This window comes from Hylobates moloch, unplaced genomic scaffold (assembly GCF_009828535.3).
Source record: "Hylobates moloch isolate HMO894 unplaced genomic scaffold, HMol_V3 SCAFFOLD_21, whole genome shotgun sequence".
NCBI lineage: Eukaryota > Metazoa > Chordata > Mammalia > Primates > Hylobatidae > Hylobates > Hylobates moloch.
The window spans coordinates 34,197,370-34,269,458 of record NW_026652296.1 but is presented as its reverse complement, the minus strand read 5'-3'; the positions used below and the strand labels follow the sequence as shown (position 1 = coordinate 34,269,458).

General features: G+C 43.9%; 2 protein-coding genes and 1 pseudogene across 3 annotated transcripts in view; 1 reads left to right on the top strand and 2 right to left on the bottom strand.

Annotated features, from left to right (window-relative positions):
• The first annotated feature begins 23,439 nt into the window (after positions 1-23,439).
• On the top strand, positions 23,440-24,484 carry LOC116460980 (isopentenyl-diphosphate Delta-isomerase 1-like; annotated as a pseudogene).
• Positions 24,485-32,399: 7,915 nt separating this feature from the next.
• On the bottom strand, positions 32,400-38,079 carry PRND (prion like protein doppel). The gene is made up of 2 exons (XM_032143111.2): positions 38,012-38,079; positions 32,400-35,508 (listed from the first exon to the last, which is right to left on the bottom strand). The coding sequence occupies exon 2, from the start codon at positions 35,495-35,497 to the stop codon at positions 34,967-34,969; it is 531 nt and encodes a 176-aa protein (XP_031999002.1). The 5' UTR covers positions 35,498-35,508; positions 38,012-38,079; the 3' UTR covers positions 32,400-34,966.
• A 20,240-nt stretch (positions 38,080-58,319) lies between these two features.
• The window catches only part of PRNP (prion protein), a 15,138-nt gene continuing 1,368 nt past the window's right edge, over positions 58,320-72,089 (bottom strand). For both annotated transcript variants that reach the window (XM_032143109.2, XM_032143110.2), the window contains exon 2: positions 58,320-60,683. In XM_032143109.2, coding sequence (XP_031999000.1) covers positions 59,912-60,673 — 762 coding nt within the window. In that variant the 5' untranslated portion in view covers positions 60,674-60,683 and the 3' untranslated portion in view covers positions 58,320-59,911. The remainder of the gene's footprint in view (positions 60,684-72,089) is intronic.

Sequence of the window (72,089 nt, the reverse complement as noted above, 5' to 3'; positions counted from 1 at the left end):
ATACTATGCAGCCATAAAATATGATGAGTTCGTGTCCTTTGTAGGGACATGGATGAAACTGGAAAACATCATTCTCAGTAAACTATCGCAAGGACAAAAAACCAAACACCGCATGTTCTCACTCATAGGTGAGAATTGAACAATGAGAACTCATGGACACAGGAAGGGGAACATCACACTCCGGGGACTGTTGTGGGGTGGGGGGAGGGGCGAGGGACAGCATTAAGAGATACACTTAATGCTAAATGACGAGTTAATGGGTGCAGGAAATCAACATGGCACATGGATACATATGTAACAAACCTGCACATTGTGCACATGTACCCTAAAACCCTAAAGTATAACAATAATAAAAAAAAAAGAAAACAGACTAGGGCTGTTGGTGGGGGCACGGTGGGAGTGAGACAGGCCCTTTAGTTTGCGTGGGAGCTGGGCGAGGCCTGTGACTGCTGGCTTTCCCCCACTTCCCTGACAACCTACAGGATTCAGCAGAGGCAGCCATAATTCTCCTAGGTACACAACTCCAGTGACCTGGAAATCTCACCTCCATCCCCTACAGCAGCCACAGCAAGACCCGCCATAGGAGAGTCTGAGCTTAGACACGCCTAACCCCACCCCCACCAGATGGTCCTTCCCTATCTACCCTGGGTGGAAGACAAAGGGCATATAATCTTGGGAGTTCTAGGGACTCACCCAACACTGGTACCTCTCCACGCTACTACAGCTGATGCTTTCTGGAAAGCGCCACCTCCTGGCAGGAGGCCAACCAGCACAAACATAGAGCATTAAGCCACCAAAGCTAAGGACCCTCACGGAGTCCAGTACACCCTCTGCCACCTCCACGGGAACAGGTGCTGGTATCCACGGCTGAGAGACCCATAGACAGTTCACATCACAGGACTCTGTGCAGACAAGCCCCAGTACCAGCCCAGAGCTGGGTAGACTCGCTGGGTGGCTAGACCCAGAAAACAGAAAACAATCACTGCAGTTCGGCTCACAGGAAGCCACATCCGTAGGAAAAGGGATAGAGAACTACATTAAGGAAACACCCCGTGGGATGAAAGAAGGAACAACAGCCTTCAGCCCTGGACCTTCCCTATGACAGAGCCTACCCAAATGAGACGGAACCAGAAAACCAACTCTGGTAATATGACAAAACAAGTCTCTTCAACACCTCCTGAAAATCACACTAGTTCACCAGCAATAGATCCAAACCAAGAAGAAACCCCTGATTTACCTGAAAAAGAATTCAGGAGTTTAGTTATCGCTAACTGGGGAGGGACCAGAGAAAGGCAAGACCCAATGCAAGGAAATCCAAAAAATGATACAAGAAGTGAAGGGAGAAATATTCATGGAAATAGATAGCTAAAAGAAAAAAACTAAAAATTTAGCAAACTTTGGACACACTTTTAGAAATGTGAAATGCTCTGTAAAGTCTCAGCAATAGAATTGAACAAATAGAAGAAGAAATTCAGAGCTCAAGGACAAGGTCTTTGAATTAATCCAATCTAACAAAGACAAAGAAAAAAGAACAAGAAAACATGAACAAAGCCTCCAAGAAGTCTGGGATTATGTCAAACAATCCAACCTAAGAATAATCGGTGTACCTGAGGAAGAAGAGAATTCTAAAAGCCTGGAAAACATATTTGGGGGAATAATCGAGGAAAAATTCCCCAGCCTTGTGAGGGACCTAGATATCCCAATACAAGAAGCGTAAAGAACACCTGGGAAATTCATCGCAAAAAGATCTTTGCCTAGGCACATTGTCATCAGGTTATCCAAAGTCAAGAGGAAGGAAAGAATGTTAAGAGCTGTGAGACAGAAGCACCAGGTAACTTATAAAGGAAAACCTATCAGATTAACAGCAGATTTCTCAGCAGAAACCCTACAAGCTAGAAGGGATTGGGGCCCTATCTTCAGCCTCTTCAAACAAAACAATTATCGGCCAAGAATTTTGTATCCAGCAAAACTAAGCATCATATATGAAGGAAAGATACAGTTGTTTTCAGACAAACAAATGCTGAGAGAATTCGCCATTACCAAACCACCACTACAAGAACTGCTAAAAGGAGCTCTAAATCTTGAAAAAAAAAATCCTGGAAACACATCAAAACAGAACCTGTTTAAAGCATAAATCACATAGGACCTATAAAACAAAAATACAAGTTAAAAAGCAAAAACAAAAACCAAAAACCAAAGTACACAGGCAACAAAGAGCACGATGAAAGCAATGGTCCCTTACATTTCAATGCTAACATTTAATGTAAACGGCCTAAATGCTCCACTTAAAAGATACAGAACCGCAGAATGGATAAGAACTCACCAACTGGCTGGGCACGGTGGCCCACGCCTGTAATCCCAGCACTTGGGAGGCTGAGGAGGGTGGATCACCTAAGGTTAGGAGTTCAAGACCAGTCTGACCAATATGATGTAACCCTATTTCTACTAAAAATACAAAAAAAAAAAAAAAAAATTAGGCCAGGCGCGATGGCTCACACTTGTAATCCCAGCACTTCGGGAGGCCGAGGCGGGCGGATCACGAGGTCAGGAGATTGAGACCACGGTGAAACCCTGTCTCTACCAAAAATACAAAAAATTAGCTGGGTGTGGTGGTGGGCGCCTGTAGTCCCAGCTACTCGGAGAGGCTGAGGCAGGAGAATGGCATGAACCCGGGAGGCAGAGCTTGCAGTGAGCCGAGATAGCGCCACTGCACTCCAGCCTGGGTGACAGAGCGAGACTCCGTCTCAAAAAAAAGAAAAAAAAAAAATTAGCCGGGCATGGTGGTATGAACCTGTAGTCCCAGCTACTTGGGAGGCTGAGACACAAGAATTGCTTGAACCCAAGAGGTGGAGGTTGCAGCGAGCCGAGATTGCACCACTGCACTCCAGCCTGGGCAACAGAGTGTGACTCTGTCTCAAAAAAAAAAAAAAAGAACTCACCCACCATCTGCTGCTTTCAGGAGACTTACCTAACACATAAGGACTCCCGTAAACTTAAAGGGGTGGAAAAAGACATTTCCTGCAAATGGACACCAAAAGCAAGCAGGGCTAGCTATTCTTATGTCAGACAAAACAAACTTTAAAGCAACAGTGATTAAAAGAGACAAAGAGGAACAGCATATAATGGTAAAAGGCCTTGTTCAACAGGAAAATATCACAGTCCTAAACATATATGCACCTAACACTGGAGGTCCCAAATTTATAAAACAATTACTAATAGACCCAAGAAATGAGATAGACAGCAACATAATAGCAGTGGGGGACTTCGATACTCCACTGACAGCACTAGACAGGTCATCAAGACAGAAAGTCAACAAATAAACAATGGATATAAACTATACCTTGGAACAAATGGACTTAACAGATATATACAGAACATTTCATCCAACAACTGCAGAATACACATTCTATTCAACAGTGCATGGAACTTTCTCCAAGATAGACCAAATGATAGGCCATAAAATGAGCCTCAATACATTTAAGATAATTGAAATTATATCAAGCACTCTGTCAGACCACAGTGGAATAAAACTGGAAATCAACTCCAAAAGGAACCTTAAAAACCATGCAAATACATGGAAATTAAATAACCTGCTCCTGAATGCGCATTGGATCAAAAGCAAAATCAAGATGGAAATTTAAAAATTCATCAAACTGAATGACTAACAACACAACCTATCAAAACCTCTGGGATACAGCAAAGGTGGTGCTAAGACGAAAATTCATAGTCCTAAAGGCCTGCATCAAAAAGTCTGAAAGAGCACAAACAGATAATCTAAGGTCACACCTCAAGGAACTAGAGAAACAAGAACAAACCAAACCCAAACCCAGCAGAAGAAAGAAAATAACCAAGATCAGAGCAGAACTAAATGAAATTGAAACAAACAAACAAAGAAAAAGTACAAAAGAGAAATGAAACAAAAAGCTGGTTCTTTGAAAAGATAAATAAAACTGATAGACCATTAACAAGATTAACCAAGAAAAGAAGAGAGAAAATCCAAATAAGCTCACTAAGAAACAAAACAGATGTTACAACTGACGCCACTGAAATACAAAAGATCATTCAAGGCTACTATGAACACCTTTATGCACATAAACTAGAAAACCTAGAAAGATGGATAAATTCCTGGAAGAATACAACCCTCCTAGCTTAAGTCAGGAAGAGGTAGATACCCTGAATAGACCAATAACACGCAGTGAGATTGAAATGGTAATTTAAAAATTACTGACAACAAAAAAGTCCAGGACCAGAAGCATTTATGGCAGAATTTTACCAGACATTCAAAGGATTCCACAAGATAGAGAAAGAAGGAACCCTCCCTAATTCATTCTATGAGGCCAGCATCACCCAATACCAAAACTAGGACAGGACATAACCAAAAAAGAAAACTACAGACCGATATCCTTGATGAACATAGATGCTAAAATCCTTAGCAAAGTACTGGCTAGTCGAATCCAGCAACATATCAAAAAGATAATCCACCCTAATCAAGTGGGTTTCATACCAGGGATGCAGAAGTTGTTTAACATATGCAAGTCAATACATGTGATAACCACATAAACAGAATTAAAAACAAAAATCACATGATCATCTTGATAGATGCAGGCAAAGCATTCTACAAAATCCAGCATCCCTTTATGATTAAAATTCTCAGGAAAATTGGCATACAAGGGACATACCTTAATGTAATAAAGCCATCTCTGACAAACCCACAACCAACATAATACTGAATGGGGAAAAGCTGAAAGCATTCCATTTGAGAACTGGAACAAGACAAGGATGCCCACTCTCACCACTCCTCTTCAAGAGTACTGGAAATCCTAGCCAGAGCAATCAGACAAGAGAAAGGAATAAAGGGCATCCAGGCCGGGTGTGGTGTCTCACGCCTGTAATCCCAGCACTTTGGGAGGCCGAGGTGGGCAATTCACCTGAGGTCGGGAGTTTGAGACAAGCCTGGCCAACACAGTGAAACCCCATCTCTACTAAAAATACAAAAATTAGCTGGGCGTGGTGGCAGGCCCCTGTAGTAGCAGCTAAACTTGGGAGGCTGAGGCAGGAAAATCACTTGAACTAGGAGGTGGAGTTTGCAGTGAGCCGAGATTGTGCCACTGCACTCCAGCCTGGGCAACAACAGTGAAAACTCTGTCTCAGAGAAAAAAAAAAAAGAAAGAAGGAAAGAAAGAAAGCAAAGAAAAGAAAGAAAGAAAGGAAAAGAAAGAAAGGAAGAAAGAAAGAAAGGAAGAAAGAAAGAAAATAAAGGGCATCCAAACTGGTAAAGAGGAAGTCGAACTGTCACTATTTGCTGATGATATGATTGTTTATCTTGAAAACCCTAAGGACTCCTCTAGAAAGCTCTTAGAACTGACAAAATAATTCAGCAACGTTTCCAGATACAAGATTAATGTATACAAATCAGTAGCCCTTCTATACATCAACAGGGACCAAGCAGATAATCAAATCAAGAGCTGGACCCTTTTTACCATAGCTGCAAAAAAAATAAAATACTTAGGAATATACCTAACAAAGGACTTGAAAGACCTCTACAAGGAAAACTACAGAACACTGCTGAGAGAAATCACAGGTGACACAAACAAATGGAAACACATTCCATGCTCATAGATGGGTAGAATCAATATTATGAAAATGACCATACTATCAGAAGTAATCTACAAATTCAACTCAATCCCCATCAAATACCACCATCATTCTTCACAGAATTAGAAAAAAACAATTCTAAAATTCATATGGAACCAAAAAAGAGCACGCATAGCCAAAGTAGACTAAGTAAAAAGAACAAATCTGGAGGCATCACACTACCTGATTTCAAACTATACTCTGAGGCCATAGTCACCAAAACAGCGTGGTACTGGTATAAAAATAGGCACATAGACCAATAGAATAGAATAAAGAACCCAGAAATAAACCCAAATACTTACACCAACAGATCGTTGACAAAGCAAACAAAAACATGCAGTGGGGAAAGGACACCCTTTTCACAAATGGTGCTGGGATAATTGGCAAGCCACTTGTAGGAGAATGAAACTGGATCCTCGTCTCTCACTTTATACAAAAATCAACCCAAGATGGATTAAAGACTTAAACCTAAGACCTGAAACTATAAAAATTCTAGAAGATAACATTGGAAAACCCCTTCTAGACACTGGCTTAGGCAAGTATTTCATGACCAAGAACCCAAAAGCAAATGCAATAAAATCAAAGATAAATAACTGGGACCTAACTAAACTAAAGAGCTTTTGCACAGCAAAAGGAACAGTCAGCAGAGTAAACAGACAACCCACAGAGTGGGAAAAAACAATCTATACATCTGACAAAGGACTAATATCCAGAATCTACAATGAACTCAAACAAATCAGTAATAAAATAAAACAAACAAACAATCCCACCAAAAAGTGGGCCAAGGACATGAACAGACAATTCTCAAAAGAAGATACACAAATGGCCAACAAACATATGAAAAAATGCTCAACATCACTAATGATCAGGGAAATGCAAATCAAAACCACAATTCTATACCACGTTACTCCTGCAAGAATGGCCATAATAACAAAATCAAAAAACAGTAGATGTTGGTGTGAATGCAGTGATCAGGAAACACTTCTACACTGCTGGTGGGAATGTAAACTAGTACAGCCACTATGGAAAAGAGTGTGGAGATTCCTTAAAGAGCTAAAAGTAGAACTACCATTTGATCAAGCAATCCCACTACTGGGTATCTACCCAGAGGAAAAAAAGTCATTATTCGAAAAAGATACTTGTACATGTATTTTTAAAGCAGCACAATTCACAATTGCAAAATCATGGAACCAACCCAAATGCCTATTAATCAATGAGTGGATAAAGAAACCGTGGTACATATATATGATGGGATACTACACAGCCATAAGAAGGAATGAATTAACAGCATTTGCAGTGACCTGGATGAGATTGGAGACTATTATTATAAGTGATGTAACTCAGGAATGGAAAATCAAACATCATATGTTCTCACTGATATGTGGGAGCTAAGCTGTGAGGACGAAAAGGCAAAAGAATAATGTAATGGACTTTGAGGACTTGGGTGGAAGAGTGGGAGGTGGGCGAGGGATAAAAGACTACAAATGTGGTGCAGTGTATACTGCTCAGGTGATGGGTGCACCAAAATCTCACAAATCACCACTAAAAAACTTACTCATGTAATGGCCGGGCGTGGTGGCTCACACCTGTAATCCCAGCACTTTGGGAGGCCGAGGAGGGTGGATCACGAGGTCAGGGTTTGAGACCAGCCTGACCAACATGGTGAAACCCCGTCTCTACTAAAGATACAAAAATTAGCTGGGCGTGGTGGTGGGTGCCTGTAGTCCCAGCTACTCAGGAGGCTGAGGCAGGAGAATGGTGTGAACCCAGGAGGTGGAGGTTGCAGTGAGCCGAGATCACACCACTGCAGTCCAGCCTGGGCGACAGAGTGAGACTCCGTCTCAAAAAAAACTTCCTCATGTAATCAAACACCACCTGTACCCCAATATCCCAATAACTTATGGAAAAATAAAAATTAAAAAATGCATATATTTTTATTTTTATTTTGAGAGACAGGGTCTCTGTGTCACTCAGGATGGAGTGCAGTGGAGTGATCATAGTTTACTGGAGCCTTGAACTCCTGGGCTCAGGTGATCCTCCTGCCTCAGTGTCCCAAAGTGCTGGGATTGCAGGTGTGAGCCATTGCCCCTGATCTAAATGCATCTAAAATAATTTAGAGAAGTGCCTTGGTGGGGACCATGCAAGTGGCAGAAATGATTATTTTTTTCAGTTTTACTTAGACTAAAACTGTCACAAAAATCCTAAGAGGCTTAAGCATGACTGCAAAAAAAAAAAAAAAATAGATGAAGATAATCCTGTAACACAAGTGCAAGAGGGTGAGAAGATGAACCATTAAAATGAATGATATTTAAAAGTACATGTATGTAATGTTATAAATAAGCATCAGCACATATTGAGAATGCTCACTGAGTGGGTGTCCAATCTGAAAAGTTTGGAGAACACTGCTTCTGAACCTGGATGAGGACCAGCGAGCCTCAGCACAGGTGTGGGCTTCCTTTGGCTCATCTCCTTTGATTTACTCTACTGCCCTTTGGGTTGGTAAGGACCTCAGAGGTCAACAGCCTTGTCCAAAGTTACACGGGTGCTCATTGGCCAAGCCAGGACTCTTCACTCCAAAGGCAGCTCCCAGCTGCTTTCCTGTCTGCCCCATCCTTCTTGGAGGCATAAAGAGGGACCCCAACAACCTTTGCACCTTGCCCACTGGTTACCTTCTGCAGCCCCCACCCCCTCAAAGAATAAGCAGGTTTTGGACAAAGGGAATTTGGAGCTGGGTCCTGCTCTGAATTTCATCAGTTCTGTTGTGTCCATACTAGAGAATGGCTCGCATGGTCCTTATCCTGGTCAGGGCCATGTTCGTGGGCTTTTTCTTCCGCTCTGGATCAGGAGGTGGCTGTTGTAGTCCTTAGGACCATGTCCAAACAATTGCTAACAAGTAGGTATGAAGTTGCCTGTTGATTGATAAAATACTCTATCGTTAAGCAAAAGTTTGTCTATATCTGAGTCCATATTCAACAAAAGCCATATCTGAGTCCAGGTGCAGTGGTTCATGCCTGTAATCCCAGTACTTTGGGAGGCTGAAGTGAGCGGATTACCTAAGTTCAGAAATTTGAGACCAGCCTGGCCAACATGGTGAAACCCCATCTCTACTAAAAATACAAAAATAAGCTGTGTGTGGTGGTGCATGCCTGTAATCCCAGCTACTTGGGAGGCTGAGGCAGGAGAATCACTTGAGCTTGGGATGCAGAGGTTGCAGTGAGCCGAGATCACACCACTGCACTCCAGCTTGGGCAACAGAGCTAAAATAATAATAATAATAAAAAAATTAAAAAGCCATATCTGAAAAGCCAATTTCTGTCATGATGGTTTTATAGGACAATTGTCATCTGGAGGTAACACATGGGCTTCCAGTCTAGGAGTTCATTCAATGTATAATAAAGGGCCCCAACCAGGTTGGCTCATGCCTGTAATGCCAGCAGTTTGAGAGGTGGAGGAAGGAAGATTGTTTGAGCCTAGGAGTTCAAGGTTGCAGTAAGCCGTGTTTGCAGCATGGCACTCCAGCCTGAGTAAAAGAGCGAGACCCTGTCTCAAAATAGAAAAACAAAACGAAAGTATAATAAGGGACTTGCTGAGCATCTGTCACATGTCAGATACTGTTCTAGGTGCTATAGATACCAGGGTCCTGCTTGCTCACCCGGAGAGTGGAGAAACAAAAATATTCATCATGAGTCACAAATCATGGCAGTTGAATGACTGCCCACATTTTTTATCCATCCTCCCTGTGGACACAGGCCTGCCTGGCCTCACTATGGATGGAGGGCATTTCCCCACTCTTTGAGTTTGGGCTTGATCACAAGGATGTGCTTTGGCCCATAAAATGTGGTAGAAAGGATGTTGTGTCTGTTTTGAGCCTAGGCCTTGAGAGAGGCTAGGCCTTGAGAGAGTTCACATCTTTCTGCTTGCTCTATTGCTCCTCTGCTATTACCATGAGAAAAACATGCCCATTCTCATCCCAGCAGGAGGATGAAAGACATGTGGAACAGAACTGCCCCCCCGACCCACAGCCCTTCCATGAGGAGCACAAGTGCCCAGCTGAACCCCAGCCAACCTGCAGTTGTGAGTGATAATAAATGCCTGTTGTTTTTAACCATGGAGTTTTGAGGTGGCTTGTTACACAGCAATAGCTGACTGATACAAGAAGAGAATGGCAAAGTGGAAACAGATAATGATGCAGCAGCAGAAGGAACCTACTTTAGAGAGGATGGCCTGGAGAAGCCAGGAGCTGAGATTTAGGCTGAGATCTGAAGTTTGAGAAGGAGCTTGTCACATAATGAAGAGAAGGGAATGGAAACAGACAAAGGCTAGAAGGAACTTGTTGTGTTTCAGGAACTAATAGAGAAACCGCATGGCTGAAACAGAGTTTGTCAGGGAAATAGGGGTCTAGTGACCTTGTAGAAAGGCACAGGGCTTTTGAAGCCAGTGCAAGAGTTTGGATTCCATTTAGGTACAATGGAAAGTTTTTTAAAAGTTTTAAGGAGAGAAGGTGAGTCGGATTTTAGATTTTTAATAGATTATTTCTGTTCCTGTGAATGGAAGCAGGAACATCAGTTTCATCGCAGACGTTGAGATGAAAGATGATGGTAGTGAGTGGAGGTTGCTGAGAACTGGATTAATAATGCATTTTTGAGTGGGTATCATAAGATCTCAAGATTTCTGTTTTGGAGCGTGATGGAAAACTACCATCAGTTACCAATTCCTTTCCCCCAAAAAGCCATTCCTGGAAATCTAGTGGAGAGAAAGGAAGGTAGATGGTGGGTGGGCATGTGGCATTTGACTGTGAGCACACATACTGCATCAGTGCAGTAACTCATATTGTGGAGCACTTACTATGTTCTAAGCACTGCACTAAGCACTTGGCATTCTTACAACAACTCCATGAAGCAGGTCAAGATCTCTACCTTATAGATCAGGAAACAGAGAGACCATGAGGAAAAGTGACTTTCTCAAAGTCACATGCAGCTGGTGAGAGAAGCAAAGTGTTCTGGGGCCTGGCACAGTCTCTGTCATAGCCATGCCCCAGAGGAGTGCCTCAGGTATCTGAATGGTGTTGCAGTTTGCTGTTGAATGGCTTTCAGTTCTGAGCAATGGCCCCCAATACTGTGGCACCAGAGCTGGATACCTGGATGCTCAAGGCCCCTGAGTCCCTCTCATGTGTAGGCTCATGGCATAAACCTTTCAGAGTCCTTGTCTACGTATTCCTGGCCCCAACTTGCAAGCTTAGCTTTGCTCCCAGCTCTGGATGGTGGCTGATGCACTTAAGAAACCTCTTTCTTGGTTAACACATGATTCCCCAGACTTAACATCTACTTTTCATCAAGAGTTTTAAAGCAAATGGAAAAAAAAAATCTTGTCTTTTGGACCCAGTTTTAAGTCCCCTTTGAGATCTGGGAAGTCAAATTCTCGGGCTAGTGCCTGGTTTGATGGTGATGGGTATGGGAGTCTCTTGCATTTTTTAGGCATATTTTTGGGAATGGCTTTCTTCCCCCACTCCAACACAATGAGCTCTGAGGCCAGCTGTAACATCTCTCCAGGGGTCCTCTGATTTTCCTCCTTCTCTTTGTTCAGTCAGTTTCCTTTCCTGCCAGCTCCCATTCTTCCCACCAGCAGGAAGAGAGGACAAAACCCGGAGCCAAACTTCCTTCAGCTGGCCCGCACCATGCCCTGGACAGCTCTGAGCCATGCAGAGAACAATGGAGCCCTGGAGAGCCTGGGGCCAGCTTCCTCTGGACAATCTTCATCCTCACCTGATGTTTCTGCTGAAGTCGCTTTGCTCTCATGGAAAGGTTTTGGCAGTTGTGCCTTGGGGGGTGAGGTTTCCCTGTGTCCATATGGAGAGGGACGCTATGTGCTAAGAAAGGGGAGGAAAGTCCATGAACTTGAATTTCTCAGTGTACTGCATCCCTGGTTCTTCAATCCCCCAAACAAGAGGGCAGAGCTCAAGGCCAGCCAGGTCTTGCCTTTCCCTGGCCTATACCTAGAGACGAATGTCCCGGCCCATATGGCCTCAGCCCAGGCTGGAGGCCACTGCAGAGGCTGCTGCCTCTCTCTGCCTGAGTTGTTTCTCTGGTGTGCTTGGAGCCACCTTTACCCTGTGAGGCAGGGCTGTTGGTGAATAAAGCCTCCAGCTCCCTTGCTCCTTGGTGGGCAGATTCTGAGGTGCGTCCTTTGGTGTCTCAGTGGTGCCACCCAGGGTGGGTGGCACAGTGTGCCTCCCCACACTTCCCATCTCCCTTCTCCATGTGCTCCCATGCAAAGCACTTGCATTCAAATCCTTGTCTCAGGCTGTGCTTCTGGGGAAAACCCAATCTTGGAAAAGTGCTGCTAGAGATCTTGTTTCTACTGATAGTTATAGAGGGCAGGGGATGGTCATTTTGAGTGACAAGAACAAGTTGAGCATCATAGAGATTTCCTTCAAGAATGAACAAAGAGTGGCTGGGGGCAGTGGCTCACGCCTATAATCCCAGCACTGGCTGGGAGGCTGAGGCGGGCGAGTCTCTTGAACCCAGGAGTTTGAGACCACCCTGGGCAACATAGTGAGACCACATTTCTACAAAAGACAAGGAAAGAAAGAAAAAAGAGCAAAGTAGTTTGTAGCTCCAACAGAACAGCCTGCTTTTTGCTTTTTAAATTTTTATTGAAGTATCACTTCCATGCAAGGAAGTACACACATTTTAACTGTGTAATTCAGTGAAATTTTCCATGTGTCTATGACTAGGTAGCTACCACCTGGAACAGGATGCATTTTGAACAGCCTTGAGGGCTTCCTTTTTTCTCTTCCCAGATGAGGACCATCCTCTACCAGTATCTGAGCTTCCATCTCTACGGATTAGCTCTGCCTTCTCTTGAATTTCATTCAATGAAATTTTGGTTTTCTGGGGCCGCTGTAACACATGACCACAAAGCATGTGGCTTAAAACAACAGAAACTGGTGCTCTCAGAATTCTGGAGTCTGGAAGTCTGAAATCAAGGGGTCGCAGGGCTGTGCTCCCTCTGAAGCGTCTAGGGGAGGATCCTTTCCTGCCTCTTCCTAGCTCCTGGTGACTCCTGGCAGTCCTGGGTGTACCTTGACTTGTAGTGAAATCATTCTCCAATGTCTGTCTCCATTATCACATGGCCTCATTCTCTGTGTCCTCTCCTCTTGTTATAAGAACCCCAGTCATTAGATTCAGGACACATCCTAATCCAGGGTGACCTCATCTTAATTTAATTACATCTGCAAAGACCCCACTTCCAAGTAGAGTCCCATTCTGAGATTCTAGGTGGATGTGAGTTTTGGAGAGTTGCTATTCAACCCCCTATGGAAATCATACAGCGCATGCCCTTGTGTCTGGCTTCTTTGGTATCGTGTGTGGGCTCATCCATGCTATTGCACAGGGCAGCCATTCACTCCTTTTTCTTCCTGTGTTCTGTTGAGTGTCTATGCCACAAATTATGCATTTAGTCTGCTGTTGATGGACTTCACCTTGTTTCCAATACATGGCTATGATGACAGAACTGCTGTGGACATTGTTGTCTGTCTTTGGGTTGACCAAACACCCTTTCCCATAGGTCTCTATCTAGGACTGGAGCTGACAGCCTGTCTCTGAAGGTTGGTAATTAAACTCTGCAGGATTTTCAGGCTCCATTAGCCATTTCTGTCAGTGGGTGGAGGGAGAATCCATGTTGGGCGCATATCTGAATGAGCTGTTCCTCCCAGACTCCTGACTGGTGAAGGTCAGGGGAGGGGACTCCCGGCAGCTCCAGATCCCAATTGATGGTTCAGCGTCTGAGGAAGACGCCCAGAGAAGGAGCCTCCCCCAGAGCTGCAGTGAACCCTTTTCAGCAGGGGCAGCTGGGTCCTCTCCTTAGCCAGGAGTAGCTGAGGTCTCATGGGAAGCTGCAGTGCCTCATTGAGAGGAGAAGGTGCCCTAGATGTTCTCTTCCTAAAAGGATGTGGTAAATAGAACAACTTGGGGACTGAGCAGGCAGCGGGACTGGCGTCTTGACCAATAAGTAGAAAACGTGATTGCAGACTCCAGTCTGGGTGAAAGAGTGGGGCCCAGTCTCAAAAAAAATAAAATAAAATAAAATAAAATAAAATAAAATAAAATAAAATAAAATAAAATGCACATGCTATAAAATTCACCCTTTTAAAGTGTGCAATTCAGTGGTTTTTGGTATATTCACAGAGTTGTACAATCATCACTCTCTGATTCCAGACCATTTTCATCGCCCTGGAAATAAATCCCATATCTCTTAACAGTCCCTCTCCAATTCCTCTCTTCTCCCTGGGAAGTAGATTGGAAACCACTAAGCTACTTTCTGTCTCTATGGATTTGCTTATTCTGGACATTTTATATAAATGGAATCATCCAGTATGTGGTTCTTTGTGTCTGTTTTTTTCACTTATCTTAATTCTTTCAAGATTTACCCATTTTTCATTTCTCTTTATGCCTGAATAACATTCCATTGTATAGATAGACCATATTTTGTTTATCATCCTCCTGTTTTAATGTTCCCCTTTGAAATCTGATTACCACACGTGCAGCAGGTACAATCAATGACTCTCACAGTAATTATTCCATCTTCAAAGACTCACCTATTTCCTCTTTTTAACTTATGTGTTAACTGATATAGAGCAGATATAAATTGCACACATCTCAAGTGAGAAGGTTGCTAAGTTTTGACACACGTCTATATCTGAATGGCCACCAGCCAGATGCAGACATAGAATATTTCATCCTCCCACTGGGCTCTCAAGCCTCCTCCCAGGCCATATCACATGCCTGTATCTCCTTCCCAAGGAAACCACTGTTCTAGTTTCTATCGCCTTAGATTAGCTCTGCCTTCCCTTAAACCTCATAGACATGGAGCTATACAATATATCATTTTTTGCATGACATTTTTGCTTAGCAATCAACCCACGAGATTCACTCATGCTGTGTGTGGTAATAGTCTTTCTTTTTGGTTGCTGTGTAGTATTCCATTGTGTGGCTATGCCACAATTTAGCTACTCTTCTATCCATGGACATTTGAGTTACTTGTAGCTATTGTGAATAAGGTGGATATGAACATTTTTGCATGTATCATTTGGGAGCCATAAGCTCTCACTTCTGTTGAGTATTTACTGAGAAGTAGAATTGGTGGGCCATAAAATGAGCACGTTTAGTTTGAATAGATACTGCCCAGTTGTTTTCCAAAGTGAGCTGTGACAATCCCACCAATAGTGCATGGGAGCTCTAGTTGTGCTACATCCTCATCAATGTTGGTGTCAGTCATCCTGGTACATAGTAGCATCTGGGTATAGTTTTAATTTGCATTTAACTGATGATGAGTGAGATTAGGCACTTTCTTATGTGCTTTATTCGCATTTAGATAGCCACTCGTTCCTTTTGAGTCAGTTTCCTTTACAATGGGGCAAAGGGATCATGCCTTTCTTTTTCTCTTAGTTTCCTTAAAAATTCACCCTTGTCAATTTATACTTACTTACACAAGTATTGTATGGATACATTTTCATTGTTTCCTCACACCCTTGCTAACACTGGATATCATGAGACCTTTAAAGGGAGAAGAGAAGTCAGTCTTACTGGTATTTTAATGGAATGTGCATTTCTCTAATTATTAGTGAGATTAAGCATTTTTTCTTATGTTTTTTGGACACTAGTATTTCTTCCATGTATTGCCTTTTCACATCCTTTGCCAATTTTTAAAATCAGGGTATTTCTCTTCCTCATTGATTCTGGAAGTTTTTTATACAGTCTGTATAGGAATCTGTTATATATTGCAAATACTTTCTTTTCTTCTGTTGATTGCATTTTTATGTATTTATTTATTTTTTTCAGATAGGGTCTCACTTTTTGGCCCAGGCTGGAGTGCAGTGCATTAAACAATAACCTCTAATTCCTCCCCCTCCCAGCCCCTTGTAACTTCTGTTCTATTTACTGTCTTTAAGAATTTGCCTGTTCCAGCTACCTCATGTAAATGGAATTATACAATATTTGTCCTTTTGTGGATATTAATCTTTTCATTTATTTATATATTCTTTGTTTTTGTTTTTGAGATAGGGTCTTGCTCTGTTACCCAGGCTGGAGTGAAGTGGTACGATCATGGCTCACTGCAGCCTTGGCCTCCTGGACCCCAGCAATCCTCCCACCTCAGCCTCCTGAGTAGTTGGAACCACAGATGTGCACCACAATACCTGGTTAATTTTTAAAATTTTTGTAGAGACAGGGTCTCCCCACATTGCCCAGCCTGGCCTCAAACTCCTTTGGCTCAAGGGGTCCTCCCACAGTGTTGGGATTACAGGCCTGAGTCACTGCACCCGGCCTTGATTGTATTTTTAAAAGACTTTTTTTGTTTAGAACTGTTTCAAACTTACAGAAAAATTGAGAAGATAGTACAGAGTGTTCCCATATACCCATGGCCAATGTTCCCTTTGTTAACATCTTGCATGAGTAGGGCACGTTTGTTAGAAGGAATGAACCAGCACTGATACATGATCGAGTCATCGTGTCTCCTTGGGCTCCTCTAGCTGTGACAGTTTCTTAGACTTTCCTTGTTTTTGGTGACCTTGATAGTTTTGAGAAGTACTGCTCAGATATTTCCCCAAATGCCTATTTATTAGATTTGTCTGATGTTTTTCTCTTGACTTGACTGGGGTTATGAGTTTTTGAGAGGAAGACCACAGAAGTAAAGTGCTGCTTTCCTCACATCACATCAGAAGTACATACGATCAACATGATTGATCACCACTGATGTTGACCTTCATCACCTGGCTGAGGTCGTATGTGTCAGGGTCCTCCACCCTAAGGTCACTCTTCTCCCCCATTCCGTACTGTCCTCTTAGGAAGGAAGTCACTATGCTTACTCCACATTTAATGAATCAGGAGTTATGCTTCACCCCCTTGAGGCAGAGTATCCGCATAAATTATTTGAAATTTATCTGTCCAAGGGACTTGTCCCTCCTCCCCCATTTATTAATTTATTCAATCATTTATTTGCAATAGTGAGGACTCAGGGGTATTTCTTTTATACTTTGAATGATAATCCAGCACTGCTTTATTTTGTTGCTCAAATTTTTCTAGCTTTGGCCGTTGGGAGCACTCTCAGTTGGCTCCTGTGTTTCTTTGATGTAGCTCCATTAATATGCATTTGTTTTTTGAGTGTTTTTGAGTGCCTCCTTATTTTCTGGCACTACAAAATACTCCAGGCTCCTCTTGCATATTTCTGTCAGAGGCATAGAATTGGCCATCTCTCCAAGGAGCCCTGGTGCCTTTCATTGGAGAGTGTTGTTAGAAACCAAGGTCTGGGTGCTGGGTATGCTTTTTGCTACTGGGGTGCTGTTTCTTTTAGTCCCTCTCAGATGACAGAGCAAGGAAATATTCATATGTATACTAACCTGTGAATATCACATATGTATACATGTTTCTATATGGAATCTTCTGCCCCTGTATTAAGCTAGACATGAGTTCATACTGATGCCTCCAACTCTGCTCCATTAGCAAGTGGATCATTCTAGCCTCCTCCCCTGGCTTATCTGTAAATTTGCATTCCAACAGTGAGCAACCTGGCTCCTACCATCCACCATTTGTTTAATTAATTTTCAATTTCAGTATGCACTTATCAGAATTGTTAATGCATATCCCCATGAGAAGCAACTTTATTAAATAGAGTAAGGTACAAAACTCGTATGAGAGAAGAGGCCTTGGTGACTGACCACAGATGGGGTTATCTTAGCCTGCTTGTGTTGTTATAAAAGAATACTTGAGGCTTGGTAATGTATAAAGAAAATAGGTTTACTTGGTTCATGGTTCTGCAGACTGTACAAAAAGCATAGCACCAATACCTGCTTCTGATGAGGGCCTCCGGCTGCTTCTACTCATGGCGGAAGGGAAAGGTGAGCCACTGTGTGCAGATCACATGGGGAGACAGGAGGCAAGAGGAGGGAGGAGGAGGTTCTACACTCTTCAACAACTAGCTCTTGAGGGAACTAAGAGTAAGAACTCACTCCCGTGAGGATGGCAGCAAGCCATTCACAAGAGATCTGCTCCCATGACCCAAACCTCCCACCGGGCCCCACCTCTGACACTGGGGATGAAATTTTAACATGATATTGTTTTTGGAGGGGAGGCCAAATATCCAACCCATAGCAATGAATCTTATTTGCAGCTGGCCTGTGTTGGTTCAGTGCTTAACTCCAGTGGTATTTGGGAGTCTGGTAAAGACCCTCAGCCAAAATATGAATTGATTGTTCTTGCTGGTGATTTATAAGATGCTGTTTAAAGCCCAGAACTCCCTGGGAGGCATGCTGCAGCAGTATGTCTATATTATTTCTTAAACATACGTAGATTGATGATTTGCATTTGGTTTACATGTTTACCCAGCCTGATTTAAGCTACGTAATTAGTGGGGTATACAAAACCCCTTTGTAAGCTGTGCCTTAGCTTCCCAAGACCAAGGGATTACACACATATCAAGAAGAAAGTGCTCTTTCTCATGACATAGAAATATTTCTTCATGGTACTGATAATGCAATAAAGTGTATATGCTTCTGAGTGATTTGCTAACGTGTATGTCAGCAACACATTCAGTATCCAGAATGGTTTGAAGTTATGCCTTCAGGGCCAAAATAACATGATGTTAAATTCTGTGGATTCAATAACAGAATTCATTAAGAAATCTGCACTGTGAGGTAAATGATTAAACACTGACTCTTTCTCAACATTAGATAATTCTTTTTATTCATCAGAGAAATGTGATTTATGACACATTTAAAAGCATGTTTAAGGCCGGGCATGGTGGTGTATACCTGTAGTCTCAATTACGTGGGAGGCTGGGGCGGGAGGATTGCTTGAGCCTAGTAGTTCTAGGCTGCAGTGTGCCATGATCACACCTGTGAATAGCCAGTGCACTCCAGCCTGGGCAACATAGCGAGATCCCATCTCTAAAAAGAAATTTTGTTTTAAAGCATGTTTAAAACATACATACACTAGCCTGGCCAACAAGTGAAACCCTGCCTCTACCAAAAATACAAAAATTAGCTGGGCGTGGTGGCACGTGCCTGTAATCTCAGCTACTCGGGAGGTTGAGGCAGGAGAATTCCTTGAACCCGGGAGACAGAGGTTGCAGTGAGCTGAAATTGTGCCACTGCGCTCCAGCCTGAGCAACAGAGGGAGACTCTGTCTCAAAAAACAAACAAACCATATATAGAAATGTTCCAGTAAAATACAAAGAACCACTTTCTAGAACTGAATGCACCAGAGAGGAGTAGAAACCCACTTATTCTCTCCCAATTTCAAGTATTTAACGTTCCTACTTTTGCATGTGGCAGGCTTGCTGACTCAGATCTGAGGGCATTGAAAGACAGATTCATAATTTCTGGTCCACATTTGATGCAAATGTTTAGAACTATCTAGCAGAGCTTGCTGCCTTTCCAACAATCCAGTCAGTGAATTGAGAATGTTCTCATTTAATAGATGTGAAGGGTAAAAGAAAGATTCACCTGGCCACGGGACTGGAGGAATGGCGCAAGCCATGCTTCATAGAGGCACAGATAGACACCCTCAGGGAAGCCGACCCTTTGAGAAAAGGGCCTAGTGTGTGTATTTCCACACTGCCCCCTGCTGGCTAACACTGGAACACTGATTCTTCCTGTGGCTCTAGGACGACTTAACAGGATGAGGCCAGTGGCCCCCCCGCAAGGAAACTTGAGCTAGAGGCAGTTGGATTTGGCTGAGACACTCTCCTCAGGGAAGGCCAGGTCTGGGAGTGGGTAGGAACAGCAGTGGAGAAATAACTTCCACAGGGCATGCCAGAGTAAGTTCTGGTGTTTCCAAGAGAATGGGACAGGATCTTAGTGGAATTTAGAAGCCAGGCAGGACCCCATCCCAAGGACTCGAGTCCCTAGAGACAACCTGGAAAGAGCTGCGGAGAGGAGAGCAAGGCGACCAAACACAGGGTAAGGTCTGGAGGTGCTCATAGTTCAGTACGGGACATGTACATGAAAGTGAATAATTATGTCACAAGGTGCCAAGGGGGCTACTTACCTCACATAGGATCTTAGAAAAGGTCTCCTGGAGACCATGTCTGTGCTGGTCCTGAGGTGGGAGTAGGGATTCTCCACAGGGCGGGGAAGGGCTTGAAAGAGTCTGGCAATATGGGGCACATCAGGATGATGGAAGGTGAGCTTGGAGGACAAGGCAGAGTCTAGCCTGTGAAAGGCCTCTTGCAATTTGTTGAGGAGCCATGACCTTCTCCCATGCATGGCGAAATGCCCTTAAAGGATTTTGAATAGATTTAAAAGACACTCAGAAACAAAAGAACGGTAGATTCAAAATAGACGGTAGGGATCACTTTCTTCCATTTTCTTTGAAGAATCAGAAGTGTTTACCATCACCTGGATTGTTTTTGGGCTTTCAGGTGAGTGGGAAAACAAAGAAATTCATGCCTGATCACACTGAGCCACTTATATAATGTTGCTTTGACACTAACGGAGATGTAACTTCTTTTAAAACATAATAGAATCTCCTAAGTGGGTGTGGGAGTCGTAAGAAGGAGGAATCTGGGCTTCTACAAGCAAGATAGCATGTATTCATTTATTCAGTCAGTCAGTCGCTGGATCGATACGCTTAGCTTTGTGCTCTGTGCTGCGTGCTGTGTGGGATATAAAAGAAGTTGAGGCTGGGTGCGGTGGCTCACACCTGTAATCCCAGCACTTTGGGAGGCCAAAGCAGGTAAATCATGAGGTCAGGAGATCGAGACCATCCTGGCCAACATGGTGAAACCCCGTCTCTACTAAAAATACAAAAATTGGCTGGGCGTGGTGGCGTGTGCCTGTAATCCCAGCTACTTGGGATGCTGAGGCAGGAGAATAGCTTGAACCAGGGAGTCGGAGCTTGCAGTGAGCCAAGATCGTGTCACTGCACTCCAGCCTGGAGACACAGTGAGATTCTGTCTCAAAAAAAAAAAAAAAAAAGAAAAAAAGAAGCTGAAATTCCAGCTCTTATCCCCCAAGGACTCTGTACTCTGCTTGGGAATTCATAGAAGAAGGAAAGAATGTCAGCAAAGTAAGATCATGCTGCATGACCTCAAGATAGACATTAAGGACATTTTGATGGGATAAAGGGAATCTTTGTTGGTTCAGAGATGAGCTTTACTGGCTTTGAGCTAGGTGATAGATATAAGAGGGTGGAGTGCAACTGGTGAGAATTTCAGGCCTGGGTAAGGGCCAAGTGTGAATGGATGGTCTCATGTAGGAAGCCATCAGGATGGGCATAGCAAATCCAGGAGTCCTCTAACCATGGACAGAAGACCTTTGCTTATGTAGGAATTTGGATTGCAGGTCAGTACTCCTCAGTGAGCTTGGAGACTGTGTTGCTTCCTATTTCCTACCTCAAGGCACTCAATCTTACGACTTTGGGCTACATCTCTGAGACACTAGACTCTGGAGATAATAGCCATATCTTCATCTTTAACATTCACTCAAGATGAGCTGATAAAGCACCTCTTTCATGAAATATCTTTATAATTTCTATAATTAGAAGTTGAAACTACTCTCATCACATCTTTTGATGTTTATATGAACACTCTTCTGTTAAAAAAAAAGATTGCCCTAGTTTTTAGGGCTAATATTAGATGTTTCTGGCATATTCTTTACAAAGCCTTCAAACTAAGTTATGGTATAATATTTGCAATTAGAAAAACAAATACCCAAAGCATGTTTAGAGGTATTTATATGTTTTCTGGTGTCAGTTGGAGGTGGAGAGGCCACCAGTGCTCTGAATGCACAGGCTAAGATGAGCTACTTGTTAGGCTTGGCTGTTTGGAATTGTCTGTTCTTTGCAAAAGCAGATGAAATGAAGATATGGTAGTTAGTGGGATGAGTGGGCCGCCCAGAAAAGTCAAAGTTCAGGTTGGACTCATTTTCTCATGTATTTAAGTGTCTTTGCCATTTGTTTACCTTCTCCTGTGCCTCCACCTCTCATCATTAGGAGACAGGACCAGCATGTTTGGAAGCCCACTCAGCCTATGCACCCAGCAGGTTGGAACTATTAGGGAAGTACAGCCTTTGGGAGCTGTCTTTAACCAATGACGGACAGAACTTGGTGTATAAATTCCCCAGCTCCCTCGCCCTGCAGGCAGCATAACGCTGAGGAATATGTTCTACTCTGGCATCCAGGGGCCCCCCAAGCAGAGTGAAGCTCCAGTTGCCCATGCAATAAACATGCTAACACAGCCTTGTTGGGCTACCTTCCCTTCCCTTTTTCCATTCCCCACTTGCAGCATTTCCAGGGATCACCTCCCGAATAAACCACTTGTACATGAATCCTTGACTTGGCATCTACTTCTCAGGGAACCCAGCCTCAGGCAATGAGTAACTCACATAGAGATGGCCTGCTATCTAAGGATAAGCAAAGATGAAGGAAGACTCTGTTTTCTTTGGACCTGATCAAGTTTATTTACAATCTTGATTTTATTTTTATTTTGTATTATTTATTTATTTAATCGAGACTGAGTCTTGCTCTGTTGCCCAGGCTGGAGTGCAGTGGTGTGATCTCCGCTCACTGCAACCTCCACCTCCCAGATTCAAGCGATTCCCCTGCCTCAGCCTCCAGAGTAGCTGAAATTACAGGTGTGTGCCACTACACCCGGCTAATTTTTTGTATTTTTGTGTTTTTATGGGGTTTCACCATGTTGGACAGGCTTGTCTTGAACTCCTGCCCTCAAGTGATCCACCTGCCTTGGCCTCCCAAAGTGCTGGGATTACAGGTGTGAGCCACCATGCCCGGCCCACAATCTCGATTTCAGACTTCACTTATTTTCTTCTGCTCTGTAACCCAGTGTGGACTGCAGTGGTGCAATCATAGCTCACTGCAGCCTCAAATTCCTGGGCTCAAGCAATCCTCCTGCCTCAGCCTTCTGATTAGCTGGGACTACAGGCATATGCCTCCACACCCAGCTAATGTGTTTTTATTTTTTGTAGAGATGAGGTCTCACTATGTTGCCCAAATATCCAGCCCTAAAAGATAAAATCCTGGTTTCTGCCAAAAACCTTGATGATGTTCTGTTTTCTTTCACCGAATTCAACATGTTTTCACGTAGAACAGTTTCAAACACACGTTTCATAGAAGCTCAGAAAAGACATTTTTGGGCCCAGTGGGCACTCACAGAAAGATACAAATATCCAGCCCTAAAAGCTAAAAGTAAGGTTTGTGCCAAAAAACTTGATGATGTACTGTTTTCTTTCGCTGAATTCAACATGTTTTCACGCAGAATAGTTTTCAAACAAATGTTTTGTAAATGCTTAACAAAGACATTTTTGAGCCTAATAGACTCATAAAATGATACAAATATCAAGCCCTAAAAGCTAATAGAAAGCCTTGGGCTTACAGAGCTAGAAAGAGATAACAAGTTCTGCCCATGCCACACAGCCCAGTACAGGTTTATCAGGGCACCTTTTTCTGCTCCATTCTCTTTTTCCTGGACTCTGCCCAAGTTTCATTTCTAATGTCCTAGGACCAGCTATGTGTCTGCCTTTGAGCTCCCATAGCAAATCCCCAAGTTCCCTTTGAGCCTCTGATGTTTCTCTGTCACAGTAGACTGTGGACTTTCCAGAGCAGGACATCCTAGGATTTTTGCCAATCTCATTGTACATGATTCCCCTCTAAAATTCAGTAAAGCTTGCTTAGAAAACACAAATGACCACTCTTTAGGTCTTGACCATATACTCCAGGGACAGCCATTTATAAAGCTCCCAAGGCACACCTGAGCCCAGCACTGATGCCATCCTTGTGCCAGGCCTGTCTTTTAGGGCAGATCAGACATACTGTGACCATGCCTCAGACAGGCATTGGACATCTCCAAGAGCAACAAGTTCAACTCCTCATAGACAAGTGTATTCTTTTTAAAAATTCATTATTCATTTATTTTTTAGAGTCAGGGTCTTGCCCTGTGACCCAGGCTAGAGTGCAGTGGTGTGACCATGGTTCACTGCAGCCTTGACTTCCTGGGCTCAAGTGATCCTTCTGCCCCAGCTTCCTGATTAGCTGAGATTACAGGCATGCACCACCACACTCAGTGAATTTTTAAAATTTTTGCAGAGACAGGATCTGGCTATGTTGCCCAGGCTGATCAGGAACTCCTGGCCTCAAACGATCCTCCCACTTTGGCCTCTCAAAATGTTGGGGTGACAGGTGTGAACAATTGTGCACCACAGAGAAGTGTATTCTTATTGATGAAAATGACAGTAATATTGGAACTGAGACCAAGAAGAATTGTCATGTGAATGAAAACATTGGGAATGGATTATTGCATCAAGCTCTTAGTGTCTTCTTACTCAACACCAAAATGAGCTACTGTGACAGCAGAGATCAGATGCTAAAAGTACCTTTCAAGCCAGTTTCACCAATACTTGTTTGTAGTCATCCATTAAGTAATCCAGACAAGGTTGAGAGAAATGATGTCATTGGCATAAGCTGAGTAGCAAAGAGGCATCTAAAAGCTGAATTAGGAATTCCTATGGAAGAGGCTCCTCCAGAAGAAACCTATTATCTAGTATCAACTTGCAACGAAGTCCAGTCTGATGGCATCTGGGGAGCGCATAAAACTGATTATATTTTGTTTGTAAGGAAGAACATAACTTTGAATTCAGATCCCAGTGAGATAAAAAGCTATTTTCAGTGTGTCAAAGGAAGAGCTAGAACTTCTGAAAAAAGTAGTCATTGGTGAAATTAAAATGACTCCATGGTTTCAAGTTATTATAGAGACTTTTCTCTTTAAATGGTGGGATAACTTAAATCATTTGAATCAGTTTATTGACCATGAAAAAATATATAGGATGTGGATGTGGAGATAAATGATTACTCAAGTACTGAAAAATTTCTCTACTTAAACTTAGAATAGGTTGGGCAAGGTGGCTCACGCCTTGTAATCCCAGTAATTTGGAAGGCTGAGGCAGGCGGATCGCTTGAGCTCCAGGTTGGAGTTCAAGACCAACCTGGGCAACATGGTGAAACCCTGTCTTTACTAAAAATACAAAAAATTAGCCGAGCATGGAGGTGCATGTCTGTGGTCCCACTTACTTGGGAGGCTGAGGCAAGAGGATTGCTTGATCCTGGGAGGTCGAGGCTACAGTGAACCATGATCATGCCACTGCACTCCAGCCTGGATGATAGAATGAGATCCTGTCTCAAAAAAAAAAAAAAAAAAAAAGGCTGGGCTTGGCGGCTCATGACTGTAATCCCAGCACTTTGGGAGGCCAAGGTGGGTGGATCACCTGAGGTCAGGAGTTCAAGACCAGCCTGGCCAACATGGTGAAACCCTGTCTCTCTAAAAATACAAAAATTAGCCAGGCGTGGTGGCGGGTGCCTGTAATCCCAGCTACTTGGGAGGCTGAGGCAGGAGAATTGCTTGAACCCGAGAGGCGGAGGTTGCAGTGAGCCAAGGTCATGCCACTGCAACTCCATCCTTGGTGACAGAGTGAGACTCCATCTCAAAAAACAAAACAAATAAAACGAAACAAAAAAACCCCCCAAAACTTAGAATAATTTGAAAAAAAAATTGGCTCCCAGTTAGAACACTCATATGTCACCTCGATACTTTATTTGTGTGAAAAACACGTTTGCTTTCTTTTGTATCACACGTACTATATATATGCACTGATCTTTGTAAAAGACATGTATGAGAGATCATTGTAAAAAAGAGAGAACAAATAAAAATTAATTTAACTGTCCAAACACATGTTCATGACAAGTTTGGACAAGCTAGTGAAGCTCTTCACTTTTCACATGTTGCAACAAACATTTTGCGAACATTTGTAGAGTGCTTTTCTATTTTCCAGGTGCTTTATACATAATTTAATTTTTATCATAGTTCAGAAAAGTGTTCAAAGGAAACTATGTGCTTAGCTAACTCAGAACCGTTCTAATTAACTTTCCATATTAATAGATTAGAGTGGTAAAGCAGATTCAAGAACAATTAAATGGCATATAAATAATATGTCCCAATTTCTATCTTTCTAAGCTGACTTTGTGGTTTAATCATTCTGGAAGTATCACTTGATACCTAAAGTCAACTATTGCTTTTGGTAATGGCATTGGTTAGGTTAAATATTCTTTTAAGTAGCATATGCAACTTAGGCAAGTCTGTGTTTTCAGAATTACATTGAACAGAGAGGCTATTCATAAAATGGGAATTGAGTTGCACTTTGCAACAGGGTTTCTTAACCTTGGCATGGTTGACATTTGGGCTGGATATTTCTTTGTTATGGGGTTCCATCCTGTGCATTATAGGATGTTTAGCAGCATCCTTGGGTTCTACTCCCTGAATGTGCCATTAGCTCCCCACCGATGACAACAAAAATTACATCAGATATTGCCAAATGTTCCCAGGGAGGCAAAGTCAACACCAATTGAGAACCACTGTTCTGCAAAGTGAAGCCACCTTGTAGGGAAAAAAAAAATAACAGAGAAAAAGGCTAGTGTTCATGTTAAACAGATTCAGATTATGAAATATGTGTATATCAATATTTAAAATTTAGCCTTGATTAATGCACTTTTAAAAACTTGGTATAGACAGATTTCTCACATTTTAAATCTTAACACAGCTTTATTATCCTTAAAGGTTATATAATAATGTATAATGAGAAAAAAAATCTGTTTCTTATAAAGCTGAATGTTTTATAGATTCAATAGAATAATTCCTGCCTTGTTAACCCTGAACAGTTAATTTATAATTTCAGGAGAAACTATGTAGCGAGTATTTATTTTATTGAAAAGGAAAAACAATAAAAATTACTACATTAAAAAAATAAAGCTACTGAAATGTATCTGCCCTTAAAATAAATGACTTCACTCTGAAACAGGACTGAGTGACATTAAGCATGACTTTGCCTGATTCTGTAAAGCCAAGTCATGCTGCACAAGCTGGCACACAGAAGCCTGAGAAGATGTCCTGGAGTAGGAGGAATCCTGGGGGCTCCACATCCACCTTGGGAGCAGAAACAGTGAGAGAGGTGGTGAGGACAAGAAGCCTGACAAAAAGCAGGATCCAAATGGGACCCCTCAAGCTCATCAACATGCCAGATTTATTTAACTCATTCTTTTTTTTTGAGACAGGGTCTTGCTCTGTTGCCCAGGCTGGAGTGCAACAGCAGGATCATGGCTCACTGCAGCCTTGACCTCCTGGGCTCAAGCAGTCCTCCCATTTCAGCTTCCCAAATAGCTGGGACTACAGGTGCATATCACCATGCCTGGCTGAGTTTTTATTTCTTGTAGAGACGGGGTCTTGCCATGTTGCCCAGGCTGGTCTCGAACTCCTGGGTCAAGTGGTCCTTCCGTCTTAGCCTCCCAAAGATAAGAGGCATGAGCCACCGCACCTAACCTAGACTTAACTCTTAACCTTCTTTTTCTCCTCCATTGCACCTGCAGCTGTGGCTGCCTGCAGCCCATCCTGCCCCCAGCACCTAGAGTCATCTTTAGAAATGCAAGCCTTATCGTGGAATCCACCTTCCTAACACCCTTCAGTGCTCTCCTCTTCCTTACACCCTTGCTATACAAAGGATAGTCCATGGACCAGCAGCATCAACATAACCAGGGAACTTGTTAGAAATATAGAATCTGGTCCACCCCAAACCTGCTGAAGCAGAAGCTGCATTTTGCCAAGATCCATGGGAATTTGTGTGCCCGTTATGGTTTGAGAAGTGCTTCCCAGGAGGACATACGGCAAGCCAGAGGGATCTTTGCAGATCTTGCTCCTTTCATTCTCCAGCCTCATCTTGTCACTCTCCTCCATCCGTGCCCACATCCGCACTGTACTGGACCACTTGCAGCTGCTTGAATGCACCATAGTCTTGTTTTCTTTTTTCAGTGATTCTACATTTTTCCCATCATCTTCTCCACTTGGATGCCTCCATCCATCCTTTCAGACTTGCCTTCTCTAGCAAACCTTTCTTGCTAATTCCCATGTCTAACACAATACTTCTCCACACTGCATGGCCATTATCCTTTCTGCATCAGACTGTGAGCACCTTGAAGGCAGTGGCAGTGACTCACTCATTGTGGCATCCGCAGATTCCAGTGGATTGCCAGGCATGCAATAGAAAATCAAAAATGATTTACTGCTAAATAATCCTCAACTCCAGTGGCAGCTCCATGTGCCATTTCTCTTCTGCTCTGGCCTTGGCTCTTCCTGTGCCTACCTGGGGCTGGGCCTTCACCTAGGTGTCTGCATGGAAGGGAGAGGGACATGGAGGACCATCGCCAATCCATCGATAGCCTCCCAGTTGAGATGACTTCAGCTCCGATTTGGGAGAGCTATGATATTGTTTATAGAAGTGAATTAATATGTGTAAAGGTTACAAAGTAAACAGTTAAATTTAATTAATTGTGCTGGAGCAGGTCATACAGTCTCCTGAGAGATGAACATACACATCTCTATTAACTCTGCATTCAGTGACATCATGTGGGTAACTTGAAATTGGCTGGGTCACCATTTACCTCATAGAAATTGGCAAATAGTACAAATTAGGGCTCCCTCACCCCTATTCAGGCATAGAGCTGGTACACTAGCACACCTCTGGTTATAAATGCATGCGTGTGCCACCAGAACAAAACACCTAACAGCAGGCACATTGCCTCTGTTGCCCACCATTATAGCTCCCGCATGGAGCAGACAGACTCATGGCCGGAAGGGAATGCATGTTTGTCGAGTGGAAGCATGAACAAATCCACAAAATGCCCAAGATGAGGCAAAGAAGGACATTAGCTCAAATGTTAAACATAAGTTAGGAGTTGAGATAATGCCCAGAGGAAAAATGTTCTGTAATTCTAAGTAAAACCCATCTCTAGGGCAGGATTCTCCCTATGAAGCCTCCACAGACAGAGGAAGGATGCGTGGGTCCCGCCCTTGGAAAGAGTCTGACAGCTCGACTTCTGGAAACAGCCATCTGCATGGGTCAGCATCTTCCTAGCTGACAGGGAGCTTCCACCATTTGGCTATCCCAAGTGGGCCCAAAGCTGAGGACAACCCACCAGCCCTTTGCTTCCTGCTTCCTCTATTTGTTTGCCCCAGGAAATCAGAGGTGGTGACATGATTTGGCTTGGGCGCCGACAGGAATAAACGATATTTAAGAGATGTCATAAGTGCCTCCATTTTGTTCTTGATTGCTAAGTAGCCCCGGACCAAAACAGCCAATTAAAAAAATTAGAATCTTAATTACAGATTTGGAAATTCCAGCACACCACAACCGACATGGCTTGCACCTAGCCAGGACCCTGCCTGCACCTTACCGTCTGCTTTGTTCCTGAAAATCCCTCTCCTTGGTGCTGAATGTTATTTTTTTGAGCATGGAGTCCCTGGTTGCAAAACACCTTTCCCTGCTGGATACTGGTGTCACCTCCGATAAGCGTGTGCATGTAATTCTCCCTTGGACACGGGGTGCATGGCTGATCTCCTCCTCGCAACCAGTACCTCCCCTCTCCCTCCCCACCACCCACCTCCCACCATCCAGGGAGGCCAGCTGTATGAGTTCCTCTGGCCTTGACCTGCCTGTTTCCAGCTTCCTCTAGTTCCTCTCTGGCCTTCTGCCAATTTCCTTCCACAGATTATGGCCAAACCTGTTGGAGTCAAAACAATTTGCATTGTTTAAGAAAGCAATGCTTTCTCACAAAAGCGTTTGCTTTAAAATAAGATCTGGGAATCCCCAGGACGGATGGGACGGTGGGAGGGGCGGATGGAGGGATGAAGTTCAGTTTAGGGTACAGGGCATCTTGGAGGAGGCAGTGACACTTGTTAGAAATGTAGAATCTGGGACTCAGAGCAGTGGCTCGTGCCTGTAATCCCAGCACTTTGGGAGACCGAGGCAGGCGGGTCACCTGATGTCCAGAGTTCAAGACCAGCCTGACAAACATGGAGAAACCCTGTCTCTACTAAAAATACAAAATTAGCCGGGCGTGGTGGCGCATGCCTATAATCCCAGCTACTTGGGAAGCTGGGGCAGTAGAATCACTTGAACCTGGGAGGCAGAGGTTGCGGTGAGCCAAGATCACGCCATTGCACTCCAGCCTGGGCAACAAGAGTGAAACTACGTCTCAAAAAAAAAAAAAAAAAAAAAAAGAAAGAAAAGAAAAGAAAAGCAATGTGTAGAATCTGGTCCACTCCAAACCTGCTGAAGCAGAAGGTGCATTTCACCAAGATTCCAGGGAATCTGTGTGCCCATTACAGTTCAGTCCAGGGTACAGGGATGACACTTGAGTATTGGAGGATGAGCTCTTTTTGGGGGTCAGCTTTGTGCTGACCAGGAAGGTCCCTTTAGAAGGGGCATGGTCAGTGCATGGGGCTCATTTCAGTCTGAGGCCTCTCATCCAATGCCAGAGGAGCAGATTCTCCCACCCCCTTTTTGGGGTCTGGGGCTCACTGTGGGAGGGAGGCCTCGGGGTTTCAGTACTCTGGGGGTGGAATCTTGGTCGCTTCCCCGTGCATACTCCTGCTCCAAAGTGAGGCTCCCTAAAGCCACGGGCCCGGGGAAGGCTCCCATTTGCCAAAGCTGAGTGTGTTTTTCTGGGGCAGTCTTTGGATGATCTGGAATGTGCTTTGAGATTTCTCAAAGGCATAGTATTTTAGTCTCATTTTGCAGGGAATATCTGAGTTATTCTCATTTTGTGGGGATGCATTCCCAGAGGCATGAGGGTTGTGCTCCTTTTTCTTCCGCTGGGGAAGCTGGGTGCCCACTGAAATGGGGTCTTCTGCCAGCACTGAGGATAAGGGAAGAGGAGGCCCTCTCTTATCTCTGACTCGTGGCCTCTGGGGAGACAGCAAACTCTTAGCCTCTGGCCTGAGCCAGGCTCACCAAGAGGTCTGTTCCTCAACAGAGTGGTATCTGAGCCAGAAAAACTGAAACAGGTCATGATGCCATGTCTGTGTAAGTCCTGATCACTTGCCTGGCAGGTGTGGTCTGTTACAGTGCTGGTTACATGAAGGCACGTGGGCCCTGCTGTCACATTTCAGTAGAGACTCTGGTAGACTCAGGATGTGCCGTGCAGCAACACAGAGACAGCTTAGAGTGCACGTGTGCATCCATCTACAGCAATGACGAAAAAGTCTTGGGTGCAGGAACAAGATGTGACCACACCATAGGTAAGATGTAGGGCCTGGGGTCCTTGACCCAATCAGCCACCACCCCAATCCAGTCACTTGTTCTCATAAAGCTTGAGGTAGAGAGTGTGGGCAGCTCAAGACAAACTTAAGGCCACTGCCTGGGACACCCTTTTAGGACCAGAGGGTGAAGTTTCTAGAGGTTGTCAGGCATATCCTAAGCAAGGTGGGGTGTGAGGGGCTCCAGGGAAATGCTGATTGTCTGCCAGAGCCTGGAGGGAGGAACAGCATGGGCTACTTTAATAGTGTTCTCAATTCTCTGCTCCTTTTGAGCTTTTGGATCTAGAGGGTGTTCTGGCTGGAATGCAAATACTTGCATGTGTAATTTTAGTAAAAGTCAGTAAAAAGGCCAGGACATAACCTCACCTCAAGCCTTCCCAGTTGCTGGGGTGTGTGGAGCTGTGCAGACACACCACCCTCTGAGTTGGAAGCCTGCACACTCACTGCCTGTTTTCCAGGCTTCTCATGCAGATGTTTTGGGCCAAGGACCAGGTTTAAAATGAGAATTGCTAACAGTTTTAGGAGGATTTTCAAATGGTCCTCATGGCCGAAAGTTTTAGAGAGCTTTAGGTGTGCCATTTGCAAAAGAGAGAAGATGCTCAGGCAACATTTGTAGAAAAGGTGGCTTCTTATAGTTAAATGACAGAAACTCTTCCAAATTAATGCCATAAACAGCTGGTGGGAATAGGATTTGCTCCAGCTATGTGCGAGCATAACCCGGTCATGGCTGGTAAAATTTAAATTACACGCAGGCTTTGTTCCAGAAATTTTGCACGTGTGAGTCTATTCCACAGAAACAAAAGTACCAGACTACAATGTAGTATGTACAAGGATGTTTATTGTTTGCAGTGGCAAAAAACTGGAAATAATCTGAAGGCCCATCAACAATCATGATACATCTGTATTAAGTGAGATTATGTAGCAATCCAAAAGAATGAGTCAGCTATCTAGATAGCTGTTGTTCCAAAGAGTTTCATGATGCAATGTTAAGTCAGGGAAGCCAAATTGCAGATGAATAAATATTTTACATACATAGTATTTTTAAAAGGCATAATCAAGTTAAAAAGCCCTCACTTATGTATCTGAGCACAGTTAAGATGGAGCCTACATCTCAGGCTAGAAGGAGGGGGCAGGACTGGGGAAAATGGGTGGGGAGGAAAGAAAACAAAGAGTAGGCAGGGCGTGGTGGCTCATGCCTGTAATCCCAGCACTTTGGGAGGCCGAGGCAGGTGGATCACCTGATGTCAGGAGTTCGAGACCAGCCTGGCCAACATGGCAAAACACTGTCTCTACTAAAAATACAAAAAAATTTGCAGGGCTTGGTGGTGGGCACCTGTAATCCCAGCTACTTGGGAGGATGAGGCATGAGAATCGCTTAAGCCTGGGAGGCGGAGGTTGCAGTGAGCCAAGATCATGCCACTGCACTCCAGCCTGGGTAACAGAATGAGACTCTGCCTCAAAAAAAAAAAAAAAAAGTATAGAAAAATGAGTAAAAAGCATTGAATTAAGTAAAAATTTAGAATATAAAAGCTCACTTTTTCATTGCAAATATGAACATTTATATATGCGAATGCTTAAGAACTAGGAAAGTACAGGGGAAACAACAAACACTGACTCAATCAGATGCTGGAATTGTATTATTTTGGTCTGGAATATCTGTTGTAATTTTCATGTCACTTTTACAATAAACTTATATTTTAAAAAGTCAACACTGAGCAGGGGCTACGAAAGCAATGGTTGGTAAAATTATGCACACTGCAAAATGATGATATCCAGAATAATTCAGAAGCCCCTCCCAATGTCTCTCACATAGTAGGCACTCCGTGCCCCTTTGCTAAAGTGAAAAACCAGACTCACAAAGCCTTTATTCCACCCCATGATTCATCAACTTGAGCAAGAATGTTCAGGCACACACGCTTTCGATTAAAAGCCCCATAAACAAATTTTGCATTTGAATCACCATGTACACATTCACGTCATGCCCCACTGAAATCTGGTTGCCAGCACTATTAACAGAATGAGAAAAGGCAGCAATTACAGAAAATGAACGACACCATGGCCTAAGCGTTTTCACATCGGAAATGAAGTCATTTGGCTGACGTGGCTGCACGTGCTGCTGTAATTAAACTTAGGAGAGCGAGGAAGTGAAATGTCAGTGTCAGCCTCTGAGTACTTTCTCTTTCTTTCTCTCTTGCCATGGTTATTATTTTTTAAATTAGAAAGCAGGAAATAACAGTAGAGGATATGTTCTGTACTTTTTTCTTGCTCTCTGATCTAGAATTAATAGGACTGTGGAAGCAGAAGGCGAGTGTAGCGCTGGCAGCAACGTGAACCCCAGTCCTGGCTGCAGGGTGGACGTCTCCTCCATGTGCCCAGTGTAAGGCTATTTCTTTGTGCTGCTCTGCCCCCAAGTCCTCCACTCACTTTCAGTGTTAAAACCTTCCAAATGTGTCCTTGAGAAGAACACTGATAGCTGAGGGGACTCAGCACAAGAGGTGCCCTCATCAGCACTCATGTTCTGAAATGCTTTGGATAAATTGTCTGATAAAATGCATGTTCCCCCCTTACAAACTCTCTTTAAAGGTGAAATGATAATATTCAGCGGCTGTTTTCTCCAAATATAGTTCAACAACTCCTGGGAGTCTCAGAGTGGCCTGGAGCACCTGTAGGAGCCTCTTAGAGCATTCAATTCATTGTTTTACATTTAAAACAGATTTTAAACATTATTCACATTGTGTTATATATAGTTTTAGCTAATAAGGTGGTGTATCAACTCCTGCTTATGGCATGGATTGAATTCTTTATTGGGTCTCCCTAAAGACACAGTTTTATTTTTTAAAGCTTTTTGGTGAGTAATTGTATTTTTGTAGTGATAAGTGGTTTACAGAGATGATGGCCTTCACTAGGCTGTCTTGAAAGAACTGAGAGACTTTGCATAGAACACAGATATAAAAGGACTATATTTAAAGATACTCATATGGGTGCACATAAAATATGCATGTAGGGTTAGGGGAACATTAGAAGCAAATATGCCATTAACATTTTTTTTTCTTAAATACATGCAATGTTTCAGGGATGGGAACAGCAAGCACTTAACCTTCTTTTGAAAAAAAAAAAAAAATCTAATCCCAGCTCTATGGGAGGCCCAGGTGGGTGGATCACCTGAGGTCAGGAGTTCGGGACCAGCCTGGCCAACATGGTGAAACCCCGTCTCTACTAAAAATACAAAATTAGCCGGGCATGGTGGCACACACCTGTAATCCCAGCTACTTGGGAGGCTGAGACAGGAAAAGTGCTTGAGCCTGGGAGGCAGAGGTTGCAGCCAAAATCACGCCGTTGCACTCCAGCCTGGGCAACAAGAGTAAAACTTCACCTAAAAAAAAAAAAAAAAAAAAAAAAAGAAAAGAAAAAAGAGAAAGAAAAGCAAAAAGAGAAAGAAAATCTTCATGCCACAGGCACATCCTGCCGTGTATGTGGTCTGCTCTGGGAATCAGCTTCCAATATTTCCTTACAATGTGATTTCTGCTTCTATTTTAGTTTAATTCCTTTATTCTATTTTAGTTTAGTTAGAAGGATTAAAAGAGCCTCCACGTACCAGTCAAAGTACACAGCCACCAGCTCAGGTGTTTTCATTTACTTCTAAACATGGAGCTTCCACAATTTCATTAGAGATACATGTTTGGATGTGGGTCCCCGTGAGCTGTAAAGTGATCAACTGACAGCTCTGGAATTGGACAGAGCAGAAAACCTGGGGTTAGACAAGCCAGGGTTGAATCCTGGCTCTGCCACTTTCTAGCTGGTGATGCTGGGTGCACTACTTCAGCTCTCTGAGCCTCAGTTTCCTTATCTGTAAAAGGGAATACACCTACCTCTAAGGGTTTTTGGGGAGTACTGTGAAGCAGGTGGCACAGTGCCTGATGTGTTCTTCTCATCAAGCATTTATACTAATCTAGTGTGCCAGATGCTCTGCTAGGGGCTGAGAATGGAGTGATGGAGAAGCCACAGTCCTCCATCTACCAGAACACAGGCGCATACCAGGGCACATATGTGGGAGCGGCATTTGCAATGCGAGTGCATCGCGGCTCCTGGGCACCTTCAGAACACGCGTGGGTTTCGGGGAGAAGAGCTGGGTCACTTGCCAGGATTGCTCGCTGCTGCGCTCTGTACTGCCAGCCTCCTGGCAAGCTTATTTCACCATGAGCCAGATGAAAGCCAGCAGGCAGAGGAGCACTGGCTGGTGCATGGTGACCCGAAGTCCTGCGCCCCTCTCCAACCAAAACTCGCAGCGTTTGAGGGAGCAGAGCTCCCGGACCAGCCGCCAGAGCACCCGCTGGTGGAGCTTGTTGTCCGGCTTCTGGAACTCCCCCTGGTTCGCCGCCTGGGTGGCGTTGATGCAGCCGGTGACAAATACTTCTTTGGTCACATTAGCCTCAGAGCAGCCGTCGTAGTGGATACCATCGGGGAACTGCCAGTAGTTGGCCTCGTAGTACCTGTTGCCCTCGGCTCCGAAGTCGATGTCGAGCTTGCGGCCTTGCTTGATGAAGCCTCCTGGGCGGTTCTCAGCCACCTGGGCCTCAGTGATCTGGGCAGTGCTGGGCAGGGCCTTCCGGTTCCACTTGATTCTGTGCTTGATGCCCCTCGCCTGGACCGCAGAGAGGTGGCTGAAGAGCAGCATGCAGACAGTGGCCAGCCACCACCAGCTCAGATGCTTCCTCATCGCGTCAGAACCTGCCAGAGAAACGGCGGTGGTCAGCTCCCCACTGGGCCCGCCTGGGCTCCCCTGCCCCCTCCCAAGTGCAGGAGATTTTAAGGAAGGAATCGCATCCTTGTGCTATTGATGTGGTCTCAAAAGCATAATTGTTTCCCCATGTTTGGGTTGTGCAGGGTTAACTCAAACACCGAGCTCCTTTGCTATAGCTAGGATTACATTCACTCGGGGCTCTGGTCCCGGTTTCCTAGACAGGTAACAATGGCAAAGGGCAATTATAGTGGATTTGAATATGCATGGGAAAATAACGGAGTGGTGACTCAATACATGTAGGTTTTCTTTGATACTCCTAAGTCTTTCAAATCAAGAAATCCCTGGGAGGAAAATACAATAGAAGAGTTGGAATCAAATGCTGGTGGGCATGGACTATATGTGTGTGTGTGTGTGTGTATACACGTATATATATACACACACATATATACATATATATACACACATATATACGTATATGTACACACACATATACACACATACACACACACACACACATATTTTAGAGACAGGATCTCACTCTGTTGCTCAGGCTGGAGTGCAGTGGCATGATCATAGCTCATTGCAGCCCTGAACTCCTGGGCTCAAGCAATCCTCTTGCCTCAGCCTCCAGAGTAGCTGGGACTACAGGCACACACTACCACACCCAGCTAATTTTTAAATATATTTTGTAGAAACGGGGTCTCACTGTGTTGCCCAGGCTCAAGCGATCCTCCCACCTCAGCCTCCCAAAGTGCTGAGATTTCAGGCACGAGCCACTGTGCCTGACTTTAGATTGTACTTTTAATCTCCCCTCTTTGTTCTTTATTGCTCTGAGCTGGCACTGTTTTGGGTGCATTCTGCCATCCATTCTGAGGAATTCACTGGCTGCTGATCCTAGAGGGCTTTGCAGTAATGAGAGAGAGAGGAGGAGGAAGGTGGGGGAGAGGGAAAGATGGAAACCTAGCGAAGGGTCCCCTGCCTCCCCCATGTCCAGGGGTCAAGTATGCTCCAGGCATCCTTTCCAATCTCACCCCTGGGGGACAGTGTGACCATCTGCTTATCCTACTGGCTTTTTATTGCATACTTTCTTCATGCCTGCCACTGTGTTAAGCTCTTCTCTGACATTGCCTAACTTAATTCTCACATAGGGTAGGTACATTATTATCCCCATGTTATAAATGTTGTCCTGGGATTCAGAGCAGTTAAGTAATTTGCCCAAGGCTGCACAGCGGGGAGGTGGCAGACCTGCACTGGGCTCTGTCTAATGCTGCACTGCATGTGTCCATTAGCCATGACCCACTGCCCATCTGGGCTTCGGGAGAAGACAGTGCTCACACACGGTGCTTTTCACTCACTGGGTATGATGCCCCCTGAGCTGGGCAAAGGGTAAAGGGCAGGGCCCTTGAGGAATTTAGAAGAAAACAAGATGAAAGGGAAGACAGGAGGGCCTGGGGGAACACCAGGAGGGTCCCGGGTCAAGGTGGTCCTGGGACATCCGAAGGGCTGCCACTGATGTCATGGAAAAGCCCCTCACCCCACCCCTTAAGGTTGCCTGTCACATTCGGCTCCTGAAACTACAATAGCCATTGGGGAAATCCACTTCCCAAGGCCACTGTCAGGGCATTCTAGCACCTGGGTCTTTGTCTGTGTGGATCAGGGAAATGGAAAGTGTTCCCATAGCGGAGCTTGCCTACACTGTCTCCTAGGCAAAGATTCACTGTGAGGCCGTGGGGCCCCAGAGCTGGAGGAGGCTGACAGGGAGCTTGTTTCGCCCCTCACACACCCTCCACTACCCTGCTGCAGCATCCCTAAGGTGGCTAATATTCCTCTGTTAAAATGTTCAACTCTGATGCCACATTACTCCTTATATTAAAAAAAAAAAGGCAAAACACAGCTGCAGTGATCTCTAGAAGCATATCCAGTCATCTCTAGAAGCCTGAAGAGGCCTCCCTGACCTTTCCTTGCTCGTAGACATCACCTCATCTCTGTCCCAGGGTGGCTATGAGCATCTGGACCCCCTCACCCCACTCTCTCTGCCCCCTGAGCACGGTGAACTCAGACTGGCTTTCTCCAAAGAGATCCAAGCATGAAGCAAACATTCATTAGTCTCCTAAACAGCGGGCCATACTCCACGTCATTCCTTTTTTAAGGAGAAATCTTAAATAAGAATAATGGCATAATAGATCATTTCAGGTGAGTCAAATAAAAAAATAAAAGCACAGCATTCTTGAGAAAGAGATTAGTTTTCATAGGCAGAGGCTTAAAGGCAAAACAAAATCCCAACCCACAAACCCTAAAGTAGCATTTTATTATAGCACCAACTTACAGAAAGGCAAGCCCAGTGATCACTGAGCATCCTCGCAAGTCTCCCCTGAAATGGGGACCCACCCCCGGATGTGGGAGTAAAGAAATCGTTGCATGATTTTCAGTCTGGGGTAGAGCCTTGATAAGAAACCAGCAGTCCTGACCACAGAAGTGGCCCCCACGTACCTTGGCTCTCTCTGGAGTGTGCCTCTGGAGCCTCGAGCTGCGCAGTCCCCCAGCACACCTTCTTGGCAGCCAGGTCCGCCCAGCTATATAGGAGCTGCCGGGGGAGGTGGCATTCCTGCAGGTCTCCAAATAAGGCAGCCCCTCCCTCCCCGGCAGGACCAATTAAGGCTTCCTGGACCACTCCTTCATCCTGAGAAGGATGGACTTTCTCATCACATTTCACTAAGGAAACCATGTGAAAATCTTGATAAAGTTCAGCAAGACTTGAGAGGTGCCTTTTAGAACTGGAATTAGATGTGTTAGAAGGAAAATGCTTTTCCCATCAATATCTATGACAGATGTGGCTTCAACAAGCCTCGCTGGACAAGCATAGTGTCCTGCACCTAAAGGCCAGCCTCGGACAGCAAAGGAGTCTTTGCTGACAGCCTCTGTGGGTAGGTTCAGCTCAAAAAGAGGGCAAGCGTTCACCTCGACCACCATGCCCTGAGGGTGGGACCAACAGGGTGTATGTGTGTGGGGGGCGGGCAGGGGGGCGGTTACACTTTCATCAGTAGTGGGAAAACAGGACTGGTAGGTATGGGGTGGAAGACACGTGAGAAGACTTCCTGGCATGTTGGGCGGGGAACGCTTGAAGGACCGAATTAACCCAAAGGCCAATAAGTTAAAGATCTGTGGGAAGCCCGGGAGCAGAGACACATTGACACGCAGCCAGTCCCCTGGACAGGTGGTGCGGGCTGAGGGCGGGTTCTGCAGAGTGCCTTCTCCTCTACATGGTGTCCGAGCGCTGCGCAGAAGGGGCTGGAGGTGCATTCCTGGGCTTTCCAGAGCAAGAGACTCATCGGTATTGGGTGACCATTTTGGGTCTTATGCAGAAGGGACTTGCTCAGGTGTCCCTGTTACAATTAGTACTGCAAGGCAAAGTCAAAAGTGAATATGGGGGCAAGTATGGGGCAAGATTTTCCTGTAAACAGAATGCGATTTTTATGCTGAATGTAACCCCGTCAGTGTTCACGGTGGATTTGCGTCAGAACACTTTTGCAAACCAAATTAAACGGTTGTTACCGAGAAGGACAGCAGATGGCGCCAGAGAGCTGACAAAGACTGCAGCCAGTCGGTGGGAAATCCGGGCTTCTGGGCTCTGGGTGGATTTGGGGCCTCTAGTTGGGCCTTTCTCCTCTGACTTTAACATTTGTTTCACTTCCCCACTTTTTTTTTAAAGAACTTTTCTATTTCCTTTCTAGAACCACAGACTTTTTGTGCTTCTGAATACACACAGAACAGAAACACAGTAGTGAAATCTTAGTACAGACTGTTTGCAAAATGGAGATGAAAAAATAAAAATCTCCTAATATTTCAGTATCCAGAGACAAATGTCAGGACAATGTTGTTTAACATATAGATGCTTAGGGCCAGAGTGTTTAGAGCTGGAAAGGACTCAGAATTCTCTGGTCCAGCTCCTTTGCATGGTGAGGTCACAGGCCCAGATAGGCTCAAGGTCACACAGCCAGGCCGGCAGTGCAGCCTCGGCAGGCTCGTTGTCCCATTCTGAACTCTGTGTACTGTCCCCCTGCCTGTGCCCACCAGACACAATCATCTCCAGCCCCCTCCACCCCTCTTCCTCCTATTCCCCTTCTGAGCAGAACTTTACCCAGAGAATGGTGGGAGGTTGGTTTAGAGCTGACGTGGCTGCAGATTCCTCTTGTTAGTGAACAAAAGGCTGTTTACAAAGGCACAGAGGAATGGGGAAGACTGAAATTGCTACAGAAGCAGGGAGGAGCTCTGGAAGCTGCAAACAAGGCAAGAAAACAATAAGCAGATGTGGAGAATGTGGAGCCGACCCAATCCTGCCTCGTGTCCTCCCTCCCTGCCTGTAAAGATCAACAAACAGACCAAGGAATTAGTGCGAGAACGTTCATTTCTTCAAAAGAACTGAGAGACCAGGGCCAAGTGAATTATACTATATTACATAAAGTGGATGATATTATATAGTCTGGGAAATAGAATTGTGTGTAGATCATCTTTGAGAAAGCAGGAAGAATGAGATGGAGACCACAGAGCTGGATGTTCTATGATGCAGGGGTCTATGACATAGTTCTCTAGATCACGTAAATAATAGAAAATTATGCCAATTTCTAAAAAAGCAACAGGGAATGGCTGAATTCTAGAATGCATGAATGGGTCATTATTTGTTCAATTTCCAGCTTTGATTAGACCTTGGACCAGTTTGAGAGCATTTATAGGTGAATACAGTGACCGTGTGGATATAACCTAGCAGGCCAAATTAACTATGCCAGGGAGGTTACTGTTTGGGAAGATTACCGACCATATTTGTGCCAGGAAAGGAAGAACACAAGAAGGATAAGCCAGGTTCCATTGCTGGCCCATGGCCTAATGGTAGAGAAATCGCTGAAATGTGATTTGGAAAATAATACTTATTTAGCTGTGTAGCTACCTAAACAGCTGTTGTAGTCTGAATGTTTGTGTCCCTCAACAACTCATATGTTGAAATTCTCACCCCCGAGGTAATGGTAACTGAGGTGGATCTTTGGGAGGTGGTTAGGTCATATGGGTGAAGCCCTTATGATTGGGATTTGTGCCCTTATAAAAGAGGCCTGAGAGTACTCCCTTGCCCCTTCTGCCATGTGGGCACACAGTGAAAGATGGCCATCTATGAACCACAGAGTGGTTTCTCACCAGACACCCAATCTGCTGGCACCTTGATCTTGGACTTGCCAGCCTCCAGAACAGTGAGAAATAAATGTGTGGTGTTTATAAGCCACCCAGTTTATGATATTTTATTATAGCAACCTGAATGGACTAAGACAATAGACATACTTAATTTTTTCTTCTTATTCAAGTCTGAGATCCACACAGAAGGTGCACATATTTGCAATGTCCAGCATTACGGTTTTTTTTTTTAGATGGAGTCTCACTCTGTCACCCAGGCTGGAGTGTGGTGGTGCCATCTTGGCTCACTGCAACCCCCGCCTTCCAGGTTCAAGCAATTCTCCTGCCTCAGCCTCCCGAGTAGCTGAGACCACAGGCGTGGGCTACCACACTTGGCCAATTTTTTGTATTTTTAGTAGAGATGGGGTTTCACTGTGTTAGCCAGGATGGTCTGGATCTCCTGATCTCGTGATCCACCCACCTCAGCCTCCCAAAGTGCTGGGATTACAGGCATGAGCCACCAAGCCCGGCCCAGCATTGTGTATTTTTACAAACCAAATACACCATTGTAACCTGCACCTAGATTAGGAAACTGAGCATGACAGCACCCTCCAAGCTCCTCATGGCCACAATTCCCTCCCCTATACTGACCACTTTTCGGAGTCCCACGCCATAGATTAGTTTTGCCTGGTTTTGTATTTCATATACATAGAATTATATAGAATATAATCTTCTGTGTCTGTCTTTTGCTCGAATTACGTATTTGAGGTTCACCCACACTGTGTGTAGTTATAGATCATTCATTCCATTGTAAGAATATTCCACAACCTACTTATCCATTTCCCTGTTGATGGACATTTGGGCGGCTTCTCATTTGGGATCTTATGAATAGCGTTGTCATGAATATTCCTGCATGTTCTTCTTGGTGCCCATATTTCTGTTGAATATATACTCAGGAGTAGATTTGCTGGGTCATAGAATATGCCTATTTTTCAGTTTTTACTATCTCAGAACTTGGACTATGGCTTTTTGGAAATCTTAAATTCACCCTCCTTTATGGTTTGCCCACTCTTCTGCTCTCAAACCCAGCCAGGAGTCTCCATGTGGTTCCGTTGCCACTTGGCACAGAGCCTATTACTGTAGTCACTGGAGCCTCTCATTCACACATTCTGCTGAGCTCTTAGAAGTTGAAGGACTGTGTTTCATTCACACGTGTTTGCCTGGCACCTAGCGCAGTGCCTGGAATCTAGATGCATCTAGATTCCCTTTATCCCTTGTTGATCGGTGACAGTCCAAATCGCAGTTGGTTGTAATACACAAAAGCAGCAAGAGAAAATTTTACAGGAATAAGGGAGACAGTTTTACAGTTGTTGCTGTTGTTTTTTTAATCAAGGGCAGCATGTTGAAGACCTGTCATGGTGGTAGTTGAGATTCTGTGGTATAGAGTTGTTTAGAAGCAGAACATGAGCCCAGAGGGTGGCCACAGCTTGGAGAAGCAAATGCCGTGCTAATCCATGGATCATTTCCCCTGCAGTTCTCTGCCCTTCCCGGTCAGAGTGCAGTTGGTGTTTGGAACTTGGCTGTGAGCAATTGACTCAGGGCAGGGAGTGGGGTGGAGTATGGGGAGGATGGGAGGGAGGTGAGGAAGGGTGGGAGATGAGGAAGAGCAGTGGTCCTTCTGGCTCAGCCGGGACCACTGAAGCAGATCTTCCTCTCGTGTGGGAATCACCCAGTGTTTGTGGGACAGGATGTTTGTAGGTGAGAAGGCAGAAGATGGGGAGCCACTGAAGGCTTAGGGCAGGTACAGGATGAAGGCCGTGTTTTAAGGTGATCTGTCTCTCGGTTGTCCAGAAAGGAGAGGCCCAGGAAAGGGCAGAAACTCCCACCTGCAGACCCGAAGAAGGGCAAAGAATGCCAGACTCTGCCACCACCGAGTTCCTCATTTAGCCTCCCCATCACTTTGCTCCTTGTCTGTGATGTTTTTAAAAGCGTAATTAACCTGATAAGTTGGTCTGCAGTTTGTCACTCTCCCTACACAGGAAAATGTCCAAATGGAGAAAGGCCTCCCCAAGGATGAGGCTACCTGGACCAGATGAGGGTCCAGCTTTTACTGTGTCAGAGTTGGGACGCCTGGGTTGCCCAGGCTGGTGTTCGTTCTCGAGGGAGGGGGGTGAGGGCAGGGCGCTGCACAGAGAGTGGACATGAGCCAAAGACATGAGTTCTAATCCCCAGCCTGCCATTCTCGGCTTTGCAGGGCTTGGTCATCATCGGTTACAGGGGAGCTTTGGCCTTCTCTCTCATGGACGGTGATTTCCACCTCAGACAATAAATGGTGTATTTGCTGGGCATCTTTGGGGTGACATAAGTTCACACTGAGGATCAGTTTTCTCATCTGTGCAGGAGTATCATGCCCGCTGCTCCCATCATTTTTACAGCTGCTGCAGATGAAAGATTATCAATTGCTGCTTGGCACAGTTGAAACCGCAGAATTCAATACAAATCCTTCCCTGAAATAGTGTAAAGGATAGTAAGCTCAGGCCCAAAAGCTGCTTTGAATACACAGGTATGTGCTAACATGTTAATTACTGGCCTGCCAGAAATGCTAATGAAGAATTGATGGTTGTGAAGGCAACTTAAGAGGTTCGTGCCAGAGGCTGTGGTTGCCCTTGTCCAGGAGGAAGTTCAAAGCACTGTGGAGACAGGGATGGATTCAGCAGGGAAAAGTCTTTGCCAAGTCGCAGAGCCAACCCAAGTGGGAAATGCAGGGAGAGGTCACTCCTTGGTGGCGGTGGCTGCCCGAGGGATCTGGCAAGAGGCGGGAATGAGGACCCAACATATTGAATGCTTTTGTTGAAGTACAACATAATACAGAAAAATGCACGTGCCATAAGTACAACATTCGGTAGATTTCACAAACTCAATACCCTTAGGTAACCAGCAGAATATTCCCACCCCCCTCAACGGTAACCATTGCCTTGACTTCTAGCTTCCAGGCTGGTGTTTCACCCTTCTTTTATACAAATGGAATCATGCAATATGCATTGTTTTGTAGCTGGTTTCTTTTGTTCAAAATTATGCTTGTGAGATTTATTAATATTGTTCCCTAGAGTTGTTATTATTGTTTTTTAAATTGCTTTTTAATTTTTAGAGACAGGGTCTCTCTCTCTTACCCAGACTGGAGTGCAGTGGTGCCATCATGGCTCACTGCAGCCTCAAATTCCTGGGCTCAAGTGATCCTCCTGCCTCAGCCTCCCAAGTAGCTATGACTACAGGCACACACCACCATGGTGGCTAATTTTTTTTTCATTTGGTAGAAGCGAGGCCTTGTCATGCTGCCTAGGCTAGTCTTGAACTTCTAGCCTCAAGTGATCCTCCAGCCTCAGCCTCCCAAGGTGCTAGATTACAAGTGTGTGCCACCAAACCTGGCTGAGATATTATTTGTGAATTCTCATTCCTGTATGGTATATGGTTGTTTAAATAGATCACAACTTCTTGATCTGTTCTTCTCTTCATGGACACTGGGTTATCCTTCGTTTGGGGCTATTGTGAATATAGTTGCTAGGAAAATTCTTAGGCGTGACTCTTGATGACTATAAGCTCTCATTTTTGTTGGGGAAATACTCAGGAGTCAAAATGCTGGGTCATAGGATAGGGGTGTGTTCAGCTTTAATAGAACCTCCCAGTTTTCCAAAATTTTTCGACCAATTTAGATTCAACCATGCAAGAGGGCTCTGGTTGTATCCCAATGACCTACTTCATGCCAGCTCTCCTGTATACATTTCTTTTAATTCTCCCACAACCCTGTAAGAAAGATGCTTAATGGACAATTTTTGTTGTGTTGTTTAAACAAACAATTACAACAGTTTGGTAAATTATTGTAGAGCTAAGAACAAAGTATAAATATTAGGGTAGAGTAGACCTAACTCTGTCCTACCAGTTACAGGGGTTCTTAACTGGAAGGGGGCTGTCCATGGAATGAACTTGGATAGGAAAAACCAATCACATCTTTATTTTCACTCACCTCTACCTGAAATAGAGCTTTTCCTCCATGAAGAATGCAGGTAACAACTCACAGTAGCATTGGCCGTACCTGTGATTATAACACCACTAACAATCACAGATGCTTTCATGCCACATTACAGGTAGGATGACCAACTGTCCCAGTTCGCCAGAGACTGAGGGGTTCTCCAGGACACAGGGTTCTCAAGTGCCAGTTTGCCAGGGACAGAGGGAGTTTCCAGGACACAGCATTGTCAGTACTAAACTGGGAAAGTATGGTACAAGCCAGGACAAGTTGGTCAACCTAATTCCAGGTGTAACAAATCTCAAAATATCCTTTACACATATCACCGTTAAATTATGTTTGTTATTAGGCTCACCAGTAGATCTTATTCGGTGAGTTTTTAGATATTTAAGTTTAATGAGTATTAACATATTTTGATAACTATATTTTAGTTTAATCAGTTTATTTTATAACCCATGTATCTTATTTTATGCATTTAAAACATTATACTGAGCAGGATTCATAGCCTTGATCAGATTGACATTTCAGATTTCAGTTCGGTCTTTTTTTTTTTTTTTTTTTTTTGAGATGGAATCTCTCTCTGTTGCCTAGGCTGGAGTGCAGCGGCATGATCTTGGCTCACTCCTACCTCCGTCTCCTGGATTCAAGCGATTCTCCTGTCTCAACCTCCCGAGTAGCTGGGATTAGAGGCATGTGCCACCACACCTGGCTAATTTTTGTATTTTTAGTAGAGACAGGGTTTCACCATGTTGGCCAGGCTGGTCTCGAATTCCCGACCTCAGGTGATCCACCAGCCTCAGCCTCCCAAAGTGCTGGGATTACAGACGTGAGCCACCATGCCTGGCCCCAGCTGGGTCTTGATGTATACATTAAGACTTTGCCACTTGGAGATAGGGAGCAGAAAAGACATTCTAGGTGGAGGGAACAACATAAGCAGAGGATTGTAAGCACCCTAGAGGTGGCTCAAGAGACTCTAAGGTATGGATTCATGATGAGTCCGAATGATGAGGCTAGTTCTTGGAGAGAAGTGAGGCTGTGCAGCGGGGAGTAACTCATTACAGGTGCCCCAGTGGAGGACTGGCTTGCCAAAGAGAGTGGGGTGGGGAGGAAGAAAGAGAATGGGAACAGCTGACATCTAGGGTGTCCCCATGGATTTCTTTTACTGCCCTGCTAGCTTTTCTATCCAGCTTAGCTTTGTGGTCCAGGAAAAGGAGGAAAAGAGCTAACATTTGCTCAACCACACATTCTCCTTTCCATCCCTGGATAATGGTAATTACTGCGGAGCAGGAGGGGAGTGATCCCTTCAGCACAGGGGCATGCATCTTTGTAGACCACACCCACCTCCACCACGGAGGTCCTTGATTTGAAGGGTTGACTGAGTGTTCTCTCCCCTCCACTTTAGCTGCCACATGGAAACATTACTGATTTTCTAACTGGACATGAACCAATGCCTCTCTTCCATCTTCTCTGCTCTCCCGACTCCAACTGCAAGTGCTACGCAGGTGTGTGATGACACACAGGGAAGGAGGACTGGGTGTAAACGCAGGCCAGGGAAGACAAGGCCAAATGCCACACGATGACTCAGAAGGGACATCTGGGTCTAAAAGGATCAAGCAAGACCTCTGAATAGAGCAAACAGGTCAAGTGAGTAAGACAGAGAGGAAACGTAGGCAGTGAAGAAGCTGAGGCTCCAGCAAGGTCCCCCGCCCCGTCACAAGGCCTGGTATTCACACCACCTAGTCTTGCCAGAACAGCTCAGTGTGTGACAAGGGTGTGTCCTCACTCATCAGCATAACTTTCCTGTGAGGTAGAGAAGGAGCAACTGGGCAGATGGAGATGTCAGGAGAAATGCCATCTTCAGGAAAAAGGATAGAGTTTCCACCAGGTGAATGAAAGGTGTAGAAATAGTCCGTATGAGAAGTAGACTGGATAAAGAAAATGTGGCACATAGACACCATGGAATACTATGCAGCCATAAAGAAGAATGAGATCATGTCCTTTGCAGGGACAGGAATGAAGCTGGAAGCCATCATCCTCAGCAAACTAACACAGGAACAGAAAACCAAACACCTCATGTTCTAACTCATAAGTGGGAGTTGAACAGTAGGAGCCCATGGGCACAGGGAGGGGAACCTCACACACAGGGGCCTGTTTGGGGTTGGGAGGCAAGGGGAGGGAGAGCATTAGGACAAATACCTAATGCATGTGGGGCTTAAAACCTAGATGACGGGTGGTTAGATGCAGCAAACCACCATGGGACATGTATTCCTATGTAACAAACCTGCACATTCTGCACATGTATCCCAGAACTTAAAGTAAAATAACAAAAAATAAAAAAAGGAAACAGTCTATGTGAGAAGTAATTTGTAACCTAGTAGAAAAGGCAGTCACTAAACTTGTCACAAAAATGGGTGCATGAAGCCACTTCCCAGACCACTGAGCATTTATTAGTTCATCAAACGTCCAGAGGTTTTCCTTGAGGAAACTTTAGTACTTTAGGTAGAATAAAAGGGACCACATTTCTGCCGCGTATGGGCAAAAGGCCTATTCTGCTGGTAACAATCCCATCAGCTCTTGATACCAGCAGGCCTTGTAAATTACATATCACAGCAGGGGCAAGCAGGTTTTAAACTCAGCTGCTCCATGATTAAGCATTACTGTGTTTCTTTTCACTTTTCTTACCTTCCTAAAGGTCGACAATGTCATATTTCATTTTTCAGCTTTCATTGATCTAGCCTTTGATTTTGTAACCAGAAAAGCCTTAGGACCAAGTGTCTAGAAATGTGCTAGACCTAAAGCTATTAGTGCTTCTCTATAGACTGTTTTCTGAAACACTCGTGAGAAAAACAAGTGGGCAGAAATGTTCTTACAACAGATTAAACCTCAATCAACTGCCTAAACCTCCCCCTACCCTCTCATCACCTCTGTGCTTAAAAAAAAGGGCAATTCTGTGCTTAAAAAAAAAAAAAAATAGCATCATTGGCCAGGCGCAGAGGCTCACGCCTATAATCCCAACACTTTGGGAGGCTGAGGCGGGCAGATCACCAGAGGTCAGGAGTTTGAGACCAGCCTGACCAACATGGTGAAACTCTGTCTCTACTAAAATACAAAAATTAGCTGGGCGTGTTGGCACAAGCCTGTACTCCCAACTACTCAGGAGGCTTAGACAGGAGAATTGCTTGAACCTGGGAGGCAGAGGTTGCAGTGAGCTGAGATGGTGCCACTGCACTCCAGCCTGGGCAACAGAGCGAGACTCTGTCTCAAAATAAATAAATAAACAAATAAAAACAAAAATAAAAACTGAAAAAGTAGCACCATTGGGATAATTCCCGTAACATGAGATTCGCCATTTCAAGGTGTACACTCAGGGATATTTGGAATAGTCAGAAAGTTATTCATTGATTTGCTACCATTTAATTCCAGCACATTTTATCACACCAGACAGGAACCCTGTACCCATTAGTAGGCAGTTCCCATCCTCCACCTCCCTCCAACCCCCGGCAACCACTAATCCACAGTTTGCTTCTACACATTTGCCCTTTCTGGACATTTTACATAAATGAAACTACATCCTATGCGGTCTTTTGTGACTAGTTTCTTTCACTCAGCATGTTTTCAGGGTTCATCCATGTTGTGGCATGTAACAGTCCTTTATAGCTTTTTATTACTGAATAATATTGTCTGTCTGTGTGGTTTTATAATGAAGGTTGCCCTCACCTTGGAGGACGCAAATACTCTGCCATTTTATATCGTGGTTTTACTTTTGGGAACTGGGAGAAGCCTAATTAAACAATTTTTTTTTTTTGTCCAATTACTACTCTTCAGGGTGATTATGTCAGGAGCAAGATGGTGGTTTTTTTGCTCGCATTTTTGATAACTTGGCGGGACAGAACCAAACAGCCCATCCTGGTTTATTTGTTGGGTTCATCTCCACCTCCTGGCAGCCTGGGGGAATGTGGCAGCTCGAATGTGGCTGGTCAAAATCAAATGTGGGCCGGGTGTGGTGGCTTAAGCCTGTAATCCCAGCACTTTGGGAGGCCAAGGTGGGAGAACTACTTGAGCCCAGGAATTCGAGACCTGGTGAGACCCCATCTCTACAAAAAATTTTTAAAAAATAGCCTGGCATGGTGACACATGCTTGTGGTCCCAGCTACTAGGAAGGCTGAGGTGGTAGGATCGCTTGAGCCAGGGAGGTCAAGGCTGCAGTGAGCTATGATTGAGCCACTGCACTCCGGCTGGAGTGACAGAGTGAGACCCTGTCTCAAAAAAGAAGAAGGAAAAAAAAAGAAATCAAATGTGTAGCAGAATCACAACGGACCTTTTCCTTGGGCAGAGAAAAATCTTACTCTTAAAATTCTCAAGCTAAGAATCTTAAAATTCTCAAGCTAAGAATGGCCTTTCACAGACTTTATGTGGGGAATCTGGGCTTGATCGCACGTGGAATCATTCTTTCATCCTTTTTTCTGTTCATCAAAGGTCCAGAGCTGTTTCTTGTTCAGGAAAGGGCCGTGCTGGATGACCCCAGTTGGAGACTGGAAACCCTCCTTTGGGACAAGTCTGGTCCACAATAAATGCCCTACTATCTGTGTGACAGAAATAGCAAACCCAGCACCTGTCATTCCTCCACTGAAAGGCTGTGTAGAGAAAGGGGTCTTCAGACTGGCTGGTGAGAAAAGGCCTCCTCCAGGGGTTGGGGTAAAAGGAGATTCAGAGTCATTCAGGGAAAAGAAGAAAATCAAAATTACAGGCTTCTCATTGGATTCTCCAGTCTGTGAGTCTGGACAGTGGGCAGAGCCAGCGGTCACCCATTTGGAACAACTTGGGCCTTTGAGATCCTCTGATACTCTCTGTGGTGCTTCCCCTGACCTTAGACTTGGGGCCTCAGGAAGGTGAGCCTTGGCCATGAAGAAACCTGAGTGGACACATTCCACGTGTGGGTAGCCGCCGTACACAGGGTGGTGGTCATGCTCAGCGCTTGGAATTGGGCAACACGCAGGAAGGGGACCTTGCCAGCCTTTCTGTAGCACCCACTGAATTACAGCCCACACTCCCTGCTTTATGTTAATTAACTTCTAATCAGCATAACTCCAAGCCAGGTGTGTTTGCAGTGTATTTGTGTGTGGGAGGAACACGATCTGGCATAAAGTTTTAGATCTTCCTAGGTCTGAGCCAAACAAACCAAGTTGGTTGATCATGAAACTCCTCACTTTGTGCCAGACTTGGGGGTGTAGTGGCTGGATTTTAGGAGCTATATCCAGAATGGAAACATTGCGATTTGCTCTGCCATGGGCACTATGAGGTAGGCACCCTCGGCGATCCTAAGGTGAGTGGTGGGCCCTGACCCAATCTGTGCAGGGGAACACAGTGACTCAGATGGTGGCATCTTCACTGTGAGAAGCATGGGGAGTGTGTGAATGTGGGGTCTCCACAAGGCCCTCACAGTCCTGAGAGTGCCTTTGAACTGTGTTGAGAGTGACAGACGTACTATTATGACACTTCTAGAAAGATGATGTCATAGGCTGCATCGTGTCTCCCCACTCCCTGCAATGTGTATATTGAAGCCCTAATGCCTTATGACTATATTTGGAGATAGGGTTTTTAAAAAGGTAGTTACACTAAGTGAAGTTATTGGGGTGGACCCTAATCCAATATGACTTGTGTCCTTGTAAGAAGAGGGGCTTAGGGCACAGACACACCCAGAGGGAAGACCATGAGAAGACATAAAGAGGCGAGAGCCATTTACATGCTCAGGAGAGAGGCCTCAGGAGAAAGTACGCCTGCTGACACTTTGATGTTGGACTTCCAGCCTCCAGAACTGTGAAGAAATAGAATTCTATTGTACCACCCAATCTGTGGTGCTTGGTTATGGCAGCCCTAGAAAACTGATCCAGATGGTGTAACCAGCAAGGAAGGCAATGAAGATGGGGTCCTGGAAGGTTTCCTGAAGAGAATGGATCAAGTAAGGGAACTAAGGGATGGGCTTACTGAAAACTGATAACTTTGCCCACCATAAAAATTTAGATAATGACTTTTTTTTTTTTTTTTTTTTTTTTTTTAGAAGCAGGGAGGAAAGAGGCAGATTGTCTGGGACAGTTAGAGAAAAAAGAGTTCCCAGCCATGCAAGCACCCTGGTGGCTTCCTGCAGGAGGTGACCCATTTTCTATGGCTCTATCGGATCATGGCTCAATTGGAGGGGGCATCATCTGTCCAGAGTAGGCAGCCTTGCAGGCTGAGCTTGCTTTTAGGATTGCTGACAATTCCCCCAGGTACTGCTGGGAGTCAGCAGAGTCCCTTGAAGCTGGTGCCCTGCACAAGTCCAGGAGGCACCATTCACACAGGTCGTGAGTTGTGCCCATAGCGCTCCAGGCTCAGGACCTCTATGCCAAACTCTTAAATATCATCAAAAATCAGCGGTCATGTGTTTCCATAATATAGTTTTGGGGAGCATACTGTGTACCCTGGGTAAGTGACAGAATGAACGTTTCTGAATGTGAGCTTCTTAAAATGGAGAGCGTTGTGAAAATCAGATAAGGCTGTATGTGCTAAATATTGGGCACAGAGCCTGGCATGTTACATTCCCAAAAGTTGTACTTATGTCTGAGAAAATGCTATACAGAAAGGCCCTCTGAAGGTAGATTGGCCAGGTTTGGTGCATACCATTTACTGATTAAAAATAATAGTTACCAATCTTTTTCTCATTGTAAAAGCAATATTTGGTCATGTATGTATCAGCCAGACCTCTCGGAGAAACAGAACCAGAAGGACATATATACAGGAAGAACTCACTCATGCAATTACGGAGGCAGCAAAGTACCATGACCTGCTGCTCTCTTCAAGCTGGAGACTCAGGAAAGCTGGGGTTGTGTTTCCAGCCTAAGTCCAAAGGCCTGAGAACCAGGGGAGTGGTAGTGTAAATCCCAGTCCAAGGGCAGGAGGAGACGGATGCATTGGCTGAAGCAGGCAGGCAGGAGACAAAAAGGGGTGAACTCCTTCATCTGCCTTTTTGTTCTGTTCAGGCCCTCAGTAGAGCGGGTGGTGCCCACCCACACAGGTGAGAACAATTTTCATCACTCAGGTTACTGATTCAAATGTTAATCTTATCCAGAAACATCCTCATAGACACACTCAGAATAGACACACTCACACTCAGACACACACCCCTTGATCCAGTCAATTTGATACACTGTAAATGTTTTGGAAAATATAAAAACAACACAGAAGGAAATAAAAAAATCATCTGTTATCCACCACCCAGCAATAACCACTGTTAACAGTAAGGCCTGCAGATTTCTGGTATTTTTTTCCTGTGTATTTGTACAGTATACATATATACAGACACTTTATTTTTGACGGAGTCTCGCTCTGTCTCCCAGGTTGGAGTGCAGTGGCGCCATCTCGGCTCACTGCAAGCTCCACCTCCCGGGTTCATGCCATTCTCTTGCCTCAGCCTTCCGAGTAGCTGGGACTACAGGTGCCCGCCACCACGCCCGGCTAATTTTTTGTATTTTTTGTATTTTTAGTAGAGATGGGGTTTCACCATATTAGCCAGGATGGTCTCGACCTCCTGACCTCGTGATCTGCCCACCTCAGCCTCCCAAAGTGCTGGGATTACAGGTGTGAGCCACCGGGCCCAGCCATTGTTTTTTTTGTTTTATAAAAAATAATTATCCTGCCAATCTGATTTTCAATTAAAATTATATTATGCACACTTCCTCAGGTAAGTCACAACTCTTTTAAAGCATGGCTTTTTGTCGCTATGCAGTATTCTACACAGTTGCTGTGTACCATTTAGTACTGTGATTAAATAAATTTAATTGTAGTTCACTATGTTTGTTTGCTGGTGTTTTTTGTTTTGTTTTGTTTTGTTTTGTTTTGAGACAGAGTCTCACTCTGTCACCCAGGCTGGAGTGCAGTGGCGCGATCTCGGCCCACTGCAGCCTTCACCTCCTGGGTTCAAGCGATTCTTCTGCCTCAGCCTCCCGAGTGGCTGGGAATATAGGCATGCGCCACCACGCCCAGCTAATTTTTGTGTTTTTACTAGAGACAGGGTTTCACCATATTGGCCAGGCTGGTCTCAAACTCCTCACCTCATGATCCCTCTGCCTTGGCCTCCCAAAGTGTTGGGATTACAGGCGTGAGCCACCGCGTCTGGCCGCTGGTTTGTTTTTATAAAGATGGTGTCTTGCTCTGTTGCACAGGCGGCAGTACAGTGGTGCAGTCACAGCTTGCGACAGCTTTGAACTCCTGGGCTTAAGCCATCCTCCCACCTCAGCCTCCCAAGCAGCCATCTCACCCACGCAGCCCCAGACCACTATAATTTTTGAATTCATTGATGGACCACAGTGGCTCTGAGGGGTCAGATCTTAGAAGCAAGTGTTAGCAACTTCCCTGGTGGGAGCAAGGAGACTGTTGTTCTTTGACTGGTAGGATCCTAGAAATGTGAGCACACGCTACAAGAAATTTCTGCAGCACTGGCTACTTTCTAGAGGTTCATCAGAAAGGTGCTTGAAAACGTGGGTGTATTTGGACTAATTGGATGTGGGGCCCTGGGAAGAAGGTGAGGGGCAGCCATCCTGGGTGGTGAATTGACTGGGAGTCTCCCAATGTCTAGGGGTGGAGGGACCTTGGGAGAGGTGTAAGAACCTAACATGACCAGTCAAAAACTAAGGACTTTATTGCCAAATCCTTCACTCCTTTCCCCTAGAAGCTTTGGGGGCAGAACTGCCTCTAACATTTGCAGGGCTTAGAGGAAGACACCAGACGGAGGCCTCTGTCCCATGGCCCACCCCCTTCTGTTCCCACTCGAATTCATCGTGTGCCTCCTTGGGGCCTCGAGTTCATGGATGTGGACTCCCAGCCTACATGTCCAAGTTTCTTCTTAGCCACCAGACCCAAACAGTGACGTCGTGGCTGCCTCTTGGGCATTGAGCTGTGTATACTGGTGGTGTGGTCCACTCGTGGGAGGACAGATAGGAGGACAACAGGGGCCCTGAGGCAGATAATTCCAACATCCTGGGCACCTGGAATGTGGTTTAGGAAGAGCGGGATGGTAGGCTCTGAGTGGAGGCCTGGAGGAGGACCCTTTAAAGCGCACAGTGAGGGCAGTGGCCCCAGTCCTGTGTCTGAGGTCTATGTGGAGAAGCCAGTGTCTCCGGCACAGGGAGCAGCACTGCCTGGGACTGCATAGGACAGGACAGGGCTCAGAGGCTAACCCCCTACCCCAGTTGGCCTGTCAAAGTATCAGGAGATGATAGACCCAGGAGTGGCAGCTGTCGGAGTCAGCCCCAGCTCACCGGGGCAGGATGCTGGGGCTTCGCCCCACAGGTCTTTGATTTTGGAGGGGGCTGCGCCTGAGAATTCCCCAGCATAATTTTGAGTCTCATTTAAGTCTGAACACAAAACTACTATACACACCTTACATGTGCCACCTGGAGCCCCACAAGGCCCATATTCACCTTGGAGAAGCCACATAGGACCAGACACAGTGGCACGTGCCTGTCATCTCAGCCACTTGGGAGGCTGAGATAGGAGGATTGCTTGAGCCCAGGAATTTGAGACCAGCCTGGGCAATATAGCGAGATCCTATCTCAAAAGAAAAAAAAAGAGAGAAGCCACATAGGTGAAAAGGTCACCTTTCTAGTCCTTTTATCTTGGAAATTATAGGCAAGTTCTACAGAACAAGCAAATCTGTTAAGGTTCAGGGAAACTGGGGATCCTGAGGGTGAAAATTTTGCAGCAGGGTGTTTAAGACTTCCTCAGAGAGAGCCCTCCCTTCCCCAGGGGCAGTCAACTGTCTTTAGTTCTGAATAAGCCCCTGAACTGATTCTGTTGTCTGGGTCCGGACAAGGGAATTGTGTGTGAGAGGCAGCACTTAGAGTTCAAACAAGGAAAGTGAAGACTCCTCTGACAGGTGCCTGAGCCCCAGTGCCTCCCGAAGCTCTTGGCCAGGGTTAGAAGAGCTCTCCAAGATGACCTGGACCTCTAGGTCTTTGTTTCTCAGAGAGCAGTCCTTGCACCAGCAGCATTGCATCACCTAGAAGCTTCTAGAACTACAGAATATCCGAGCTCACCTCAGAGCTACAGCCTCGGAACCCACATTTTAATAAGATCCTCAGGTGGTCCATGTGTACATCTGAATCTGAGAAGTGCTGTTCTCAAGTGACTGGGCACCATTTCCAAGTTTAACTAAATCTCTCACTAAGGGTGGGCTTCAGGCCTCGGCTGTGCTTCACTATTTTCAGACAGCAGGAGTTACTCACCTCCTTGCACCTCCACTGGCATTCACCCCTGGAGCTCCCGGCTCTCTCCTCCTGCCAGGCAAGATCCCCAGGCTCTTATTCCCCTGGCAGGTGTCTGTTCTCCACAGCAGCTTTGTAAGTATTTCAGGGTTGGGGCGGCTTCTGCGTCTTTTGCATCTGCCGAGCAGTGGTTTCCATGTGTCCTCTCCACACCAGCAGCATCAGTATCACCTGGGAATTTGTTAGAAATGCAAATTCTCAGGCCCCACCCTGGTACTAGGGAATCAGAAACTCTGGGGATAGGGTTCAGCCATCTGTGTTTAACAAGCCCTCCAGAGGTTTCTGACGCGGACTCTAGCGTGGGAATTCCCGGAGCCTTGTTACAATGCCGACCACAGAACGGGCACAGTGTCACCCAGCAGCATGTTAAAACACAGACCTACAGTCAGGACCTGCAGATTCAAATGCACATTCAAGTTCCAGGAGCCCTGCTGCAGGCAGAGAAGGGAGGGGTAGTTCCACAGAAGCACAGGCGAGACACGTGGACCAACTGCAGCTTTCCTGAAGAACATGGGTGGGACTCAAAGAATGGAACAAAGGATGGACATACACGGTTATTAGTTCAGGATGAGCTGAGTCCTAGGGGAGGAGTTCCCCAGCCAGGAGGAAGTCACCTTTCTTGGGTGAAAATGAAGCGCAGAATGCTTAGATCAGTCGGCGAGGTCAGGCCTTGCCTGGAGAAGCTCAGGTTCTGGCTGGGATTAAGGCTCCCCTTAGAGTGGGAAGCTGTACAGACCCAGATTTCCCTCCCAAGACAGACCCCTTTTGGTCTTAGCCCCAGATGGGGAGGGGGAAAAACTAGGGCAGCGCCTGGCTGTTCTCCGAAGAACCCTTTCTGGGGGATTGAACTCAATTATGTTTATGCTGGTCATTTTAAATTTCTTTTCTTTTCCTTTTTAGTAAAAATTCCTTTTGCATAAAAATTCCTTTTGCATAACTCACACAAGTTTGCAATAACAAAGGAAACATGAGGCCTGGGAAAGATACAGGTGGATATTATTCACTCTGGTCCTACGAATAGCTATGCTTCGAACACTTTAAGTCTCCTCAGTTGACTCTTTTTGAGAAATTATTACAGGCAGGTAATGAAAAGTTTATTTTATTTTTTTGAGACGGAGTTTCGCTCTTATTGCCAGGCTGGAGTGCAGTGGCGCGATCTCGGCTCACTGCAGGCTGTGCCTCCCGGTTTCAAGCGATTCTCCTGCCTCATCCTCCTGAGCAGCTGGGATTACAGGTGTGTCCCACCACACCCAGCTAATTTTTTGTATTTTTAGTAGGGATGGGGGTTTCACCATGTTGGCCAGGCTGGTCTTGAACTCCTGACCTCAAGTGATCTGCCTGCCTCGGCCTCCCAAAGTGCAGGGATTACAGGCATGAGCAACTGTGCCTGGCCGAGAATTGTATTTGTCATTCTGTTTTAGTAGTTTTGTGGGTGATGAGGTTTCAAGGAGTTGATTGGTATCTTTCCATCTTTAATACAAAGCTGATCCTCTGATCACTGTAGGAGGTTGGCACTATATTGTAAATTTTTAAAAACTTCATATTTTCCTGATGCCTTGACATCCTACAAATAGGCAGTGGGCACCCTGTCCAGGTAACCAGGTGCCAGTGTAATAAGGCTGGTCTCTGCCACAAGTTCCACTTCTTGTCTTACCCTGACTGTGACTTAGTGACATTCAAATACAACAGTGAGATCCCCTTACTCCTTGTGCTTGTGTCCTCCACCCTGGCTCCCAGTAAAGGCACTTGCCCGGGGGTTCTCTCTCTTTCTCTCTCATACATGCTGAGTTGCACCCAATCCCTGGGCACGCCTCCAATCCAGCCCCCTGCTTGGCATGGCATGCCTCCCTCTCTAGGACCTGTGAGTACAATAATTTCAAGTGCCTCTCCCCTAGTTTCCCTAGCCAGGCTGAAGTGATCCTTGAAGACCCCACCAGAGGCACTCCCCCATTTACAACACAGACGTTTGCTAAGATATTGACCTGTGATTTCAACCACTGTCACTTCTGATTACCCCCTGCCTTTAGCAAATTAGTTGCAGGAGAAAACTGCCAAGGATAACCAAGAGCATCACAGCGCTGGTGTGTCAAAACATGTAGAGAATGAGTTGGAAGATTACGACAAATCAAAGTCACCTTTCAGATCAAAGGTATTGAATCTGAGAAGAGTGCGTCACTAAAGCTCATAGGACCTGAGACTATTTTAGGGCCTGATTTGGGGTGTATAAAGCAGGTACAGGTGACCCTTGAACACCACGGGTTGGAACTGAGTCCACAAGACACAGATTTTCTTCTGCCTCTGCCACCCAGGAGACAGCAAGACCAACCCCTCCCCTTCCTCCTCAGCCTTCCTCAATGTGAGGATGATGAGGATGAAGATCTTTATGATGATCCACTTCCAGTCAGTAAATAGTAAATATACTCTTCCTTCCTCATTGTTTTAATAACATTTTCTCTAACTTACTTTATGGTAAGAATACAGTATGTAATATATATGACATGCAAAATATGTGTTAACCGACTGTTTACGTTATTGGCAAGGCTTCCAGCCAACAGCAGGCAATTAGTCTATTAGCAATTAAGTTTTGGGGGAGTTAAGAGTTCTATGCAGGCCGGGCGCGGTGGCTCATGTTTGTAATCCTAGCACTTTGGGTGGCTGAGGCAAGCAGATCACTTGAGGCCGAGTTTGAGAACAGCCTGGCCAATATGGTGAAACTCCGTCTCTACTAAAAATACAAATTAGCCGGGCGTGGTGGCCAGCGCCTGTAGTCCCAACTACTCAGGAGGCTGAGGCAGGAGAATCGCCTGAACCCGGGAGGCAGAGTTGCAGTGAGCCAAGATCACGCCACTGTACTCCAGCCTGGATGACAGAGCAAGACTCCTCTCAAAAAAAGAAACAAAACAAAACAAAACAAAAAAACTTCTATGCAGATTTTTGACTGTGCAGCAGGTCAGTGCCTCTAATCCCTGTGTTGTTCAAGGGTCAACAGTTCTTTAGAGCTTGTTAATTTTCATTTTAATCAAGAAAATCTATTTCTAAATCCAGGACTGATAAAAAGCTCCCAGACTGTTCCTCCTGCTGCAATAGTGCCTTTGCTGTTTATCAGCTTACATACTTGTGGAGAAAATGCAATAGCCGCAGAGATGAACTAGTGGGTGACTGGAAAGTGAGGACGAGGGCAGGAACAGGGGGAAGTGCGTGAACCATCGGCCATCACTTGAGAAGGGAGGACTGAAAGCGCCACTTGGCTCAGATTAACACCCAAAACGGTCCCCAACACAGGGCGAGCACCAGGAAATACAACTGCAGACACGGGAGGTGGTGCTCATCTTTGCTCGTTTAATTTCAGTCAGATATTAAACATTTATAATTTTTTTATATAACAAAACAACAACATGCAAAGTTACAAATATAGAAAATATAAAGTACATGCATATTTCAAAGACCTGTTAATGGTGTCCACTTTGGACTCTTATATGAAACGATTCAGTGCACACTGTAAGCCTAAGGACCACGCAAAAGGGTTTCCCACATATTAAGTATTCAGTACCTTACAAAAGTTAATGCATTAGACACTTCAGATGTTAACTGCTCTAAACAAAACTCCTAAGTCTGTCCTATGCAATATATATTTTATATACATATATATTTTTACATAGAATACTCACAAAGTGCAAGCCAATAATAACATTGCAGAAAAGTAATACATATCTGCTAGGTGACGATATCAAACAATTCAGGGAATAATTTTACTTTAATTAACGTTAACAGGATTTCTTTTTCCACTTCAAATCAATCGTATTTCTGTCATCTCCAACCTAAGATTTTTTTAGATTGTCTCCCTATTCTTTGATTCAAAAGCCAATTACAGAAACTATGAACTTGACCTAATTCTGGTTTTTGACAATTATGAGACAGAAATAAAGAAATGCAAGCAGTTCTTTTCTTTGCACACTGACCATTTTTTAATTGGTCATCCTCTATGATGATGGTGCTTTCACAGCTGCAGCTCTCCTGTATGTCAAAATCATTCTGGTTTCCAGGTAAACGGACAAAGGAGATTTGCCTTCAGTGTCTAGAAGGCAATTTACTTTTCGGCTGCCTTAATTACCTATAGTTTAAAGAAAGGAATGCCACATATAAGTCCTTTAAACATCTAAAATGGGAGGTTGCCTCCAAGGGCACCATTCCCAAACATTAGATTTTAAGTCCCAGAAGCCTTTCATATATGTTACAGTTATGTTCACTGTGAATATGTCCTCTAGCCAGAGGTTTAGTGTTGTGCCAATATTTACTCTTGATGAACAGCTGCTGTGTAGCCCATACTATGAAAAGTAAAACATCACCCCAGTTCTCTGCAGACACAGAGCTCATGCTCCAGCGGGCTGAGCCTGCGTCCCAGGAGCTAAGAATTTCTAGGATTTTTTTGAATGAGTATCATATGGCCTCCTAACAAACTTGGCAGAAATGTTGTCAGGTTTTCTTAAAATGGAAAATATCTCTAAATAGCTATGAAATCTCTGCTAAGATAGGGCATTAGTATACTGATGAAGGAGCCAGAGGTATCCAGGCAAAGGTATTTCAGACTGTTCTGAGATTTGTTTTAGCCTCAACCTGTTGCACTAAGTCCAAAAATAAGTCCAGATTAACTAATGGTTATTTGCTGTTATACTTTTACTGGCCTGGCATTAGCAACGGCTCATGATGAACTCAATCAAAGGGGGCTTGACTAGCATCTCAGGTCTACTCTATGTTTTCCAGTGCCCGTCAGTGCCAAGGGTATTGATTAGCCTATCTGGGACAAAGAGAGAAGAAAGAGTGAGACACCACCACTAAAAGGGCTGCAGATGGATGTCCCCTCCCTCAAGCTAGAAAAAGATTAGAAAGATGGTGAAAACAGGAAGACCTTCCTCATCCCACTATCAGGAAGATGAGGAAAGAGATCAGGAGGATCACAGGTGGGGACGAGAAGAGGACCATGCTCGATCCTCTCTGGTAATAGGCCTGAGATTCCCTCTCGTACTGGGTGATACACATCTGCTCAACCACGCGCTCCATCATCTTAACGTCGGTCTCGGTGAAGTTCTCCCCTTTGGTGGTTGTGGTGACCGTGTGCTGCTTGATTGTGATATTGACGCAGTCGTGCACAAAGTTGTTCTGGCTGCTGTACTGATCCATGGGCCTATAGTACACTTGGTTGGGGTAGCGGTGCATGTTTTCACGATAGTAACGGTCCTCATAGTCACTGCCAAAATGTATGATGGGCCTGCTCATGGCACTTCCCAGCATGTAGCCACCAAGGCCCCCCACCACTGCCCCAGCTGCTGCAGCACCAGCCATGTGCTTCATGTTGGTTTTTGGCTTACTGGGCTTGTTCCACTGACTGTGGGTGCCGCCTCCTTGACCCCAGCCACCGCCATGAGGCTGTCCCCAGCCACCACCATGGGGCTGCCCCCAGCCACCACCATGAGGCTGCCCCCAGCCACCACCATGAGGCTGCCCCCAGCCGCCACCGCCCTGAGGTGGGTATCGGTTGCCTCCAGGGCTGCCCTGCCCCGGGTATCGGCTGCCCCCAGTGTTCCATCCTCCAGGCTTCGGGCGCTTCTTGCAGAGGCCCAGGTCACTCCATGTGGCCACAAAGAGAACCAGCATCCAGCAGCCAAGGTTCGCCATGATGACTGCTCTGCAAAATGAAGAGGAGAACGTCAGAGTCCCATATTTATGTTGAAATTACTAAATGTTTGCTGCATAATGAATGAGTGCATAGCAATGGCATCAGATGCTCAGCAGAAACACTGTTCCCCCCCGTACTTCTCTGAAGCACTTAGGACAAAAGCAAAAGTAAGAAAAGGGTGAACACAACTCTTTCTCCTGCTCGAAGGACAAATGTGACCCTAAGTTATGGATTTGATGAATGAATTTTAGTTCATTATTTAACATTTTATGAGTGATTTATTTTCTTTTAAATTTGTACCAAAACAACAAACAGATCAAACATCCAGAATGACAATTTATGACCCTTTGGAGAATGTACATTCATCAAATCAAAAATCTCTTTTCAAATTAAAGATCTCATTTACCCTGGGCACTTAGCTCCAAGAACAGAGACGTATGACAATAGTAAAATGATTGCTAAACAGTACCTGCTATACCCTAGGTCAAATTATAGGCTCCAAATCATCACTGTGTGCCATAAAACCTAAAATGGCATATACTGGAACACTGAAGTTAGTCTTGTCCTCAGTGCTGGGATGATCTGTAATTTTTTTCCCTCTTTCTTTCTCCTTTTTTATTTTTATTTTTTAAAAAAACAATACCTAGCTTGTTGAGATATAATTCACCATATACCATGTACAGTTCAATGGTTTTTAGTACATTTAATGAAACATGCAACCATAACTGTTGTCAATTTTAGAACATTTTTGTGAACTCAGAAACCCCTTACCTTTATCACCCAATTAGCTGCAAATGTTTTTAAAAATTAGAAAATTATTTTTCATCTCCTTCAGAGCTAATGACTAAATTGGATAATATTCATAAAAAGAATTATCAAATAAATAAATTAACATCCTGTTTATGTTTCTACTAACATTGAAATGGGAAGTTTTGCCTTGGTGGTCATAAGCAAATCAAAATATATTTGAAAGTTACAAGCAGAGTTAAAGCACTCAGGTCATGCCAATTAGGGTTTTTGGAGGCTCTTTTAGGTGGGGGTCTGTGGGGCAGGTTCTTTGCAGGCCTGCTTCCCTGATGTAGCCCCCATGATCTCGTGAGGCCCACCTCTTGGCCTCCCTGCTACTCATACACCCCAGGAAATCAAACTAGGGCACCATCCCCTCAGTCAGTAGCTTTCAGTCTAAATGGCTTTTATGTCAGCACCTTCTCCATTCACTGCAATGGGTGACAAATCCAGCCAATGCTCTAGAGTGACTGAATTTTCTCTCACAGCATACATTGGATCTATCAGCAAATCTCAGTAGCTCTACCTTGAAAATCAATGCTAAGCACCTCAGCTTCTCACATTTTCCAACGTGACCATCTTATTCGGCGCTTCCATCACTTCTCACCTGATTCCTACAACAGCCTCCCAACCAGCCTCCCTGCTCCTCCCCTGGCTGCCACTGGGCGCTCTCCTCTTAACATGCGGGTCACATCATGCCACTTCCCTTGTCCCTCAGTGAGGCTCCTTTGTACTCTGGATAAAACACAAAGTCGTGGCCATACTGGCTGGGCCCCATGTGACCTGGTTCAGGCCTCCCACTGCTCCTCAAACCTGACAAGCCCATCCTGTCTCAGGGCTGTTGCACTTGCTGTTCCCTGGGCCTAGAAGGCTTTTCTTCCAGCTACTTGTGTGGCTGAAGTTTGCTCAGTGGGGCTCTTCCCATCACTCTACCTAAAATAGCACCCCCTAGCCCACCCCCTTTCCTGGCTTCATTATTCTCTGGAGCAGTTACAGCTACTTGAGATACTATGTTATTTCCTCTGCGTTTATTGTTCATGTTTTCCATGGGAATGCAGGCTCCTTTAGGGCGGGGGTTTGGTTTTGTTCACAGCAGTGTTCCTAGACAGAGCGCTTGACCCATAGACATGCAAAATAAATGCTGGACAAATGAACGAATGGGAAAACACATGTTATAAAGCATAAGGAATAATCAAACTAAATATTAAATATTTATAATGGATATACAAAGATAACCATATTTATAAATTTACAAAATAGTATTTTTGACAATGGCCAGCTAACATTTTCAATTCAGTTAAATAAACATTTATTTCATGTGCCAGCTACTGCAGTAGACTCTGGCTTACCTGAAATGGGTAAGATGGGAGGAAGAGGAGACTGCAGGGAATGACACTCAGTCGGGCTTTGAATGTGCCTCATTTAAAGCTGTAAGAGTTAAGGATCTATGAGCTCTTAGAGACACCTGAACAGGTGAGGACATGGCATAGTGAGAGAAGCACAGAGGAGAAGAACCAGGCACAGAAGGTGGGTGGGGCCAGACAACTTTGGAGTGGAGATGGGTGGTGAGAGAGGACACTGGCATGTCTGGGGGCCTATTCATCTAAGATACTCTCTGTCACCAGTCAGGTAGTGGCCTAGTCCTCTGGCATATTTCAAGATATCCTACTAAGTATATGGTAATGGTCAATACCTGTTTATTACTAAGAAGAATGCTGAGAATACACTCAGAAACACAACAGGGACATCCATTGTCATGGGACTCAAGGTGCTGTCCAAGGCCATATGCAAAGAAGTAACAGGTGTAAGAATGGCAAGGAAAGTGCTCTAGCTGACTCTATTTGCAATTAGTGTGATCATGCACATAGAAAATCCAACAGAATAACAGGGGTAACATGAGAACCAATGCCAGAGTGCAAGGTTGTGGGACTGAAGGTCAGCCTACAAAAACCAATGGCATTCCTCTACACTAGCAATAACTGACCAGAAGAAAATATAGATATTCAAAGTAACAACCAAACTGTAAAGTGTCTAGGAATTGACTTAACTAAGAAAAGACTTCTGTTGGGTGACACATTGTAACTCTAATACAGAGAACATAGAAGATGATCTGAAAAAAATGGAGAGGCATTCCATGGTCTTGATGGCGATAACTCAGTATTATAAAGATGTCCATTATCCTAAAAGGAACTGGTAGTTTCAATAAAATGCCAGTTAAAATTCCAGGTGGATTTTTTGAGAAGTTCAGTAAACTTACATGGGGAAGAAAATGTCCACGAATAACAAGGTCAATCTTAAAAACAAAAGTGTAAAGAGGAGGGAATCTGCCAAAGCAGACACGAAATCACTACAAAACCACAGTGACGAAGACTGGATGGTAAAGCTCAGGAATAGATGGAGAGACCAAAGGAAACAGAAAAGCAAGTTGAGAGAGAAACCCATGTAGATACACTTTAACAGGGACTTGATGTGTGCTGACGTGGGCACCACAAATCAATAAAGGAGGAAGGTTTCATGCTTCTGGGAAACCAGAAAAAGAAAACTAGATCCCTAACTACATACAAAAGTGAACTCTAGATGGATCTAAGACTTACATGCGAAAGGTACAAGTTTGGCGCTAGAAGAGGAAAATATTGGCAAATGTCTTTGTGACCTGGAGGAGGAATGGGGGAAGAACTTTTTAAACAAAAAGCACAAACCATAAGGCAAATAATGGATGAATTTGATTACATCCTCAAAAACCTAAAGACAGAAATACCATTTGACCCAGCAATCCCATTACTAGGTATATACCCAAAGGGATATAAATCATCGTATTACAAAGACACATCCACATGTATGTTCATTGCAACACTATCCACAATAGCAAAGACATGGAATCAGCCTAAATGCCCATCAGTGATAGACGGAATAATGAAAATGTGGTGCATATATGCCATCGAATACTATGCAGCCCCAGAAAAGAACGAGATCATGTTCTTTGCAGGGATATGCAAACTGACACAGGAACAGAAAACCAAATTCTACATGTTCTCATTTATAAGTGGGACCCAAAGGATGAGAACACATGGACGCATGCAGAAGAACAACACACACTGGGGCCTATCCTAGGGCTGGGGGAGGGAGAGGATCAGGAAAAATAACTAGTGGGTACTAGGCTTAGTACCGGAGTGATGAAATAATCTGTATGACAAACTCCCATGACACAAGTTTACCTATGGAACAAACCTGCACTTGTACCCTTGAACTTAAAAATTTTTTTTAAAAAATTAAAATTTAAAGATTCTTGTTCAGCATGATAAAGCTGACTCTGGACAAAGTTAACAGAAAGAGTACACAATGGTAAAAGGGACTTTAGTACTTAAAATCAACAGAGGATTCATTTCTAGAACTTGCAAGGAATTCTTACAGAGCAGTAAGAGATAGTAATTCCAACAGAAAAAAATGGCCAAAAGATATAACTGATAATTTACCTAAGAAACCCAAAAGGATAGAAAAAGATAATCAAAATCATTAAGAATATAATAAAAATGAAAAAATGATATAACACGTAATGCTTATCAGGATAGCACAAAAAAATGTTTTTAAGGAAGTTGAAAAATGTGAGGATTTGGAACCTACATGGCTATCAGAGGAACATGGATAATACAACTGAATAGAAGAAGTGAAATAAAGTAAATGATTATTCAACTCAAAAAGAAGAAAACAGAAAACTTCAAAATAAACTGTCATAGTTATAAATTAATAATAGAGATGAAAATCGAATTTAATAAAACCCAGAAAAATGTGGAATTTCTAAATAAAATTAAGAGTTATTTGAAAACGGAACACACACACATCACTGGAAAACATATCTCTATAAGGGGAAACAGCCTTAGAGAATGCTTTAAAAGGATAATAAATTACTATATACAACTTTCCTTAATGAATAAAAATATCTCTGAGATGTATTGTCTTTCTATTAAGATATAAATTATAAAAATCAACTTTAGAATTAATTCATTTAACAAATATTTATGGAATAACTAGTATGTGCCAGTTTCTTTTTGTTGTTGTTGCTGTTTCTTTTCTGGTAGAGATGGGGTCTTGCTATGTTGCCCAGGCTCGCCTCAAACTTCTGGGCTTAAGAGATCTTCCTGTCTTGGCCTCCAAAAGTGCTGAGATTACAGGTGTGAGCCACCATGCCCAGCCAGTATGTGTCAGCTTAAAAAACAAAAAATAGAAGACTAGAACTGACCAATAACCATAGAAGAAATGGAGAAAAAAATCTGTCAAAAATTATACACTGTAATATAATATTTACAGTACCATAACCGTTTTTTTTTTTTTTTTTTTGAGGCAGGGTCTCACCCAGGCCAAAGTGTAGTGGCATGATCTCAGCTCTCTGCAACCTCCACCCAGTGGGCTCAAGTGATCCTCCTGAGTAGCTGGGACCACAGGTATGCACCACCACGCCTGGTTATTTTTTCGTATTTTTAGTAGTGATGGAGTCTCGCCATGTTGCCCAGGCTGGTCTCAAATTCCTGGGCTCAACCAATCTGCAGGCCTCAGCCTCCCAAAGTGCTGGGATTATAGGTGTGAGCCACAGCTATATATAAGTGACCCACAACACATTATTGTGCCACCACGCCTGGCACAATAATTTATTGATTAGCTTAACACATATTTTAAGTGTCAGAATTCTAAGGGTCAAGAATTATGCTAGGGGCTGAGGACACAGTTGTGAATAAGACACTTAGCTTGGTGGGCTTAAGGACTAAAAAGGAGATCAAATCTGTGGAGCCCCATGAGACAGTGGCAGGTGGACTGCTGAGACTAGGGAGGTGGTAAGGGTCAGATCATGAGGGCCTCATGGTCCACAGACAGAAATTTCTATCTTCCTCTGAAAGCAGTGGGGAGCCATTAAAGGGTCTTAATAGGATAGTAACATCATAGAATGCTTTTTAAAAAACTCAGCTCAAGCCTATAATCCCAGCACTTTGGGAAGCTCAGGCAGGAGGATTGCTTGAGCCCAGGAGTTTGAGACCAGCCTGGGCAACATGGTGAAACCCCATGTCTACAAAACGTTTTTTCTTAAATAGAAGAAAATTTAGTGGGACAAGAAAGGGAATGGAGAGGCCAGTTAAGAAACTACTGCAGGAAGATGGTGGCGTGGCCTGGGATGGAGTCCATGCAGCTAGCAGGCTGTGAATAAATGAGACATATTTTACAGAAAGAGCCAATAAGACTTGCTGGTTGAGTGGATGGAGGAGCGAGAGTTGCCCGGGTCTGGGACTTCCATAACCAGGGAGATGGCGGTGATGTCATCTACTGAAATAGGACAAACTGGTGGAGGGTCATGCTTGGGAAAGAAAACCAAGAGTTTCAGTATGGACATGTAAACTTTGCCACACCTATGAGACATTCAAGTGGGAGTATCAATTTAGGCAATTGTTATAGGAATCTGTAACTCAGTAGAGATAAACATTTGGGCGTCTTCACCTGACGTGTAGTGTTTAGAGCCAATGGGATAAAGGGCCAAAATTCAAATGCTAGTATGCAGGTGGGCGCACTTAGCCTCCCTGCCATGGCACCCTCCTCTCACACAGGTGCCAAAATCTAAAAAAACAGCACCCAACTTATTTTAACAGTTTAGTAAAAGAATACATTATGACCAATATGGATTATTTTAGGAATACAAGAACGGTTGAAAATCAGGAGCTCTATTAATAGGTTAGGAAGAAAAAAAGATTTTCTTCGGATGTTGAAAAGTTTTCAATGAAAATCAATATCATTCCTAAAGTTTTAAAAATTTAAGCTATTTTTAAAACATTTCTATAGAACTGGAAGGATAGTCTCTTTCCATCATAAAGAAATGCTGTCACAAACACAAAGCCCAAGATATCATAATTTTAAGAGGAAAGGCATTCCCATTAATGTGGTGAACAATAATCTATTGCTTTTATGCTATTAGATTGTTCTATAAATTCATCTAGGTATAATTTTTTTACCTGGAAAATTCAGGAAAATCTCAAAAAATGTCTTAGAATAAATATGTGAGCTTAACAGGGTGGTAGTTTTTCAAATCAACAAATCAAAACTCAGTGAGTCCCTAAATCAGCTGTAGTTAAACATTTCATGGGGAAAAACATTCATGCATAATGGCAGTAAAAATTGAAAATATCTAGGATTTAACCTGAAAATAAGTAGTAGGCAAGCTACAAAATTTTACTGAGACATAAAAGAAGACTGGAAAAAGAGAAAGACATACAACGTTTTTTGTTCAGGAAACCAATATTGAAAGATACCAAGTCACCAGCAAATAATCTACAAAGTAAACACAATTTCAGTCAGAATTCAAAGGTAATTTTATAACCCCCTGTTTGCTTTGGATCGCTTAGATTTTTGGACAGGTGATTTAGAAAGAAAATAAATAAAGAAGCATTAGATTTACACTTCACTTAGACCAAATGGATCCAAACAGACAAATACAGCACATTCCATCCAATAGCTGCAGAATACACATTCTTCTCAACAGGACATGGAGCATTCTCCAGGATAGATCATATGTTAGCCATAAAACAAGTCTTAACAAACTTAATTAGACTGAAATCCTATCAAGTTTTTTTTCCAAGCATGATGGTATAAAACTAGAAATTAATAACAGGAGAAACCGGCATTATCCTGATGTCAAAGTCCCACAAAAACATACAAGAAAATGGCAGTATAGGCCAATATCCCTGAAGAACATAGGTGCAAAAATTCTTAACAAAATTCTAGCAAAGCAAATTCAACAGCTCATTAAAAAGATCATTTACTATGATAGAGTGGGATTCATCCCAGGGATGCAAAGATGGTTCAACATACACAAATCAATAAGTGTGATACATCACAGTAACAGAATGAGACAATAACCATACGATCATTTCAATAGATGCAGAAAAAGCATTTGACAAAATTCAACATTCTTTCATGATAAAAACTCTCAATGAATTAGGTATAGTAGGATTGTACCTCAACACAATAAAGGCCACATATGACAAGGTCACAACTAACATCATACTTAATGGTGAAAAATTGAGAGCTTTTCCTCTTAGATCTGAAACGAGACAGAGATGCCACCTTCACCGAATTTTAGGATTGTTTTTTCTATTTCTGTGAAGAATGTCATTGGTATTCTGATAGGGATTATATTGAATCTGTAGATCACTTTGGGTAGTATGGACATTTTAACAACATTAATTATTCCCCCATGAGCACGGGCTATCTTTCTATTTGTGTCTCCTTGAATTTCTTTAATCAGTGTTTTACAGTTTTCAGTGTAGAGATCTTTTACCTTCTTGGCTAAATTTATTCTGAAATATTTTATTTTGTAGCTATTGTAAATGGCACTTTCTTTTTCTTTCTTTCCAGATAGTTCACTGTTGGCATACAGAAACACTACTGATTTTTGTATGTTAATTTTGTATCCTGCAACTTTACTGAATTTATTAGTTCTAATGGTTTTCTGGTGGAGTCTTTAGGGTTTTATTAGTGTAAAATCATGTCATCTCCAAATAGGAACAATTTAACTTTTTCCTTTCAAATTTGGATGCTCTTTATTTCTTTCTCTTCTCTAACTGTCCTGGCTAGGACTTGCAGTACCACATGTTGAATAGAACTGGTGTGTGTGAGTATTCTTGTCTTGTTTCAGATCTTAGAGGAAAAGCTCTCTTTCTAATTTTGTACACAATACATATAATCTTATCTGTCAAAGAAAAAATAAATTTGAAAAAGGATTCAAAAGAGATTTTAAAAGACATTATGAAATTATACTCTAAACTTAAAAGACTGAAGAAAATTTTTAATGAGAAGATAATCCAGGGTGCACTTGACCTGCCAGGTGTCAGAGTGCAAAGCTACAATAAGATCACATGGCATTGGTGCATGAGCAGAATGGTAAAACAGTAGAACTAGAGAGAAGGTACCAAAAAATCTATAAATTACCCCGTTCCTCTTATTCCCATGTATAGATGGGGAGTGAGAGTCAGAGCTGGTAAGAACTTATCCCAAGGTTGTAACAGTCCAAGGTGTTGGAGCTGAGATCCAAATATAGCCACTAAAGCCTTCCAGCCCATAAAACACATTACAGCTTGAAGCTTAATTAGTTACATTGGGAAGGGGCAAATGTCAGACAGCCCCCGACCTTCACCCCATAGTGTCCCTTGTTTCTTCTGAGCTAAGTAAATTCCCTTGTTATATTTTAATTTTTTGAGGTCCATAAAGAACTTGATGTAAGCTGAAAAAAATTTTGCGTAAAATTTGGGGGTAGGGGTTTCTCACTGGCACCCAGAAGCCACAAACTGAACAGAGCAAAGGGTCCCCAACCTGGTCCATCATCAAAATTACCTGAGGAGCTTTTAAAAAACAACATTGCTGGAACCCATTGCAAGCCAGTCAGAGAGTGCCTAGTGATGGGATTTGGGAATCTATAAAAGCTTCTCAGGGAATTGGCATCCGTGATCAGGCTTCAGTGCTAGGTCCTCAGGGGTCTAATCTTCAACATTTATAATGCTTTTCACTGAAGGGTTACCTCCCTTAAAGTGATCACACAATACTGTAACAGTTTAAGTAGAATGCAGTTGGAGAAAAAGGACTGGTTAACACATTGAGAAAAAAAATTCTCCCAGCTGTGAGAATTGCTGCACACACTATTCACTTAGGAGTTATTTTATAATGCTGTAGCCATCACTGGGTTTGATATAGACATGTTTTGAATGTTTAATATGCAGCAGTTCACAGTGGATATAGTTGCCTTGGAAGAAGAAATAAGATCTGAAAAGGGAGAATGGACAAAGTAAGTTAAAACTGAAGTTTACAGAATCTTTCACCTTGGTTTGGCCAGTTGGTTGAGAGCCATGTTCAGTGTCAGTGTGGTGCAGAAACTTCTGTTATGTTATTATTGTTATTTTATTACATTATTTTTAAAATGGCTGCTCCCTTACATAATTCAGCATAATTCTAAAAATCTGTGGCCATTTCTCTGCAAAATTAAGCTGATTTTACAAGAAATGATGATGCAATGAGGTGTGAGTTACACAGATGGACCCAAGGGGCCTCTGGATCAGGAGCTTGTGATGACAGCCTTTCTTGACCCTCATTTTCTGTGACAGTTGGTGACTTTCAACCTTCCTAAGACCACAGAGGTTCTGCAGGATATGTACAATCTGTTGTGGTTCAGCTAAACTAGATTTGTACCTCCAGGAAGACAGAAAGCTTAGACATGGCTGAAATTGTTCAGTTCTGAAAAATATTCAGGAGTCCTTAAAAACAACAACAAAAAACTAGAATTGATAAATGAATCTAAGAACTGATTCTTAAAAAAACCCAATATACAAATTACTAAATCATTAATCAACTAAAACAATGGAAAAATATTTGAAAAAGGAAACAAGGTTGTTGGCTAAAAATCTTTTATTCTAAGTAGCAAATATAACAATCTCTCCTTTCTCTTACAGAAAACTGTGGGTCCATTTCATTTAAAAAATTAAAACCTGTGAACTATTTTTTAAATGTCCTCATTTAGTGAGAGAAATATATTCACCAAAAGAAAATTAAGATCACCGATAATTTCAATGAAAACGTCCATTTTCTGTGCTTTTCCTTTCAGATTTTTCACATATGCGTTCATGTTAGAGTAAGCAGGCACAGTTAATAACCCACTTTTTTACTTATCAGTTTCTCCCCACATATCACAGCCTCCAAAATCATGATTTTTGATGGTTACATAATGTTCATTTCAGTTAATGTGTCATAATTTTCTTAGCTACTGCCCTGGTGTTATATATTTAGGCTCTTTTCCAGGTGTTCTAATTTTAGATCATTCTGCTAGGAATACATGCCTGTTTTTTTTTATTTGTTTGTTTCTTCCATTGCAGGTAAATTCTCAGGAGTGGGGTTTCTGGGTCACAGCTTCCAACTTCTTAATGCATCACCAGATTGCTTAACAAAAGGTTTGTACTGGTTCGAAATGCCCCCAATAACTAATACATACAGACGCAGAAAGTACCTAACATTTCCTCCATTGTATGAATGGACAAAAGGAGGATCAGGAAATTAGGTAGCTTGTCCAAAGCCACAGAATTGACTGCAGAACCATCTTTGTGACCCCAAAGCCCTGCCACCTCCCCAGACACTTGAAAATGCCAAGTTTTGGGCAACCTTCCAGCAAGGGTTGCTGTTACGATTAATTATTTTGGTTATTTTAATAGATGTAAAATGATAACCCAAACATGCTCTAATTTGCATTTTATTGTGTAAATGACTCATCATTTTGCCATTTATCTATTATAATCTTAATATTTTCCTTTCAGTGTGCAAGACTTGTGTTAGATACAAATAACATACAAATCACATCCTACCTCTCTGCCTGCTTTTCCCCTTACTGGTTAGCTTTTTTTCACTGTAAGTCCTTCTCCGTGTTTGTGTAAGTAAAATTGCTCCTTTCCACTGGTGATTTTTTCCTTTCTTCTACAAATCTAAGAGCGTTGTTGATTTTTCCAGAAGTTTAACATATTTATCCAATTCCCTGTTCCTATGTTTTTGATAATTATATTTGTAAAAATCCTTAATCCTATTCTACCAGGAGTTTTCCCTAAGGAAACGGGAAAC

Bases quoted from the DNA above. Each gene is read 5' to 3' on its own strand.
- PRND (XM_032143111.2), bottom strand. From the start codon at position 35,497: ATGAGGAAGCATCTGAGCTGGTGGTGGCTGGCCACTGTCTGCATGCTG.